Genomic DNA, 72,089 nt, shown 5'->3' with positions numbered 1-72,089 from the left:
TTTTTTTTTTTTTTCCTTTCTTCAATCGGGATAGTTCTATTTTTCCGTGCTCACCCTAACTTTTGAAGCATCATAACTTCAGTTTATTAGCAAAGGCATGAGAAATCATGCATCCAGTAATTTTTTAGCAATGGATAAAAGGATTTTTTTTTTTTTTTTTTTTTGTTAACATACATATTTGTCAAAGTTGAAATATTCATCATATTTACTTTTTTGTGGCTGGAAAAAGTATATATTTTGAGTTAAATGATTTTATAGCTGTAAAATGCATTAGAAATGGAAAACTAAGAAAACAATGAGCCCATTTTGCTTTAAATGCTTATAATTATGATTTGAAAGAATAAATTAACAGATTAACATCAAAATACTTCAATGGTCTTTTAAAACTTAAATTATCATTATTAATATATTTAAGGGTTCCAGTAAAATCATATGTAAAAGAGCGCAAAAGAGTTTTCTAAAAAAATCTCTTACTTGAAATAGTGTTACAAAAAGTAAAACTTTTGTAAAAATTTAGAGGGAAGAGAGGGCTTTTTTTTCAACAAAATTATTACAGTAAATACAGGTTTTGTGATGAAATACCTCACAAACCTTCATTTTACAATATGAACAAATTGGAAATTTGATTTGAGAATTACAGTACAGTTAGATATAACAATATATTTTTCATATAATTTTTACTTTTAGCAGCAAATTTTTAGCTTCAAGTAAAAGAAGAAAATTACAATATATGGGGCAAAGTGATGATAAAAATATTTTTCCAATAAATTATTTTCTTCTTTATTCTTTAAAATATTTTAATAGGAATAAATAAATGAATGAGTAAATGAAACTTTAAATTAATGAATGAATTAAGTAATTCACGAAGAAACAAAATGAAACTAATGGATGAATGAAAAATATGTAAATGAATTATTTAGTAAATGAATAAATGAATGAATCTGAATGGATGAATGCAAATTAATTATGAATACTTGAAGGATATTTTTAAAATTACCTACAGCTGAATGAGCAAGTAAATGAATGAACTAATAAATGAAGCTATGAAGTTTTATATTAATGAATGAATTAAATAGTTAATGAGTAAACAAAGTGACCAAAAATAAATGAGTTATTTAGTAATTGAATTAATATGAATGGATGAATGCAAATAAAACAATCAATTATGAATACTTAAATAATTTTAAAAAATCTACAACTGAATGAATAAGTAAATGAATGAAATAATAAATGAAGCTATGAAACTTTAAAGTAATGAGTGAATTAAATAATTAATGAGTGAAGAAAATAATGACTAAATAAAAAACTGTAAATAAATGAATTATTTAGTAAATGAATAAATATGAATGGATGAATGCAAATAAATTAATCAATTATGAATACTGGATGATTTTTAAAAAATCTACTACTGAATAAATACGTAAATGAATAACTAATAAATGAAGCTATGAAACTTTAAATTAATGAGTGAATTAAATAATTAATGAGTGAACAAAATGATGAATGGATAAAAAAACTGAAAATAAATGATTTATTAATAAATGATTAAACGAATGAATATGAATGGATGAATGCAAATAGATAAATAAATTATGAATACTGGGTGATTTAAAAAAAATCAATTACTGAATGAAAAAGTAAATGAATGAACTAATAAATGAAGCTACAAAACTTGAAATTAATGAATGAATTAAATTAATGAGTGAACAAAATGATGAATGAATAAAAAACTGAAACTGTAAATAAATGAATAATTTAGTAAATGAATAAATATGAATGGATGAATGCAAATAAATTAATTATGAATACTGGATGATTTTTAAAAAATCTACTACTGAATAAATAAGTAAATGAATGAACTAATAAATGAAGCTATGAAACTTTAAATTAATGAGTGAATTAAATAATTAATGAGTGAACAAAATGATGAATGAATAAAAAACTGAAAATAAATGATTTATTTAGTAAATGAGTAAACGAATGAATATGAATGGATGAATGCAAATAGATAAATAAATTATGAATACTGGGTGATTTAAAAAAATCAATTACTGAATGAATAAGTAAATGAATGAACTAATAAATGAAGCTATGAAACTTGAAATTAATGAATGAATTAAATAATGAGTAAACAAAGTGAACAAAATAATGAATGAATAAAAAACTGAAAATTAATGAATAATTTAGTAAATGAATATGAATGCAAGAATGCAAATAAATTAATTTATTATGAATACTGGATTGTTTTGTTTAATCTACAACTGAATGATAAGTAAATGAATAAGCTAATAAATGAAGCTATGAAACTTTGAATTAATGAATGAATTAAATAATGAGTAAACAAAGTGAACAAAATAATGAATAAATAAAAAACTGTAAACTAATGAATTATTTAGTAAATGAATAAATGAATGAATATGAATGGATGAATGCAAATAAATCAATCAATTATGAATACTAAACTGATTTTTTTCCTCAAAAAAAAAATCAACTAAATGAAGGAGTGAACGAATGAATTAATAAATGATGCTATGAATGAATAAATAAATTAATTAATGATTGAATAAATGAATGAAAAAATAAAACTTTGCCCCACATGCATTAAACATTTAAAACTGAGCTTTCCAAAAGAATGATTGCTGCACTGAGCATTGGTAAATCTCACTTAACGTTTTAAATGTTAAGGACGTGAACTTTATCACTTCATGGTAACAAACATTTTATTTTATGTACCACAAACTATTTCCTGGTCATAAATGTTTAACAATAATTTGCAGCATTATATACCTTGATTTTTAAAAGTATTCATCTTTTAACTAGATATCAAACATGTGCATTATTGAGTTTGATAGATATATGGTTTTGTGGACTTGAGGTAAATATCATTTATCATTCTCTGGTACATCTTTTCCTTTACAGCTTCCAATTTTGTAATAAACGTCTCATCAGTTTCAAAAATGTTCAGTTCTTTTCTAGAACTTCAATTGAATGGAATCTCTGCTTTGTTATTTTCGTACAACATGCAACAGAACCTCTGTGCCCATCTTCTTGAACTGATGCCGGATTTCCATGCCACACAGTGCAGAACGTATCTGGGGCCAATAGGCTCCGAACCCCAGACCCTCCGATCCAGAGTCCGAAGGCCTAATCCATGGCCTAGAGTGCGCAGGCATCACTGTGGCAGGAGACTCTGTGGGCCTTTCATGTCCTTGGGCTCCGAGCTGGGGTCCTCCGATCCCAAACTCGGATGCTCCATTCGCAGGACGGCTCATGCTCCACGATTTAACTACTGGCGCAACAATTGTTTCACATTGAGCTTGCTGTCAGGTGTTATCAGTGTTTCCTCAAGTCCATTTTTTAAAACTCAAAAATACATTACGGTATCAAACTCCGAGCATTTTACAAGTTCGCTTTACAATTCAAAAATGTATGATAATTGATAAAAATTAATTATGTTCCACTTTTATTCCCAAGGGGTTGGAAATAGAGAGGTGGCTTTCTGTCCCCCACAAAACGCAGTTTGTGTCTTTCAGAAAGTTGATCACCTCTGGAACATCACACTTTTAAAACAATAATGGCAATATGATACATTTGTAAGCAGAAAAAAACCCTCTTGAACCAAAGAAATTGATATCATTTGTCAGCTGACCAGGACTCCCGCTCAGACCAAGTCTGAACCTTCTACATCCAGGTTACTCAGTGACAAAGATCAATAAATTGGGAACGCTGTTGCAAATAAATAAAGAGATGGCTTTCTGTCCCACACAAAACACAGTTTGTGTCTTTCAGAAAGTTGATCACCTCTGGAACATAACTTCACATTTTTAAAACAATAATGGCAATATGATACATTTGTAAGCAGAAAAAACCCCTCTCGAACCAAAGAAATTGATATCATTTGTCAGCTGACCAGGACTCCCGCTCAGACCAAGTCTGAGCCTTCTACATCCAGGTTACTCAGTGACAAAGATCGATAAATTGGGAAAGCTGTTGCAAATAAATAGGGAGATGGCTTTCTGTCCCACACAAAACACAGTTTGTGTCTTTCAGAAAGTTGATCACCTCTGGAACATAACTTCACATTTTTAAAACAATAATGGCAATATGATACATTTGTAAGTAGAAAAAACCCTCTCGAACCAAAGAAATTGATATCATTTGTCAGCTGACCAGGACTCCCGCTCAGACCAAGTCTGAACCTTCTACATCCAGGTTACTCAGTGACAAAGATCGATAAAGTGGCTAATACAGAAAGCTCCTGCTCTAATGCTTGATATTATAAAATTTAAAATGTACTTTAACATGTTAAAAATTAAAACATTTAAGATAACTGAACAATTATCAAGATAAAATAAATTAAAAAACTGTGTAAGTTTTATATTTTTAAACTTTATAAATTTCACTAATTTGAATTAATTACTTTTTCCAACCTTCAAAAGTAAATTTGTATTGTAAACAGATCTTATTTTTACATGTCTCAAAATGTCATGTTGTTTGCAGCTCGCAGAAATTGAAACAAAACACATTTTTGTGTTTTGCTGCATTTTACTTTGGAAAGGTAAAGGGCAAACAAGAGGAAATTTCGTATCATACCGTAAACATTTTAAAAAATTGTTCAAAGTATGAATAGTTACAGGTTTGGATTTTACAAACATTATTATCTCAAAAAAGGAATCATTTTTTGAGAGATAACAAGGCTTGAAAATTCACGCACAATAACTTAATAAAAAAAACTCACTATGATATCATCAATTGAAAATAGAAGTATCCGATACTTCGAAGAAATACACCAAAGTTCGAAGAAATGGAGAAAAAAATCAAACTTGAATAAAAGACAAAACAAAGTCCGGTGAGGCACATGCCTTCTCACTGAAAACTTTTCTATGTGAGGAGTGAAAATGGAAATTGTATTACACTAATTTCAAGCCCTGGGAAGTACTTAAAGTGAGTTAACGGGAGTCTCTGGGGTGTAAAGCGATCATTCTACAGCAAGAAGCGTTAACCAAGTGAGATAACCGTATCCTGATCGTTTACTAGTAACACCCAGTAAAGAAAATGCTCCAGGAGTCAAAATGTTTTTCGACAAACAATGATCCTACTTTAACTAGTGCTGCCTGAAGAAAAAGATGAGAGTCAAGCGAATGAACAAAGTGCTTAAGATAAGTGTGCTTGACGTTAAATATTTGTTTAGTCATTCAATTCAACATAATCATGATTAAAAGCCTTCAACTATCAAAGGCTTATTTAAGCATTCCCCGATGTTTATTTTCCATATCGATACACTTTTCCTCATTTTCACTATTTAACCATATACAGTGCGGTGCCGTATAATAAAGCTCCATAAAGACGGTTACAATAATGTCGCACACTTGAACTACTTAAGGACGACAACTACATCACACTACATTCCCTGAGTGATTGTGCTGACTAATTTATAACACTGATGTCTGGTTTGAATCAAGACATTTTCTTCTGCATCAGTTGGTAAGAACTTTTCAGTGCATGTCCCCCCCCCCCCCCCCCCCCCACCCCAATGGGGCTGCGGTAGAGGCAAGTGCCTTTTGCAGGACAAGTGCGGTCCTCCGGCATAGCAATCACTCTTTCACATTATCGGTGGGATGCCACGAGAAAATTTCGACGCCCAGTTTCCGCACCAGATGGAGGCACCTGGGTTCTATTTTTTCAGTGCATGTGTCTCATGTCAATGGCCCCCTTGATAGCTTGTGGGATGAGAAACTAGGAAGGGGCTCTTTGATGCTTTCTCGGTGGCTAGGACGACACATATCCCAGAACTAAGAGCTCCAAAACAAGGGCTTGCAAAGCGTCTGTATTAAGAATTTCCCCCTTTTCTTTCGACGGTACCTGTTTTTTCAGAGTAGTTGGAAAGTCGCCAAGAGGCTGGGGTAAGTGATTGCCACCCCACTCAGGCGTACATCTCAATGGAATTCCATGAAAGCGTGCTAGCACTATCCATACCCCAAGAGTTTTGTGAGTTATATGCTCACAACACATGAATTTGATCATTCGTTTGAGTATTAGTAGGTTCTTTCGACGGGGACAGCAATGCGTGATTTTGATGTATAGTAAAGCTGTTTGCTTTTTCTCTTTTTGCATTTCTAATGTGATTAAGGTTAACTACCTTAACATAATTTTGACAGTAAAATCTATGTAGATTACTTCATTTAGCACCGCAAATCTGAAACTAGTTTCAGTTTGTATAACCACCCTTGCATTCAGCTTCGACCATGCTTTGGTCCACCAGCTGCTTTTCTCCATAGGAGTGAGGTGTCCCCAGAGCACGGGAGCAGAAATTTCAACTTCATGCTGAAGGGACTGACGGGGGTAGGCAACGATTTACCTTCCAACTGATCTGCATGCTATTCATTCAATAAACTTTAAAATTTGTACCCTACACAGAAACCTGATTTGGAAACACTGAAATATATGCAGAAGAGCTCATGTTTTAAAAACTCTTCTTGAATGACATTTAATTTTGCAGAGAGACATTCCACGTTGCTGCATTCATGCTTAAGTCTACTGCTTTTCAATTTGCTCAACCTCATTGAGCATTTTCACTTCAATTATGTACGAAATTATACACAAACACCTCGTTTCGAAAGCAGAAGGTGAGTCAAATCTTCTGAAAAGTAACTTTCTGAATATGTAAAACTTTCATACAGTATTTGTATTTTAGGGTATTTAATATTATACTGCTGGTTAAAAAGGAGTATCAGAAAACTTAGTCAATTACACTTAATTGAAAAAATACCATTTTAGTTATTTTTGGAAAAGAAAAAATTCCCTGCCATTGTTTAGAAGAAAAGAATATTTACGGAACACCAAAATTTACTTCAGTCATGGGTGCAAGTTTGGTGATGTGTTCAAGACGGAAGTTATTTTTAGCACCCCTCTCCCCCAATCCACACATGCGTGCTTATTGAAAATTCTACACACATAAATGTTGTTGATTTTTACTATGTCAGTTTTGGAATTTGTGCTTCATTGGAATTTTAAGCTTTTGACTTTTGTGTCAATATGAGCCTAGTTTTAAGTGCAGTATGTAAGCTTTTTTTTTTTTTTTTTTAATGCATCTCTGTTAGTCTTCGGGATTTTTTTCAAATTGTAGTTCCTAAAACGGAAATGTAGACAACCACCAATAACAGAGAGAGGGGTTAGGTCGGCTCTCCCCCAGAAACCCCTCACATTGCCAGACAACCAACAGTTTTAAGACTTCAATTTTGAAACTGTTTCCAGAGAACGACCTCCTAAATGTCCTAATTCTTAACTTATAGGCGCCCATATTCAAACTTTCTAGGGGGGCCTCATATTTCTCCCATGGTTTAGCAGGATATTTTCCCTGTAGAAACCGATTTCAGTACAGATTAGAGGTATTAAAATTTGATATTATTAATAACTTATCCATATAGGCTGGAGATGAAATGTTTTTTAATTCTTGCAAAGAAAAATGTACTAAAAGCAAGGAAGCTCTAATTTTAAAGGGGGGGGGGGACTTGAGCCTCCACTTTCCCCCCTATATGCGCGCCCTTGTCTTAATTCACCCAAAGATAGTCAAAATAGTATTTCATGTATGAAGAAATTCTCTGGGGGAGAGCACCCTTCCCCCTTCCCTCTGAACTACTTTCCCTCAGTTCACTAATTTTGGCTTAAATTTGCGATTTTGCGACACCAGTTTCATAAATTTTTAAAGGAACTGAAACCACCCCTTTCATCTTTTTATCACCAAAGAAAGTCTTAAAATTTTAAGAATTTATTATTTTAAATTTACAGAGAGAAAGCCCTTGAATTTCCTCTTCTTAGATACCCCAAAGATTGCTTAAAAAACGAGTTCAGAGTACTGCAGCGTTGAACATTTTTCGGGGGGAGGGGAGTTGAGAGGGAACCCCCAAACGTTTATTAAAGATGGTCTAAAAATGTGCTTTTAAGATTCCAGTTCCGAAATTTCTCCAAACGAGAGCCCAACCGCTGACATTACCAAAGACAGCATAAACATTTTAAGACTTTAGTTACAAACATCTTTCAGATTAGAATAGATTTTGGGATTTCGCGAGCCCGTACTGCTGTTACTTTTCTCGTTTCCTTTATGCTCCCCCCCCCCCCCATTTCCAATCTAGTGATGATACGATTGAAAGACATTTTCATCGAGTTTTGGTAGATATTTAACAGTGGCATGTCAAAAATGCAGGAACAGTTGCCCATCAGTGTTTCAAACCAGCTTGGGGTTTTCCCAATCCTTTCCAGAATTCAGATTTTTACTGAATCTTCTAAATCCCTGAAAGCTCCCATTTTTTCCCAGTATGTGGAGGCATAGGCATAACGTCAGCGTAAACAGTCCATCCTATCAGCAATCACTCTCAACCAGTGATTCAGATTCAACTTGAACATTTAAGAGATTTTCGTTTATGCAAGTAAAGTTCAGAAGAAAAAGCGAGAGTCTAAAAGCCATGCCTCCAATAGCAAGTGGCAAACAAAACAAGCCCATAAAATAAAGAGAATGTCGACATTTGTGGTTATAAAACAGTATATAATAAAGCATATTTTCACCACCAATAATTATGGCATATTAACATCCAATAGTTCTTCTTTTAGCAAAAACTGAAGAAAATTCTTCAAATTTCTTTCCGTCCTAGACGGAAGGTCTTGCACCCATGACATCAGTATTGCATTTACCAGAACTCATAAAATTTAAGCTTTTTTTAGCAAGAAAATTATAACGCTTAACAAAAGAGTATATGTTTACAACAAACTCTTAAAATATGTTTCAACCACTGGGTATCAATCAATATTTCATTATTTATTACATTTATTTTAGAAAATAGGAAGCCATTTTAGATTGTTGTGCAGACAGAAGTATCTGCTGCACTAAAGTGGAATGGATACTAAAGTTGAAAAGCAGTCAAATGCATCAATTCTATTCGAATAGTATTAATTTAATAAAAAAATTTAATGAAATAATTTACTTAGGGGATTTTTGCACATAAATTTTATGTTTTCAAATTCTAAAGAAAGGAACGCCATGAACAATTATTGAGCAATTTGCAGTATGACATGACATTAGTGTCCATAACATGGGGTTTCCTGTCCATGAAAAAGACAAACGAGTCATGTAAAGACTCCCGTGTGTATTGCAAGTTGAGCTTACTTGATTTCCTTTAAAAATATTTTTTTTAAACAAAAAAATCACTGCTAACATTTAAAGATGTTTTTGAAAAAGTCCTTTTTAGAGAATCATCCAAACATCAATTTCCTTCTCCCGGAGAAGAGATGAAGACGCCTCAATCACTCTCTCCCTCCCTCCCTCTGCGTTGCTCATGTTGTTTAAGAATAGAACTGACACGATGAAGCAGTGAAGCTGCCACACCAACAGATCCACCAAGATTTTGTGCATTCTTGATCCTTTGTTTCTTACATCGTGAAATTGAATTTGGGATATTTATCAATTTTACGGTTTTTTAGCCTACTTTCCCAGTAAAAGTCAGAGAAAGAGGAAAAAGCATGAAAGAAGGCTTAATGCATCTTAAAAATATAGCGAAAAACAAAAGCCAGATATAAATAGAATAATTAGATAAATATCAAAAAATTAAAAATTGGGAAGTTTTATTCTCTTTTGATTAAAGGAATTTATAAACTTATCGGAAACCTAATTATCAATTTGTGATCGTATCGTATTACCAATCAAACCGTCTGCCCAGATCCAAAAATGTGTTTATTTACCTTTCAAACCTAGTCGCACAGGTAAACAATTGCGACGCCACGTGCTCGGAAAATCTCAGTCTCTTCTCATTGCAGCTATTAAGAGCCCCCCGGTGGGTCAGTCAGAGATTCTCCCCAGAAAAACTGTGAGCCAATCTCATGGCGCCCTCTTCCAAACAGAAGTTCTTTTCCATTTTTCTTTCTTTCCTTTTATTTAACGTGACTCATTGAAAAAGGTGATCAATCCTCCTCATTTTGTTATTATTACTAATTTCAAATTGACCTTTGTTGCACAAAATCAACTGTACAAATGTCATTCAGATGGGGAAAATGTCTGTTGGTCTATCTGTCCCCTCCTAATAACTTTAGAATAAGTTGTCTGATGGTGTGGATATTATCACACCACATCTTTGTAGGATCTACAGGTCCTGTCTTGTTTTTGGCTATGTGCCTTATGCTTGGAGAATTTGCACAGTAATTTTTATACCCGAGCCAGGTAAGCCAAACTACAATACGGCGAAAGCCTTTAGATCCATCAGTCTTACCTTCTTTCTCCTAAAAACTCTGGAGAAACTGATTGATAGGCACATTAGGGATTGTGTTTTGAAAACCAACCCTCTTTCTAAGTGCCAGCATGTTTATCAGCCTGGAAGGTCCACTGAGACTGCACTTTATGAGCTGACAACAGCTCTGGATAATGCAGTAAATGGACAAGAAGTAGCTCTCGCTGCTTTCCTTGACATTGAGGAAGCTTTTGATAAGGTCCCTACTGAGACTTAGGTTCCATGATACTGTTACAAATCTCATGGGGTCTGCCCTTAAAGAAATTGAAAAGTGGTGTTTGGAGGCAGGTCTTACGGTCAATCCGAATAAGACTTATTAGGTTCCCTTCACTTGTAAACGTCTCAAAGACTTGAAGATAATTAAGTTCTTTGGTTCGCCTCTTGCCTACTCTAGTGAGGTCAAATGCCTGGGTATGATCTTTGACAAAACTTTGACATGGAATTCTCACCTTAAGCAAATTAGCGATAAGGCCAATAGAGAATCTTTTGGTCTTGTAGACGTGCAATTAGTAATAATTGGGGGTTTCTCCAAAAATTGCTCATTGGGTTTAAACTAGAGTAATTATAAATATGGTTACGTATGGGGCAATTGCCTGGTGGGGTAAAACCTGTACCGTAACGGCTGAGGGTTGCCTCCCCAAAGTACAAAGGATGGCTACTATTAATATCACTAGTGCCATGAGAACTACTCCTTCCCATAGCTTTGAGCTCCTTCTTAGCCTTCTTCCGTTGCATAAGCAAGTGGAAATGGAGGCGATTCTGTGTGCATACCGCCTCAAGCTCATGGGTCTCTGGAAGTCTCCTGGTTACTTGTCTCTGTACGATAAACTGTGTGCATCCTTATTTTATGATGCCTTCTGACAGGATGTTAAAACAATTCAGCTTTAATGCCAATTATAACATTGTGTTTCCTTCCAGAGAGCAATGGAAGGATGTACAGGATATCATTAGCAATGCACACGAAATCTGGTTTACAGATAGATGGTTCCAATACTGCGTCTGGAACTGGTTCTGGTGCATATTGCAGCAGCAATAACTAGTATCTGTACTTCTCTTTAGGGAAGCTTGCTACTGTCTACCAGGCAGAAACTTTAGCCATATTGGCTTGTGTAAACAACTTCCTAGAACGAGGCATAAGCGGGAAGGTTATCAGAATATTCTCTGATAGCCAAGCTGTGTTGAAAGCTCTCAATCGTAACTGTTTTACTACCAAAACCGTTTGGGAGTGCCATAATGCACTGGTAAGACTAGCTGGCAGTAATAAGGTTTCCCTTTACTGGGTTCCCGGTCACTGTGACATTGTAGGTGACGAATTGGCAGATCAGTTAGCTAAGCAGGGCTCCAATGTACCGTTTATGGGACCCAAGCCTGTTCTCTGCCTGCCCTACCATGCAGTAAGGACTACTTCAAAGAACCTTCTTATGGATGAATCGTATGGCCTGTGGCTTCAGTCTGAGTCTCAAAGACAGGCCAAGACTCGGAACCAGCAGCCACCCTGGCTCAGGTCCAAGGAACTACTTAACTTGAGTAGAAATGAGATCAAGAAGTCTGTTGGGCTACTAACTGGACACTGCTCTCTTAATAGGTAACTTAATCTGATGAGTGTTACCGACATCCCTTCGTGTAGAGGATGTCATATGGCTGATGAAAGCTCAATTCATGTGCTATGTGAATGTGACTTCTACTGTGCACAAGATTTGAGCACTTGGGATATCACTATGTAGATCCCAGGGAACTGCCTAAAATTTCGGTTAGGCAACTGCCGAGATTTATTTCTGTTACTGGGCTCCTTTAGTAGCCTAAGCGGGGATAGTACAATAGACCTGTGGTCTCGGTGCTTGCGCTGGTTTCAAGTGCCCCCCTTTTCACTTCATACTTCATTCATACTTCAAATTGTCTGATTCGAACATTTTTCTTTAGTTCCAAAGAGCTCAACAAGGACACCTCATTCCCATATTTCACTTCTTGATTTGAACACTTTTTCATTCAATTTTGAACAGTTCAAATCCTTCAACATCAGCACCAACAGAAAAACTGGAAGACAATATAGATTCCGAACTTACTGGTGGATTTACTTCAAACAAATTTTGTTGGAAAGAGCTCTGGATGAACAACTCTCGACTCTGACTCCCAGAGTTTTGGGGCCCCTGACTCTGGCTCAGACTCCTGTGCCTGAAAATTAGTTGGACTAGGACTCCCCGACTTCGACACCGACATTGTAGCTTTGGCAAAATTTTACACACGGAGGAAGAATGATTGACTCTGACTCTTGGAAATTCGACTCCAATACCGATTCCTTTACCCCAAATATGTCTGACTGCGACTCCTCAAACATTGGCGGAGTTGTGGACTTAAAGGGAAAATGACAGATTCGAACACCGAGTCTTTGAATTAAAAACTTTCGTCCTCCCGAATCTAACTCTTTTGTCCCAAAATGAGATTGACTGTGACTGTGACTCCGCAACCATGGTTTATACACTGAATTAACTATTTTTGATATTTGTTTTTATTCTCATGCTAAAGTTTTAACTATGTATTCAGTGTTGGCAGAGAAATTCGGGGTCCTTTATGTTTTTATACAGGGTGTCCCGATTTAACCTGGAAGACCTCTTATTTTCACAACTATTATTCCTCGAAGCATACTTACGATTGCAAAAATGTTCAAAATCAGATGCAGAGTTAAGATATTGAAAGTTTGAAACAAAAAAAAAGTTAATCGAAAAATAAAAAATTTAACTTTAGGGGGCCCTAGACACAACCCCTAACATATTTAGGAAAACAATCTCCATTGAAAAATAAGTCCAACACAAACAGTTTGACATTATATAAAATGCAGCGTTTTTTGGCTTACACTACTTTGCACTTGCCGTCAATATCACCTCTTGGGGGAAAATATGGCAGTTAACCAGGGTTTAAATTTATATGTGTGCATAAAGTATGGAGTCAAACTGTTGGAGGTTTTGTTGTGTGCTTTTGCATATCACGGCACAACATTTGCAAAAAATTTTGAATAGCAATGAAACATATAAATAATTAGTTTTCTCACTCCAACAACTTCATTCTTTCGGAAAGGCGATAAGTTCCAATCTCATCTTCTGTACGGTCCCTAAAAACTTTGAACTCGAATGTCTCCTTGAGTTTGGGCAGCACAAATATCAAGATTTTTCTGCTAGTAATATTTTTCAATTGAGACTATTTCTCTAAATTCAAGTTAGGGGCTCCAGGGCCTGTACAAAACGTTAAATTTTGTATTTTTTAACTCTTCAAACTTTTAGTATCTGAACTCTGCACCTGATTTTGAACATTTTTGCAACTGCAAGTATGCATCTCGGACTAATGGTTGCGAAAATAGAGGTTAAGCAGGTTAAAACGGGACACCCTGTATATGCGCAGATGATTTTATTTATTTATTTCCTTTTTTTTATAATGAAAATTATTTCTTCAAGTTGACGTTTTATCGTTTTTTTATTTATTTTGAAACTACATCAATTGTTTTTTGGCAACAGAGGAAAAGCAAACAAAAATTTGCGATTTTAGCTTCTTTGAGAATTTTGACGACTTACGGCCGGAACACTAAAAAACCAGACACATTGGTAAGCTTCAATGTTGTTGTATCATTTTATAACTATTAAGTTCAACTTTTGAAATTCCTTTAGAGTAAACTCTCTCATTTATCATTACCTTAGAGTTGAAGAGTTAGAGACAAAATGTGGCGTCTTTACCCCACACCATAGGCATCCATTGGGCACCGAAGGAACAAATGCCTTCCATTAGACAGTACGATTGTTCCACTCGGCATCCCCAGTGTCTCGCTTCGTCATCCCCGTCTTAACTCCAAGGAACGAGGTTGCTGTTCCAGAACGTTTCCCAGCCCCCTGTTCTACGAGATTCAACCAATGACAGCCTCTCGTTCAAAAATCTTCTCCAGTTGCCGAACCTGAACTCTCGGATTGCCCAGTCGGTCTGCCATCAGCCGATGGCTGCTACTCAAGTTAGTACCAAGAAATCTTCTGAGATGTTCAATGTGAAAATAAAATAATTGGATGTAATGTCGTCGTGGAACATGTTTGCGTGGTGTACTTTTGTGCTGTGCAAAGAAAACATTGACTCTCCCTGTGTTCCCACGCCCTGTGTATGATAACCAATTAGAAAATCAAACAAATTCAATATTTTGGAAAAATTAAAATCTATTGATTTGCATTGTAAATTAAAAGTAAAACTAAAGTAAAACAAAACTAATTTACTATTGCTGAAAAAAAAAAAATATGTTGACTGGATTAGGAGATAAATACTAATTTGCATTGTAAATCAAAAGTAAAACAAAACTAAAACAAATTTATTATTGTTGAAAAAAAAAAAATATGTTAACTGGATTAGCAGATCAATACTAATTTGCATTGTAAATTAAAAGTGAAACTAAAGGAAGTGTAATATTTCAGTTACATAAACTCGGTTGTTCAACTGATTAAGTAATTAATTATAAGGTAAGTGATAACGTAAGAGATTGCCCGATTTGTCGATAATATACTGCGACATTACATCCCGTGTTCCTACGCATATGTGTCCCGAATGTACATTTTCCCTACATATTAAAAACTTCACCTCCTCAACTTCCTTGGTATCAATAACAAACATTTTTTAACTCAAAAATTGTTGATGAACAGAAAGAAAAAATTACCTTAATATATGTGCTGAAGCTCTGCGGTGAAGGTCTCTGAAGGCTCCCTGGCTTAGTTCCTCCTGGCCCGCTTACGCAGGGAGTCTGCTGGGGCCTGGTAGCGCTCCGGCGCTCGCCTCTGCCGCTTGCCAACGACGATGAGACCAGGGTCAGCAACGAGCGCCCACTGGCGCCGCCTGGCCGGTCGAGGCTGCGGCAGTTGAGCACCACCAGGGGCTGCCTGCAGGGCTGCTGGGGCAGGAGGAGGTGTGGCCGATGGTCCGGAGGTGGTGGTGGTTGTTGTTGCAGGTCCAGTGGGTGGTGGTGGTGGTTGTTGAAGGTCCAGAGGCGATGGTCGTTGTTGGTCCAGTGGTGGATGGTCCGGCGACGGGAGAGTTGGGTGGGGGAACATCATCATCTGCATCCGTGTCATTAACCTGTGGTGGGGGAGAGGCTGAAGGTGGAATTATAGTTACCTGTACAGGTGAACTGGGGGACACAGGGGGGCTGGGGGGATCGGTGGTGGCATCTGCGTCATCCGAAGAGTCAAGGTCGTCGTCGGCAGCAACGCCGAATACCTGAGATTGCCTCCTTGAAGTTGGCGAGGACGGTGGTGTAGACGATTGCCGGCTGGTCCCCGGCACTTGCAGGAGGTTGGCCTGCGAAATTCTTGCTTGAGTCCAATCAGCATCTGTTGGTGAGAGGGAAAGAAAGATGTTGCTCAGGAAAACATTCAAAGAGTTTTGGGGAGCAAACGTTCAACAATTTTAGGCACTGTTTTGAATACGCAGGCCAGAAACTGTGTGACCGAACGTGATCTAGTTGCTGTCATGGCGCCGCATTATCCCGCATATAGTCCGTGGGTTAGCTGTTAAAAAAGTAAAATGAATGAGGTGCGGATCACAGGCTGCCACGGATCGTGTGTGGGTTTTTTTCTCGACACCGAAGCATTGAACCTCGACTTTTGAGGCAGGATTCGCAATGACAGATGGTAACCAGTCTTCTTTACTAATAATAAAAACTGAAACAACAGCATGTAATGAAGATGCATGTAATGAAGATGCTACTGAGTCTTTTGAAAAAGAGCAAGAAGAAATTAACGATGTTTTAGATGAATTGGCATACGAACCACATCGAAAGCATTCAAAAGCGAAAAGTGACTTGAAGGTAAATTCGAGTGTTGAATCGAACTCTAATGCCGAGACAAATGTTAAGTTGCCTAAAATGAACTTACCGCTGTTTTCAGGAAATTTGCACGAGTGGCTTTCCTTTAAAGACATATTTCTAGCAAGCATTCATCAGAACAAAAATTTATCTGATGCAATGAAATTACAGTATTTAAAATAATCGTTAAAAGGCGATGCATTTCGGATTGTTCAATCGATTTCAATTGTAGATAGTAATTATGCAGTAGTTTGGTCTCTGCTAGAGGAACGTTATTCAAATTCCCGGGAACAAGTTTATGCTCATCTAAAGCGCTTTTTTAGAATTCCTGCAATTCAAAATGAATCTGCCGCAGCAATCTTAAATTTAATAGATATAAGCACTGAGTGTGTGAGGTCTTTAGAAATGTTAGATCAAAAGGTAGATGGTTTTTCGTCTGTAATTCTAACTTTTATTTTAAGTCAAAAGTTAGATTCAAACACTAAGCTATGGTGGGAAAGGAATCTGAAAAAAGATAATTTGCCGTATTAAGACCAATCCGACAGAGGGACGGAGATCCGTCCGGATCTCCGTCTGTCTGTCGGATCTCTGTGACGCGGATGGCGTTCGGGCGATTCTCATGAAATATGCCAGAGTTACTTTGTAGCATGGGGGTGTGCACCTCAAAGCGATTTTTTGAAAATTCGACGCGGTTCTTTTTCTATTCCAATTTTAAGAACATTTTCCCGAGAAAAATGATCATAAGATGGGCTAGTAAATTACGAAATTATCGTAACGTGGAACCGTAACATGGGCACGAGCCAATTGGCGAGAAAACTCACCATACATTATTTGTAAATATACAGGCGAACCAAAAGACCTTTTAATTTTCTATTACGGGCAAAGCCCTGTGGGTGGCACTAGTGCATAATATAGATAAACGCCCCAATGCCATTTGCAGAAATTTTTTGGTTCTGCAGATATTTTTTTCAAACTGCTAATGTTAATTAAATATATATATTTAAAGGAATTTTTTTTAAAAATACCAGATTATTTCTGTTGAAGCTTTTCTCCAAAAGACTTTAAAAGCACATGTGTGAAAAATATAATGGTTTTGGCAGTTTTCTTCAGTTGGTGAAAAATAAGCAAAAACTATATGTTATTGTAAAAAAAAAAGATTTAAAGCAATTTTTTTTTGCCTCTTTCATCTTTGAACATAAATTTAATTCTTTATTCAAGGGTGAGTTAGACAAAATAATTATCTGAAGAAAATTTTCCAGTTAGGATTTATGTTTGCAGAAAGCTTTTCATTTTATCTAAGTCTGATAGTTACCCTGCCTGTATGTTGTTTATTTTTTGCACAGCTTAAATGCTCTTCTTAGAGATCGTAAATTGCTCCCGTATCTTGATAGTATTACATATCTTGAATGTCTTCTGACACAATTCAGACTAGGTAAGAGATCAGTAAAGGAAGAAGACTTCATACGCACAAGATTAGGCCGTTGGCTCTTTCCTCGTCTCTGTCTTCGAGAAATTAGCGTACAATTATGACAATTTCCAGAAGATCTCTTTCATTTCTTTTAGATTATTTTGTTTTCAATGTTGAATATAGTTCAAAAGTTATTACTTCTTCACGCTTTTAATTTAGTTGCTTAAACTGTATGTTACATCAAAACTTCATTTTTTTTGCACCGTATTATCCTTGGATTATACGAAGTTTTTTCTAGGCCAATTTTAAGATCTGCGGATTATACGCCGCCGTGGATAATATACAGGGGTATACAGTACTTCTTAACTTGTCGTTCAGAATATGAAACCTTAATAGGAATTAAAATCATGGTACGCCAAAGAAAGCATGAATGGGCCTTTTTTTTTTTGAGTTCTTTAGTACTACGTCCTAGTGCTACATCTTTTATTAAAACATTTGTCTTTATACTTAATGACATATTACTTAAAATACTCACAAATGCTCCTGCCTCGCTTTGCTTTGTTTTAAAAATTATTTACAGGTACATTGAAGGTAAATGAAACTTCACGCCGTAAACACACATTTGTCATCTTTCGGCCAACCTTCTATATTATGAAAGTGTTGCAGAAAATTATGCATATAAATTATGGTTGAGTACTGCTATGAACTAGTAGACAGCAGATTGCATATTTCTGTAACAACGAAACGGAAAAGTTTTCCCTCTGCATTCATTCAGTTTACGCTGGATTACACTCGAGCAACAATTCGTAAAATTCAAAAGAATCAAGTGCCAAGGTCAAATATTAGACAGGTATAGCTCCAATACAATCATCATTAGTATCGTGCGTCGAGATTAGTTCGAAGGAAGTTATCGCGCCGAAACTCATTTAATTAGTTCCCTTTTGAGTTGGAGAAAATAATTGGTCCTTTGCAGAAAACAATACCTGTGACTGAAACTATTTCTTTTTATTTCCTCCATGGTGATGTAATACAGAGAAATCCTTGGCGAACTGTTTACATATGAAATAGGAGAATATGTTCTCTCGAAGCATCGATAATTTAGTACACATTCAACACCATTAATGATAAATTTGCAATATGACTAATGGAGAGTCGTTCATTTAAACGTTAGGTTTGCTGATACAGTTTACAATTTTAAACTGCTTCATCGAGAGCATGGCGGCCGAGAAACTAAAAACATGGAGGAGGAATCCAGCCGGAGCCATTTGCATGGATTTCAAGACATGCGTTTGAGATGCATATTTCCCGATGTTGGAAAGGCGGCCAATCAAATGAAAGAGGAACTTTGTCATTTCGCGACGTAAGGCACGCACGTGTCTAGACCGGGAAATACGTTACAATCATTGAAATTAGCATTTGTGACTTTGCAGGATAAAAGAAAATAGGGATTTAAATAAAGCCAAATGTATCAAAATAAACGTAAAGAATTGATAACATTATTTGGAATTCCCAACAATTAATTTCAGGATTTTATGCCAAGGTACACAATCAGTAAATTTGTATTCATAATTCAAATATTTTGATTCGGCACACCACTGAGAAAGATGTATTAGTATCACTTTAAGATTTAAAAAAATTTTACTCTTTTTTGACGCAAAACGAGTCAAAGTGGAATTAGAAGATACAACAGCAGAGAAAAAGATTGTCCTTTTAGCAAACTCTCCTCATTATTTAAAAAAAAATACCACTTGAACCCTTAAACAAGGCTTAAGGATCTTTTTCCGGTGACATTTTTTAAAAAATCACCAATTGTTGCATCGCTTAGATGGTAGTGGATTTTGTTCGTTTCTTGGAGAAAATTCTTCAAAGTTTCAGAAGGTTTTTAAAAGTTTCCAGAACTTACTACCTCCTTTTTTCAAACTTAGAATGCAGGGTCGGCAAGGTTTTGGACACTACGTCCAAAACCGTCTGAAAGGGTCCAAAGCTATGTTCATAGAGAAATTGTATTTTGTGACAAAACATCAAAGACAAAATAAAACGCATCAAAGTAATGTTTTATATTGAACATTTATTCAATGTGAACATTCAACTCTTTTATGCAGTTGACTTTAATCTAGTTACATAGGAGTGTTATTTAGTGTTACTGCTCTAATATCAGAAAGTTCAACGTTGTTAATATGAGCGGCGGCAAACCTAACCCCACAGCTTAGTAATGCCGTGATTAGGATCTGAATGGTCCTCACAATGCTGCTAGGTTAGGGGTTTGCCCCAACACCACTTCTAAAATTGATGGTGTTTGCACATTAAAGTTTCATAAAATTGAGCACTAACTGACTTATTTGTGATGTTTCATGCATACTGTTCTATTTAGGAACAGTGTTTTTTTTTTTTTTTTTTTTTTTTTTTAATGAAAAAAGAACTTACCTTTGTTAAATACTTTTTGAAAAACAGAATTAATGTTCTTTTTGCCATCAATTTTGAATCTTTTCATATCTTCAATTTCTGTCAAGAGAAAACAAAATTATCAGACGACATGGAATCTGCCTTACATACTTTCTTAGCATCTTGAAATTAATATAATAAGTTATTTTCCTGAAAAAAATCACAGGTGTAAAACCATTTGTGTGATTAGCTCAAAAAACTTGTCACCAATACTTCATAATTTGCATAATTGATTCCAAGCTAGAAAACACCATTTAGCTATTAATGGTAACTTGGGCATCCTGAAAACTAAATTAAATGGAACACATTGCATTTCATCTTCCGGTCGCTTCCAGTTCATGAGTCGGCAAGATCTCTCGGACCTCACAGGCACAAACTATTTGCTTTTCGAAAGAGCCGGCCAATCACACGACCTTTCTTTTTTGTTTTCATATATCTTGAAAAATTGTCACACAAACATCTTAATTTTTGCTTCAAAACTCGTTGGAAATTCAGCCTATACTTTTACTTTAAAAAATTATAACTCTGACAAGAAATTCAAAGACTTTGAAAACAACTTTGCAGCAAGAAAATATGCTATACTGCAATGTCTATGAAGTGAAAAGGTAAACTTTGTCTTGAACGCTCTCCTTTCACTATAAAACCACCCAAGGCTGTGTACTAACTGAAAAAAATTGACAACATTTCGATCTCTCGAGACATTCCAGCGTTTAAAGAAAATATCTCAACTTGCTTTACAGTTACACAAGGAATTTGAATTGTTCAATTATGCCATTTTTCTCGAATCAATTGCAGTGTACATCTTGAGTGAAAAAATTAAATCCTTAATTTATTGTTTGCGAAAGAAAGTTTGTTGCTATATACTTTTAGTGTAAAGAATGACTTAAGCGTTGATATTAATTATAGACATGGTCAAAGGCTCTTTGAAAATTTATAGTGTCATTGAACTGTGATCTTGCAGACACAGCTTATAAAAAAATTATTATCAAATTTTTAAAATCTGAATGTTTATACAGTACCTGCACATGTTTTAATATTACTTTTGATGCAATATTATCTATTTAATTTTTTTAACACATTTTTTTTTTTTTTTTTTCAGTGCCTTGCATCTGTGGTGCCTAATTTTCAATGCAGTGGACAGATAGTGTTAGAGCAACAATTTGCTTTTGAAAATTTTCCAAATGTTTTGAGATAGTTAGGGTTAAAAGTCAAAGCACTTGAAATTTAAATCTGTTGTAAGGAAGTCATATCCATAAAGTTCCATTTTTAAAGCGCTTTTTTTAGCTTAACTTGTATGTTTGTGGGTCCAACTTTCCCGTCGGACAAATAGCCAGTGGCTTATTAGAATTACTTACAATGTACAAATCAGAGCAGCGGAGTGTAACAATGTTTGCACATGAATTTACCAGAAAGTATTCAAAATGGCTGATGGAAATAATGCAATAGAATACTAAAATGCATTCCATTACGAAAATCGAACACATGCACAAAGATATCATTTAAGAGTTACAAGTGTTAGCAATATTTAGTATCTAAATCTTATTAGAAATTTTTAAAAAAAAAAGAAAGAAAAAAAAAACAGTAATAAGGACTTTATATTTTTCAGAAATATAAAAATAATAGTTTAAAAAAAACTAAAAAAACACGCTTTAGTAGCAAAATGAACTAAAAAGTTTAAAATAATCTTTGGATAACAAGTATATAAAGTAATTGACCAAACACTTAATTTTACTGTAATAGAAAAAAAGCGTGGGGGGACTTTTTATGAGTTGTCTCAAATTTCTTCCACTTGTTATCCATGCAAAAATGTAAATAGGCAGCCCCCCGCGCTCTTTTTTACTACAGTAAAATTAAGTGCTTGGTCAATTACTTTATATACTTGTCATCCAAAGATCATTGTTAACTTTTTAGTTCATTTTGCTACTAAAGCATGTTTTTTTAGTTTTTTAAACTGTTATTTTTTAGCTTTAAAAGTGGTTTTTGAATTTTCATTCTATTGTAACTGGGATATAAGTTGGTCATCTGTAAGAACACACTTTTCATTTTTCCTCACATTGAATTGTTTTACAAGCTTCGTATTGAACAATTTTCAAAACTGAAATCTAAAAACTGGGAGGATTACTTATCTTGTCACATATGTCTTGCGTGGCATATTTTACTGCAATTGGAAATGGTGAGGTCAAACAGGTAATTATTCTGACAAAAAATTGCTTGTAACCAGCTCCGAGGTGGGGCAAGATTGCAAAGATTAGCTTACACCTATATTCCTAACCAATGGAGAGAAAAAAAAATTGCACAGCGTGTTTTACAAGTTCGGGAATGTTGAGAGTCTGGCATAGTGTAAATTTTGCAAAATTATTTTCATTACAAACTTGGCGACAATTGAAAAACTGGCCAATTATCTTTGTAATCGAAATCTTGGCGCCGAGTTCACAGTTAACTGAGTAATATGCAAGGGCCGAGAAGTAAAAGGTGTTTGTATGTAAAATGGCTGCGACTAAATTCCAAATAATACTGCAGCTGTTACACTCAGAGTAATGAATTATGTTAAATCCTAAAACCCAAAATGAAACCATTTGCACCAGATTCATGGTTTTGATTCTGAAATAGTATTCATGCATTTTTTTCAGCAAAACATATTTTGCAAAACGACTACTTGTCTTGGAAAAACAGGGTCGGCAAGTTTCTGCCGAGGCGGTTAAAACCACTGGTAGATACCGGTTAAAACTGGCATGACAAAGACCCCTTTCTGCCACATTTGTGGCAGAAACTGGCAAAATGATATAAAAGCAATTACTGATAAACAGCAGAAAATTTGCATGGAAAAATTTAATTTTAACCAAAGCACAATTTAATCACAAAAACATTCAAAATTAAATAATACATTGTATGTACTCGGCAGTTGTCTCTTAGAAAAGGTGGATTGAAAATTCAAATGTTTTTTAATTTAATATGCACAAATGAAATACTTTGGAATATTCTCGCAACAGAACTGGCAGGAATAAAATCAAGGTACAAGTAAGATTTGTGAAACTTTTCCTCCACTTTTTTGAACAGACTCTCTATGTAATAACTGGGGTTGTTATAAATGCTTGACTGGAAAAATAAGTTTTGTGAAATGGGATCAATTTCTTTTGCAAAACTGTGATGTTACGTTCAAAATTATGCTGGTTAATATTCACAAGTGAAATTCTGGCGCTTTTTTCTTGAGCACATGAAAATTTCAATCCCAACCACTTTATATGCAGCGTATAGGCTAGAAAATGACAATCAGTAACTGCCTGTTTAAATCCGTATACCACTTCTTTTTCCTAAGCGCCCTCAAGATTCTCGTCCTTTTGTTATATTAGTCTAAGTGGTTTGAGCATCTGCTATTTCTGAACTAAATCAAAGGTAATAGAAAGAAATTTTATTTTTTACAATGAGATGAAATGGAGTTACATTTTATAGTTTACATCAACAAGTATCATTTAGTATAATTATCCAAACTATTAAAGACATTTTTCAGTTTTTGCCAGTTTCTGCCTGTTTTTACCGGTTATAACCAGTTTCTGCCACGGGCAGGGCAAAAACCAGTTTCTGCCGGGAGAATCTCAGCTCTGTAGAGAAAACACCTAAATCTTTAAGAACCAAAATAAGCCTCGCGTCATACTCGTAATATGAAAATACTACTTCCTTGTCTAAAACGCTTGGCAATATGTGAGTCTAAAAATCAAGATAAGCCTCGGTTCAGACTATGAAATCAACTCAAAATGACGAATTAGGGGGCGTCCCAATCATCCCTTGAACTTCGGGTATAAAATTCCCCCCTGTGCAGCTTTCTAATGGCTCTTTAACACGCAGCAAAAATCAAACAAGTATGACTTTTTTTTAATGAGATATTTGCAATTCTATGATTTTCATTAAAATTGGAATAAAAATCATGGCATCTTTTTTCTAAAAGAAAGGCACCCTATGTTCACCTCGCAGACCCCGACAACATGTGTACAAAATTTCAGGGTGAACAGTTGGGTAGCATACTTGCCAATCTTTGAAGAAGAAAAACAGGAGATTCTCCACTAGAGGTATATAGATGATTCACCAGCGACATATTTCACAACAAAATTATTAAATTATGTTTTTAAATAACATAAATACTAAACTTAAAGTGAAATGGGGCTTTTTCTCATATGTAAGCTCATCGGTACAGAAAGGAAAATAAAAAATTCAGCAAAAGAGAACCAAATAATGAGTTAATTGCTCAAAGTTTCGTACATTTCATAGTCTCTACCAAAAAAGTCGCTACAAAAATTTAATTACTAATATCCCCCAAAAGAAATCATTTTTTTATGAAAATAAAATACAAAATAAGTAGGTATAGGGTAGCATATGTTAAAATAACTTCAAATTTTCAAAATAATGGAAATATTTTCAAGATGCAAAGGGATTGAAATCTGCGGCAATTTTCGGCAAAGCATGTGTTTTTTTGAACATGCAACATGGAAAGCTTCCGAAAATAAATTTTTACGAAATGAGTTATTAAATTGGAAAAATCATTTTCCCCTGATGTTGGTAGGTGACTACAAAAGGGCGCCATCTATTGAGAAGAAAGTGAAACTTTTTGATGATTGATTGCAAAAACGGAAGAAAAAGGTAAAAAACGGAAAATCGGGAGATGGGAGCAAAAAGAGTCTCCCGTTAAAAACAGTAGAGTTGGCAAGTATGGGGTAGTTAAGGCTTAGAACGGTAACAAAAGAACAAATCACTTTCACATTTATGATATTAGAAAGGATTGCTACAGTGAAGCACCGTTCATACGTTTCTCTCTTTTATACATTTCATCAATTATACGTTTTTTAAATTGGTCCCTGCACATTAAACTATAGGGGAGGGTGGGCCACAATGAGACAAAGAACACATATTTTTTGCGTTCTAAAGCACAGAAACATACTTGAGTATATTAAAGGTATCAAATTATAGTATATTGCACCAAATTTAGCTCATTTAATGTTAGAAAAAAAAAGAGTTAAATGCGTTGAAAAGTGTCTTGTTGTGGCCCGGTTATGGTCCACTATGGGACAGTTGAATAATCATTGTATCTTTACCTAAAGTCTGCAAAAAAAGTACCTTTAGCTAGTTAATTCACAGAAACTTCATTCAGTAGAGAGAAAAGAAAATTAAAGTAAAAGAATATTTTATTTTTTATTAACGACCAGAGTAATAAGAGCCTATCCCCTGACTCAGGCCCAGGGTTGCAAAGAAATATTATGTTTACTTAAAGCATATTTTGAGTGTTTAAAACTGCTTGTTCCTTACATACGAAACAGTAAGCAAAAAAAAAAAAAAAATCATTTGGATTTAAAAACAAGAAAAGAATAAAATAATAAATGCCAAATATTAATTGATAATTAACTTATATAATTATTTTATACAAATATTATTATAACTATAAAGTACTTTGAAATAAGTACCATGTTTGGCAACACCTAACAGGTTTCTAGTTTTGTTTTCTAAAAAGCTGTGTAGTAAAATAAAAAGTTCACTTGGTAATAATTAGTTAAAATACAAATATCTTTAAGTCTAGCCTATTTTTTTAATGTTAAATTTATTTTTTGCAAACTAAAACAAGAAGCAGATAAGTAATCTACACTTGCTTACTGCTGTTTGGGCCACAATGAGACGTCTCATCGTGGATCAAAAAATTTGTCTCTTTGTGGTCCAAACAACAAAATAAAGATTTTTGCTTCAAATCATTAAAATAAATCATGAGTTAAAAATAATCTAGCTGAATAATAATGGATGGTAGTGTCAGTAACACTTCAGAAGCTTGAGTTTAAAAGCTATCTGTTTAAAAAATGTTTGAGAGTATACAGTGTACATGGAGTATTATACCCTATGGGAACACTACTGATAAGGATAGATGCAAGAAATATCCAAATAACTTTCATTGCCAAAAATTAATACAAAACAAAAGCATATAACTAGGGATTCCGAGATTTTGGTAGTGTCAGTAACACTTCAGAAGCTTGAGTTTAAAAGCTATCTGTTTAAAAAATGTTTGAGAGTATACAGTGTACATGGAGTATTATACCCTATGGGAACACTACTGATAAGGATAGATGCAAGAAATTATCCAAATAACTTTCATTGTGTCCAAAAATTAATACAAAACAAAAGCATAGAACAGCATGGAACTAGGGATTCCGAGAAGCATTTTGGTTTCGCTCTAAATATATTTTTTGAACCAAGTGTTTATTTTTGGGTTCTAACTCAACACATTGTATTTATTTTATTTCAATTAGCTCTGATACCTTTCATCAAGACCCCTCCATCACAGAACTGCAATTTCAGAGAAGGAGGGAATACCTCCCCTCCCCCACGATTGACACATTTTTGCTTTTCTGCAACATTAGCTGCACAGCTGTTTTTATTTTCTTTGCTATTTTATTTTTATATATCTTTTGCATAAGAAGAATGACTTTAACAGATACAAAGTAAGGATAAGAACTACAGCTTTATACTGAGCATATGTTTTGGTTAATTGCCCCCCCCCCCCTTCCTTCACCAGAACAAAAAAGCTGCAGTTGCATAGGTTTTTCTTTCTTTAGAGAAAATTTCTTAGGGTCTAGCAAGTTTATTTTATTCTAAAATATAGGCATATCATAACGAAAAGTTTCATTTCTAGGTTGAATTTTATTTTTCAGCGCATGTAGGGAATAAAATAATGAATTCAAAACTTTAGGACAAAATTTGAAATTTCAAGAATTTTAGGTGGAAATTTGAAATTTTAGGCCAGTTCCTACCCCTGTATTAAGCCTCCACATAAATAACTATGATTTAGCGTCATTAAATGCGTGTGATTTTAACTTCTGGTACAAGAAATGATCACCCCTTGTTTGCAAAAAGGTTGCATTTGTCAGAAGAGTTGAAGTTTTATTACTTTAATTTAGTTCCCATTGTTCCCTTTCGCATACACTTAGTGGCATTACTTTTTTCTCTGTCTGCGTAAGAATATGTAATTAGCTAAAACAGTATGGGAAACTGTTCAACAAACTGAGCTAAAAATAACTTTATCATGGAATAAAAAGTTTTTTTTTTGTACCTTTGTCTTTCTTCTTCAACTGTTCCTTTAGATCTGATACTTCCTTTTCTAATCCTTGTCTTTTATTTTGTTCTTCTTTCATAGTATTTTCTAACTTGTCCATTTTCTTTTGCATTTCAGACATGCATTTAATGAGTTCTTTTATTTGGGCGTCCCGAAGAGCAGGGTCAGTGGGAGAAAGTCCAGTCGTCAGGGTCGAATCAAAATTTTGGAATGAGTCCGAGGAGTCGGACACAGCTAGCAGGAAAAAAGACCAAGAGAATAAAATATAAGTTACTAATATTAGCTAGGGAAGAGATAAATGATACATCTTGTTTTTTTTTTTTTTTTTTTTTTCAAAATATATTTCAATACTGAATTGAACCTATCAACCAATCAATGGGACCATAACAAACTTAGAGAAGTAGAGTAAAGTTGTTTTAACCAGGAAGCTGCTGAAAAAAACAACTACCTAAAATCAGCCATCATCAGGGGCAGACTGTCTGACTTTGACCCAGTCAGCAAAAGAATAATCTGGCCCATCTCTAAAAATTAATAAAGTTAAACTAAACAGTGCCAGATCTTGATTCTTATTCTTCCGAGGTTGAGCAAAGACTACCGCTAGTTCCTATTTTCCTTTAAGGATCTAATTCAAGTTATAGAGTTCTAAAAAAAAAATTGGGAAACATAAAATAAAGCCAACGCTAACATATTTTTTATGTACCTTGAAAGAAGGATACTAATGGTTACAAGTCTTAAAGGCATATCTTAAGACTTCTATATCGACAACATAGGAAGAACCCGAGGAAAGGGAGGAACCTGGTAAAATCTCCCGGACATTTCTCGAAATTGGTTCATCTATATCGGCTTAAATGGAAAATAATTGGGAGAAGGTGTTCTAGAGTTCCCTTTCAAGCGATATTTTCAACAGTGATGTCAAAAACCGCAATTTTATAATTTTCAGCAACGTTAGAGGAAAAGAAAAAAAAGGATTTTCCCTCACAATTTTGTTTCTCTCTCTCTGTTTTTCCAAATTGAAGACTAATTTATTCTATCTTTGTTTACAATAGAATGTCTGGGCTTTTCTCCGAAATAATAAGCTTTAGAAATGCAATCATAGACTAGGGCTCGACCGATGGCATTTTGTGCCCGATGGGCCGATGCCGATTGTTGGCCGATCGTTCAAAGATGGCCGATTGTTTTTCTCCAAATGGTTGATTTCCGATGGCCAATGGCAAAAAAAAAAAAAAATCTAACGGAAATTAATTATTAAGATTGTCAGGGATTTAAAGGATCATTTATTCATTTCTACTACCTCTCTACAAATAGGGAATTCTAGTCACAAAAATAAAATCAGGTTTCTACCTAAATTTCTATTTTACGATCACCCAATTTAAACTTCACGAGTTTTTTCGGTACATCCATACATGCATATGTACCTCAGAACATATAAATTTCCGAAATATCCATTCTGAACACCTTCTCAGTTAATTATCGCATGTTCTCTTGTGATGTCTTCATGCGTGTAAACTTGTGTCACTCAAAAACGTTATGAAATAGCAAGTTGAAAACTCATACTTGATCCCTTCGTTTAGAGGGATACATGATCCCAGGGATCAAGTATCCATATGACAATATAAACACAATGAAAACAATATAAATGTTGTTTACTCAGTTGACATTAACTTTAAACATTCAAGACCATGTTAACATAATAACATTTATCGTAGTTTGAGTGATAGATTTAAATAATCACTGCAGTAAATATGCTAAGCAATTAAAATATCTGTTCACATTTATAACCCACATAACACCTCAAACATCTAAACATAAACTAACTCGACTCATAAATTATGTTTTGATAAGACGAATGAGCTTGAACAAGTTGAAATAGATGTCAAATCTTTGTTTGAAAGAAAAAAAATGACTTTGCTATAGTTAGATTTCCATCAAAAAAGTGAGTTGCCCATTATGTAGACCCCATATGTAGATTAGCGGATAGAATGCAAAAATGGATTTCTAGTGTTTGAACACGTTTTCTGAAGCAAAAAGGTAATATGCTTAATCAATCTATTTTTCTTGAAAAAATGACAAAATGTGTTAACCTGCACACATCCAGTCAGTAATTTTAGCTTCATTACGCTACTTTAAAAAAATTGTTAGTTTTATTTCTAAAATATAGAATTGTTATACAGGGATTTTCAAAATGAATAGCGGGGTTTTAACATGTTATAATATTTATTACACCAAACTTAGAGCCACAAATGACATATCAAATGAAAGAGAAACTTAAACAGTGTTACATAATAGCCTACAAGTGTTCAATGTGAGCACCATTCGTCACACGTCAAGACGATATGAGAGTTCTTCCCAAAATTTGATGAGTGTCTCATTAGTAATTGCTGCCACAGCTGTTTCAATTCTGTTCCTTAATTCGGGAGGGTCGGCTGGCAGTGGAGGCACATACACACGGTCCTTAATAAACCCGCAAAGATAGAAATCACACGGCGTTAGGTCGGGTGACCGTGGAGTCCACGGGAAACAAGCCCTGTTACATTAGGCCCCTTACGGCCAATCCAGCTGTCGGGTACAGTTAGGTTAACACTAGAAAGTCAGAAGCGGTCATTTTGACCGCAAACGATTTTTAAATGCTCATATTTGCTGCGTTTAATTTTCAAACTCTTTTTCCTTCATTGACTTTTCCTAACTATTTATTAAGATTTTACAACAGTAATTTTTTTCCTTTTAGGATTATTATTATAGTCGCTATAAATGCTTATACCTAGAAAGACTGACTACGGTCATTTTGACCGCTAAGTGAACCTTTCTTTATGCATCCGTTTTCTTCTTTTTTCGCTTATCAGTTGTGTGTACTATGGACTATTGTTAATTGCCAGGGTGAGTAATGTTCTTTTGAGCTTGAGTAGTACCTGTTGGTCAGGTTTAATTCTTTGAACTGTTAGGAAAATGCGAAACACCTGCTGGTTGCATGGTTTCAGTTTTCTGCTATCTGCACAGGGGGCAAAGTTGGGAAAGGTAAATTTGAAAAGCATGTGACTGGACACGTGAAATTACTTTGGGTCTAAAAAGAAGTAAATATAAACAGGTAAATTACAAAAATGTTTGCTGGAATTGTTTTGTGTACCAAAACATGTGCTTTGCTTGAAGCATTGACGTTTATTTTCTTCGGTGATAATGAAATGCTCAGTCACATAATTATCTTCATGATGTCGAGATGAACCGTTGACAGGCAAAACTTATAGGAACTCCTGAAACTGTTGCAGATTTATATCGAAAACAGATTATGGTTTGAATGAACAGTCTGACTTATCTGAAGAGAAATATATTTCTAGCGATGAGAATAGTTTGCTTTCATGAGATTATTGCGAATATTTTTCGGAGCCTAGATTTGCAGAAAAGGATTGTTCTTCTGAGTTAGAATGAGAAGAAACCTTGCTAATAAAAACTGATGCTCAAAATTTAAAAAGTAGTGAAAGAAAGAGTGAAAAGGGTCCGACCCCGAAAAAAAGGAGAAAATTTCAAAAACAGAACTCCTATTTCTTCAATTTCTGCCAAGTCATCCCCACTGATCAATTTTGCTGCATAAAAAAAGTAAGTACCTCAGGAAAAAGATTAAAATAGTGTGAAATTAAATTATGCGGAACTAAAACTACAAGCATTTGTTCTAACTTCCAAACAAAAAACTGTTAATGACTAATATACAGGTGACGTGATAACATAAGTATTTCGAAATACTGTAAAAGATAGTAATGTACGGTATCTTGCGATATTAAGATATTTTTTAAATCAAACACATGCATGATTGATTATAGTACTTGTTAGTTATTACATGCTAAGAAAATTTCCTCTTTTTTGTACAAATTTCCTCTTTCTCAATGCCAATTGTGTAAAGCATGTGTATTTCACTTGATCGAACGTAAAATAAAAAAGAGCTATCTGAGACTTATTTGCAGACTATATTAGGATTAATTGTTAAATTAAACTTTGATATTGTGAAACAAATCTTTTCAATGGCTGAAAATCCCGAAAGGAGGAAATTTCTATTATTTTAAGTATGCCGGTCAAAGTGACCGCTGCTCGTCTTTCCAGGTATACGCAAAACGCCGTCTTTCTAGTGTTAAGCCAATCGCGTACCTCATTATGCCAGCCAGGCGGCGCACCATCTAGCTGAAAGATGAAGTTTTCTGTAAAACACAAAATGCTTTCTGTTCTTCAGTTGCCATCTTTGCTACAAGCGCATTCTAGCGGATTGTAGCAGATACATTCCACGCGCATGCGCACTGATGCCAACAAACAAAACACTGTTCGAGTTTCTCTTTCATTTGATATATCACTTGTGAATGTAAGTTTGGTGTAATAAATATTACAACATGTTAAAACCCTGATTGAACACCCTGTATTATGTATAAAATATATTTTTGTTCCCAACTGTATTGGATGATAAATAACTGATCAAAAGCATCATAAGTTTATGAAAGTTGTGGGTTTTTTTTTTTTACAAATGTCTAGTGAAATTTGAAACAGGGTTATTTTGTGTTCACATTATTATAATCTAGTAATAAAAATTAGAAATGGTGATATTTTTTAGAAGCATTATGTAGAAAACTAAAATCCATAAATAAGATGCCGAAAAGTTTATGTATTTTCACAGAGGGATCAAGTAACCCCCCCCCCCCTGAAGAGATCATTTATCCCTTGATGTGGGGATACATGATCCCTTTATGAAATTTTTAAAAAAAATTATTTTACCAAAACTTCCCGTTTAATTTCAACTAAAAAAATACTGTCAGATACAGGAAAAAATTACCTTTGTTCACGTACTTTTGAAAAAAATTGATAATTTGCAGCAGAGAAAGAAATTGAAAACTAAAGTGGGGATCAAGTATCCCCAGTCTTCCTTACCTTGCTTAATCATTCAAAAAAGAAAAAAAAAGAAAAGAAATTAATAATACAAGGCCTCTTTTTTTTTTCAACTTCCGATCGTGCCGCTAGATGGCAGAGCGAGCATCGGCCAGCAATGCACGGCAGTCGACTGCGCACCTCTCCCAATACAACCTCACTCGTTTTCGGGCGTCCGACGCCATTACCAGTTTATCAAGCGACACATAAACATGGCTACCATGATAGGATCTCCCGCCAAGTGTGAGTTGCGAAGTGTCATTCACTTCTTGCAAGCTAAAGGGTTATCCGCAGCAGAAATTCACCGTAGAATGAAACGAGTATACGGTGAAAACTTTATGAGTGACAGTGCAGGATTGGTATAGGAAATTTAAAGATGGAACGAAGACCTCGTTGATCAAGTTGACCAAACTAAGAAGTAATCGGAGGTTTACCATTATGGACCTATCTGATTGGTTTCCTGAGATTTCAAGGTCAGCCCTATACACTATTGTACGGTTACAAGTGAGGTGACAAGTTAGGCTGCAAAAAACGCCATGAAAACCCATCTCAAATCACTGGCGGTAAACTTCTATGAAGAAGGTATAAAGAAGCTTGTACCCAGGTATGAAAAAGGCCTCAATTTAAATGGCAATTATGTTGAAATGTAACTCACTTTTGATAATAAATTTATTTAATTACTCTCACTAGTTTTCTTTTTATACCACATCGGAAGTTGATAAAAAAACAGCCCTCGTAAAAATATGAAACCGTCATCAAATTATGCAATTAAAGTAAAAAGATTGCACGTAGACATTTTTTAGTCATCAAATTAAACAAAAAGAGAAACAGATAAATTACAATATTAAATCATAATAGGAATATTTTTATACTTAAATAAAATTTACGAATTGAAAAGTTTGCATTTTTCATAAAAACTATAACAGTGACAATTTTTTTGCTGAAAAAAGAAACAGCCATGAACAGAGCAAGGTTCTCAATGCGCAGCTACAATAAACAAACTCGATATTATACCAAATTAATAATAACTGAATACATTATATTGTGTGATCAGATGTTTGCACACATAATATTGAACAATTTGATTGTTTAATCTTTTATGAAGCACTATGAACAAGTTCAAATTAAATTTTTCAATTTAGCAATAATTTTCTTAAATTAAAAAAAAAAATTGCATAACAGAAAATCCTTGAAACTTTTTATAATATATTACTAAAAATATGATGAAAACAAAAATAACTTATTCATCGATTTTATATAATTACATAAAAATAGTTACTTACAATAGAAAAAAATCGATCGCGATAAATGATGCAAAAAATATGGCGCGTTATGAAATATAGGTGAAAGAAGTATGAGAAATACAACATTAAATGATTTCTTGAGCAAAATAAATAATCGCTAAATATTTAAAAAAATGCTTGAAACGACGAGGGAAGGGTAAGGATCATCCACTGATTTTGGAGCAACTCGCAACATTTAACTTCGGCCTCATTTTTTTAGTAATCTACTTCAGCACTTCCGGAGAAAAAATTCAAAAGTCTCTTTGATTTCCGAATTATGTCACCATTCAAAGCGTCTTTAATCATTTTTTTACATTAATGCTCCAAATTCTTCCTAAATAATAGATTAAGTTTAAAATTTGTTTTTCTAATTTTATGAATGGTGTTAGTTTTAAACAACTCGGAAGTACAACAAGAATTTTATTTCAGAAATAGATGGAGGTGGAGGGTAGGCACGCAAATGCTCTCGGAAATACAAAAATTAGTCGTAAAAAATCGAGTTCAAAACAATCATAAACATTGAGCATAAAAACCCTTTTAAAACTTGCACCTGAGTTTGTTTTGAAGTGCAGTGGCAGATTTAAAATATATGTAAAGTTGCAATTTCGCGAGAGGCCCCATAACCATAGGGGAACCGTAGGAATTACCAAAATGTTTACGATAAATGTTTTACAACTTCAGTGAAAGAGAAATAGGGCCCAAAAATGTTTTTCGACGGGCCCCAAACTTGTAACTCCCCAAAGCGAACACAGAAAAGACTGCATTACTCTGATTCATATTACAAATTTGAAAAATTAAAAAAATACTGTCGGTTCAACGGGAATTTAAAAAAAAATGATACGAAAACTGGTTTTGCCATCTCATATTTGTTTCCAAGTTGGTCTCTGATTCAGCAACATATCACCAAATGATCGCCAGTCTGAGAAGCTTTATTAGATTTGCATTGAAATATGTAATTAATAGCCACAAAAAAAAGAGTAAATAGGCTTTTTAGAACACCCGATCGAAAACAAAAAGGGAAGTGCAGAACTGGAATGTACGCACACCCCACATGCGAAATTTTCACCTTTTACAGCTTACGATTTTTGAGTTATGACTTATGAGAAATACATACATACATCCAACTGCAAAAAAAACGCAATAATTAACTTGTTTGCTACCTGAATGCAGTATTAAAAACTATTTCAGGAGTGACTAAAATAGAAACTCATACTGAAATTTATGTAAACAATTTTATATGAAAACAATAATTCCCTTTACTTTGTATTAAAAAGTAAAACAGTAAAGGTCCTTTTTTTTTTCGAAAACATCGGCCAATTCCATTGGCTTTTTGATGTTTTTTAAGGCCGATGTTTCCTGCAAGCTAGCATCGGCCGCCGATGCCGATGGCTAAAGTGTTGAACCATTGGCGTTGATGCATCGGTCGAGTCCTATCATAGACTACCCTTGGTAAAATTCATGGAACAGGAAAGCATCTGGAAGGTAAAGAGTCACACAAGTCTCTAACCTTAAAACCTCACTCCATCGTTCACTTATCCACAGGAATCTGATAAGAATATATATCAGAATGCTTTTAGCATTATTTTTAAAACCAAGCAAAAATAAGTTTTGAATATTTTAAAAATGATAACTACGTAAAACACTTGGACTTTGTGTGCACCTAGTGTGTGCTACGTCAAAGTACTCTGTCTTACGTGAAGTACGTCACTCTCCTAAGAAAATTTTTCAAAATTGAAAGCCTAAAAACGTACTTCTACGCTATGTTTAGTGACGTAAAGAGAAGTATTCTGGGGCTTTCCTAGGAGCTTTTTCGACATCACGGCTTCAAAAAAGTACAGGGAAAGTGATGAGAGATTCAGGAACTCTCCTTTCTCAATAAAAATTTTAGATTCAGTTTATCCTAGTTTAGACTTGCTTTTCCATATGAGATTCTGAGATTAAAGTACTCCCTAGCGATAATTTACTATAGACGAAGGAAATCTCCTGCCTACTTACAGCATTTAGTTGAATCTGTCACAACCAGCTGAGTGCATGGCGAATGTTACGGTTGTCTTTTACCGATTGGGCCAACACAATACAGGATATCGGCCTCTCGTATTTGTCGCACAATTTATTAAGGAAACTAGAAATTAGAGTGTCCTATAATTACAGATGCTTTTTAGTTTACAAATAATATTCAAGGTCGAGAAACACAGTTACAAATGTAAATACGAAATTGTGCTTCCATTACAGACACATGGTTTTCCATCGCAAGTATCAAGTTATTCCTGTGTCGAAAGATATTGGCTTCCAGTTTCGTATAATCTTGGTTCCCCATGTTGCATATGTTTTGCAATAGATTTAAGTTTGCACTAACCGAGGGTCACTCAATGACAGTGATTTTATTCATGTTGAAGAGAAAATTTGTTGAGTTGGGATTAGTGATGTAAAATACCCGGGCATTTATTTCTAGGGGTAAATACCCAGGGTATATGTCCGGGTAAACACCCAAAATGGGTATTTATTTCAAAAATTTATATTCAACTAAAATACTTTTCAGGATATATTCCACCAACCATATACAAAACAATAAATTTTTGCCCAAAAATTGTATTTTGATCACATATTTAAAGAATTATTGTGTGAAACAACTTAGCAATCTAATATGATATTCACATTAAATGTGTTGGATATGCCCATTCAATGTTGATAGCCAAATTTCAGAAATAAAAAGCCATTCTATAAAAAGTAAAAAAGCTTAACTAGTTACAAAAAAAGCAAACATCAATTTTTTAAGGTCCTAGTCTTTTATAACCTAGTAATATGTCCCTCCATGACATCAAAATATAATCGAAATGTCAATAAAAATAGTTGAAATCAGTTTTCATCATGAAGTACCAGGGAGCAAATGCAAATGAGCAAGGCAACAGAAAACAATATTTTGATTTATTTATTTTTGCTTATAATGTGAAAACTATTTCTATATTTGTCACGTTATCACTTAAACAGCAATAAAATAACTAAATAACATCATAGTCTTAATAACTTCTCAGTTTATTCTTCCAAACATCCCTCACGTTTTTTTTTTTTTTTTTTTTTTTTTCATTTTGGATATGACTAGCCTAGATTGTGATTTTGAAATCCAGAAGTTCATCATTGAATTGCTTATACTTCTCCAATTATGACATTGAAAAGAAAGATTCTTTGGTTCACGATATGTTTCTTTTATAATTTCATCAAGTCTTTCAATAAAAAATATCATGAACTGTGTAATACATATGTATATATCAGTCTGACCAATTATTTCATATTAAGATTTTTTAAAATAATCCCATTCACTTTTTGCATTTTATTATAAAATACAGTGAAACCTGTGTAAGTTGACCGCTTGCGGTGCAGTACTTTGGTGGTCAACTTAGACAGGTGGTCAATTTATAGAGGGTACAGGGTAGTACTGAAAACTTTTTTTTGTCATTTCTTGCCCCATGCATTCATTTTTTAACTAATTGGAATATTTTAAACTCACTTTCATTGTTTAACATTACTTCAAAAGAATAAGAAAAAATATTATTTAAATATTTTTAGAGATTACCAGAATGACGTGTAAGGTATCATACAAATTTAAAATTTCTGTAAAGCGATCAAAAAAAAAAAAAAATTGTCTCATTGCTTATGAAAATCTACTTACTTGAAATTAACAATTCCTAAAAATTCATAACAAGTTAAAAGTGACTCAAATTCTTCATTTGATTTTTTCTTGTACATTTGTAACCGTGGCAATCTACTTATCAACAAAATAACTCCTTATTCAAGTTAGGCGCATTACTTAAGATTAGCCCAATGTTTTTCGATGGAAACATAAATATTTATAGGTTTTTTCTTAAATGTCTATTTGCTTATTTGACGCATAACTGAATAAACTTTTAGTACAATCTACTGCTTTTGCCAAGTGGTCAACTTACAAAGAGTTTTTTTACAATACTCCAAACCAAAGCTGGTGTATATTAGTGGTCAAGATAGACAGGTGGTCAATATAGAGAGGTGGTCAAGTTACAGAGGTTTTCCTCCATTATGTAGGATAGGACTAATTCCGTTCCTGACAAAATTGGTCAACTTAGACAGGTGGTCAACTTACAAAGGTGGTCAACTTTAAAGGTTTACTGTACCCAGTTTTTTGGTATTTACCCAGGCCTTGGGTAAATACCCAAAAAATATTTACCTACCCGCTGGGTATTTACCCGATCCACATCACTAGTTGGGATGCATCAGGTGCTCTTTCTGGCTGAAATACAGTTTAGTTCGCCCAGCAACTTCTGTATTGGAATAAGACTGTCCTTTAATACCCCTAATAGTCGAGAAAGCTCATTTTCTTGTTACAAATCGCCAAAAACGTTAGTAAATTAAACCCAATACCACAACAAACCTGAGGTTTAAACAGGGCAGAGAAAATGACATCCTATGGGTACCAGGGTTCGCGTTTACGCGCTATAGCGGGTTTTTTACGCAAATTTGCGGGAAACGGACGCAACTTCCGCGAAAATTCGGGTCCTGGGGACCCAGAACACCCAAAAGATAAAAGCCAGAAGAAAAAAAAAATGGGGAAAATGCTGAAGATCTATCTAGTGAATGCTTTTAAACAACCAGGAGAATCAATAGAAAAGGATTAAAATGACCCTATTTCTTTATCAGCTATTCAAACACACCCCCTACTGTTGATCAGTCAATGGAATTTTAGTGATAAGACTGGAGCTTACAGTGACCTCCTGGGCAGAGCTCAGGGAGCAAAATATTGCATGTTCATAAATATCCCATTGTACTGTATTCTAAGAATAAGTTCTCCCTCAACTTTTATCTTAGGAAATTCCTAAAAACAGCAATAAAGACTAAACGTAAGAGTGGTTTCAATGCAATCTTCAGGATTAATACAGGACAACTCTAAAGTTAACGCTTGGATATTTTGCATTCATCTAACCAGAATGACTTTTGAAAATCATTATCTTGCATCCTCAATAAAAGCAGGGGTGAAAAAAAATGGCGAACATTTTCCCGATCGCGCTAAACACAAAGTTCTGAACTTCACATTTTTCTTGTGAAATTGCTTATGAATACTTGAATTTTACACAAAAGCACTTGGATCATGTTCACTTTCTAGTAATTCACCTATTTCTGATGGGCTATTTTTATTTGGACTTGCAAACTTTCAATTAAAATCACCCCATTTTGAAAATGGCGAGATTTTAAAAATAACACGAAAGCCAACACAGATGTTTTGAAATAGTCAAAATGAAGTCAAATATACTAATTTAAGATTGCAAATGAGCAATTTTCATACTCATGTCAGAAAATGTTTCGTTTTTGCGATCACCATTTTTGCGTTGGGTTAATTCGCTTGCAAATTTTTTCTATTTCTAATAAATTGCCAATGATATTTGATAATTCATGGAGGGGGGCTGTTCGCTTTTTTACACCTAGGAATTTTTTTATAAAAGTAAAGGTTAAGGGAGTGCTTTCTGCTTGATCAATCAAGGGCATTTGTTTTTTGTTTCATGGTAAAATCCAACTTTAAAGTAAATTTTGAGTTTATCTTATTGTATTTGATTAAATAGTTTCTCAAATAACTAAGTCTTGCAAGTGTATTATTTGAAAATATGATAATCACAGAAAAAAGGACGAAATTAACCAATTTAATTTATTTCATACCTTTAAATAACTATGTGGATAGTTTCTTTTCCCTAAGTATAAATAGTTGTATATTATTCGTTTATAAGCTAAGATTTCATGTTTAAAATTTAAGGGACTCATTTTTTCCACCAAAGGACCCAAATCTATTTCATTAATGGGTCCCTGGGACCCAGGTTACGGATAGTTGAGCGCGAACACTGGGTACAAATGGCTGTCAATAATATTTAGTACTGAGAAAAAGTGGAACCAAGCAACTTGGATGGATCCAATGAATAATTTTACTGGCATGATTTAAGACACGAACAAAAAAGGTTTTTTTTTTTGTCGACAGACGAGATGGAGGATAAAGTAATGACTTTCAGATGCTTTTGAATTCAATAGACAAGCATTTTTTGCATGAACTCTGATGACTATCAGTCCAAATATTAGAGGGCCATTTTATTCTGATGCAGGATTAGCTGGGATTCCCATCCAGTGTACTTCAGAAAGACAAAGCACCTGCTCATGTGCCTAACACATCAAATATATAATACCAATGTGATGAACTGCCTATCGCTTAGTCCAGATAAAAATCCAATGGAAAATGTGTGGGAACATCGAGCAAGAAAATTATATGAAAATGGAAACCAATAATTTTCGGCCCAAGACCTTAAAGGAGCGATAGACCAAGCATGAAATCAAAATAAACTCCCCCCCCCCCCCACAGGTAATGCAAAATACTTTTGATGGTAAACCACGTGTTTTAAGTAATTAAGGGTAACAGAATCACAAGTTCATATTAACATTTAACTGTGTTTCTCAATCTTAAATATTGTGAAATCAAAGAGCAAAATGAGCTCCTATGGGAAAACAAGGGAGGCAACCGCCCTCTCACTTCCAAGAGTCAAGGATCCTGCCCCCCCCCCCCCTAACTTTTCAGGGTGAAAAATTAGCAATTGATTGAGAAGTCCAAAAAATCAGTAATCCAACGTCAGAAAGCACAAATATTTGCAAAATATTGCAGACACGTGTTTCGGTGTTACAAGGAACACCTTTTTCAATGCAAAGAAATGTGAGCTTCTGGATGAAAAGTCATCCGAGAAAAGCAACACGGTGGAACAGGAGATAGTATAAATATCAAAAACTAGAAATTAAACAAAAACAAAAAAGATAAAATGACACCTGGAGGCAAAATTTATTATATAATTCCATCAGGAAAAAAACCGTTAAGTAATAAATTTTCCAAAAAAACCCATAAACAATGCAAAAAGTCCAAAAATGAAACCACTCTGAATAAATTAGCAATAAATTTGCCAGCGGGAAAAACTATGTGTGAAAGCAATGTATCAAATGGAGAAATGCATTTAAGAACAAAGTGAAGGATAAACATATTGGAATTTTTTGCAAATATTTGTGCTTTCTGACGTTGGATTACTGATTGAGAAGTGTTTTTTTATCGAGTGAATTGATTTTTTTTTCACAGAAATAAAGACAAAAAAGTACAAATAAATGGACTTTTCTTATGCTAATTGATAGGAATGCAACTTTAAATTGGAAGTTTACTGTTTCAGTCCAGCCTGATTTCTAAGGCCACATTCCATACTTTTACAGATACTTTAATCGGCAAAGTCGGCTAACATCTAAACTATCGCTAATTTTACCAAAAAAAAAAAAAAAAATCAGCTTCAGGATGCCCCCGTCCCTGACACTCTTCACTTCTGACCCCCCCCCCCCCCTCCCACAATTTTTTGGCGAACCACTTGCCTCTGTGCTAAAAAGTGTCAAAATCATGGGATACCCTATTTTCTGTTTTTCTAAATAAATTCAACAAATGTTCATTTCAACAAAAAAATTTTACCTACTACTTTGGGCAAAACAGAACAATGTTTCAAAGAATATATCCAATATCAGGGGAGGAGGGGGAGCTAGGTTTTCTATAAAAGTAAATCGTCCCAAAAGAATAGCAAAGATTTTTATCAAGTAAAACAGACAACCTGGTTGGCGATATTGGGCTGCTACATTTGCAATTTACTTCCCTTTTAATAGTTTATCAGAAAACGAAAACAAATTCGACGGGGAATATTACCTTAAACTTAATTAATTGGTAAATTTGAAAAAAAAAAAAAACTGACTTTACTGACTAAATTCTGCAAAAATTGACTTATAGTGACCAATTTTTAAAATACTGACTTTGACTGACCCGTTTTATGACCTGGACACATGCATCTTTTATACTTCGTTCATGAAGAAGTGTTATTGTTGAACTCGACAAAAGTCACACAATTTTAATTAAAAGATACGTAAATGATAAAAAAAAAATACATACAAGTCGGAACACCTGGAATGGACATAATTTAATCTAAGGCAAAATCTTAATAGGAACATCCAATTCGAGCTTTGAGCTTCGAATGAAATTTCGCGGCCAAAACAAACACGGGTGTCACTTCAGTTCCTTAACTGCATAAATCATCACCAAAACCTCACCAGACAAATATATTAAAATTACAGCCGGAAAAAAAACTCTAGAATGCTTAAATTGAGTTTATAATTACGCTTCAAGCTTATAATGCCCTTTTTTTTTTGGTTAGGTTGGTTCCACCATTCATTGCATTTGCTGCGTGCACTAGTGTTTCATAGTTTAGCCTTGTGAATACATTTTATTTTATTTATATTGTTTCAGTTTAGCTTTGGCAACAGATTGATGTAAATAGAAAATAATTTGTGAAAACTTTTGGTTTCAGAATGTCCCCGCGGCAAGTTTACACATAGTAAAAATTCTAACAAGGAGTAAGTGCATGAAATATTTAACCAAATTTAAATGTTTTTTTAAAAGTCTTAAAACACTTCAATAATAAGAAAATGACACACAATTAATTAAAGAATGTTTTATAGGCATGAAGACAACAACGCTATATTATTGTAAGCTATGAGATGCGAATCTGTTTCTTAATTAGAAATGAATGGTGATTTTCAAACTAAATAACACAAAAATATTAAATGTTTGAAACAGTGCAGAGCAAAGAAAGCGTCCAGGCCCCGTTTTGAAGTAAGACAGTAATAAGACACAGAACGTGCGTAAATGTGTCCCAATGAACATGCGTAGACGTGCTCCGTTGGCAAGTTTGGATTTATTTTTTACATGCAACAAAATATAATATGTTTTCTGTCCATACAAATGACCTCTCAAAAAAGGATAAAATTCTGCTAATTTTTATATATTTATTTGTTCTTTACTGTATTATTTAGTCACAATAAGCTTCAAAACGTTCAACGCAAGATTGACTCAACCCACACAACATAAACTGGTGGAATAGACGTTGAAAAGTCGTCGAATCTGGTCTAAACACTCGTCTATAACTGATCTAAAAACCGTCCGTAACTCGTCGAAATGTCCCCTCCGAACAGTCGAAAGTCGTCTTATAAACGTCGAAAAGACGACTACAATGGATAAAAAAATGGTGGAATTAGAGCACTATTAGACGATATCCATAGCGCTAGATAACGTTACCAAGAACAGTTATAGATGATCTAAAAAACGTCTTCTAGGTGCGCTTATTAACGCAGCACACGTTTTTTCAATTCTGGACTCTTAATTGTAATGTTTATACGACACATTACATTTTCCTTAACCTTTTAACATTCATACACTTTTGTGTAATCTGCCAGTTCAATATTTTAGTACTTATTGCAATTACACTATTAAACTTAAAACCTTATTTTCAATTTTTCATGTGTGTAAGCTTATTTTTTTATCCAACAGTCTTATTTCCATATATCATTTTGAAACAGAAATCATCAACAAGATGAATAAGCTCACCGAAATCAATAAGGCGCTATAAAACAGACGCCAAAATATCAGAAGTAAAAAGCGGCGGTGCTGCTCGACGTACGTTGAAGCACGTGCTTCAACACTAATAACATAGCAACAAGTGTTGCCAATTATTTCAATAAATTATAAATATCATCATTGTCATTAATATTTTTTAAAAATAAAGTTCTAGCCCTTTAACCGTTGTTACATGAACTAATGAACTATTTTTAATTCACTTTTTGCAGCAATTAGCACCACCGCAATCCGCTTTCACCCATCACTGTTTGTGCTGATTCTACTGGACACTTCTATTCGACATTTAGTAGACGACCCTTGTGGATGATCTAATTTACGTCTGTAAAGGATAACTAATAGACGTCCAGTTATAGATGTTTAATAGAACATCTAGAAATGACGTTTATTAGTTGTAGAATAGATATCACCTTTAGATGTAGATGAGTTTCGACGAGATATAGTCGTTTTATAGACGAGTGTGCTGTGCGGGAACTTGGTAGAAAAAGTTTTTTCATCTGCATGCTGAACCGAAGCTCGATGGATGCTCAAAAACTTGTGAGACTATTTACTAGGGAGTAGCATCAATTTGGTATGACTTTTGGATCTCCAGTTATGACTCGTTTCGGAAAAAGGGCACTGCGTATAGGTGTAAACGTCCCCCAGTCTACCCTGCAATAAATGATAATTTTTCATCAGAAGAAAAAAATGTATATTTAAAACTCTTTTAGTTTTAGAGTAGTTTTTCTAGTTTTGGCTGTAGTGTCATTTCATGATCAAAAATTACATTATCCCTAATCTCCCCTTGGAAAATGGTGATCATTTTTTCTAAAATTTATCAAGCTACTATATTCTAATTGTTTATTTTAAATTTAGAATGAATTATATTAGAAACATAAATTGAAAACAAAAATTGCACTGGTTTTTAAACAAAAGCACTCAAGTTTTATTCATCAAACTATTATTCTTCAATTTATGATTTTTAAAAGAATGTATTAAAAATATTATGCTTAAATTATTTTTCTTATATCAGCTTCTAAATATTACATTTAATAGTCCTTTGAGTTATAAGTGGAACTGAAATTACTTTGGTAGTGTTGCAAGTTTCTTTTCATAACTTTACCAACTGTTACAGAAGGGAGTTTTTATATAATGGAGTTATTAGCGATTTATTCACATAAAATATTTTTTTAATGAACATTTCAGAGAAAAATATATCAAATATTCATTAATTACCTCTAATTAATTCTTATATTTATGCATTAATAGTAGTATAGTAACTACAAATTGGTTAGATTAGACCCCTTTAGCTTTAGCACACTTTTGGATAGTTTAAGACTCTTTTGGATGATAATCTTCCTGCTCTGTCCAAAACCCTGGTCCTGATTACATTATTTTGTTAAAATGTAGAGTATGCAACTAGACACTTTCTTTGCCAGAACTATTTAATTTTCTGTTTGATAAGAATATTATTTTGTTTTGAGTTGGTGTGTTGCTTGGACTATCCAAAAATAAAACAATGCTAATCAAACAGTAAAAAGTAAATTAAATAAGTTATGGCAAAAAAAAAAAAAAAAAAAAATCTTGTTGGGCAGCCCCGGATCTATAAATACTTCCCCCTCCCCCTGCAACAAAATCTGTAGAACAAAATCTGTAGAACCCCTCCACAGACGCCAGCAGTGCATATTTGCAACGTTATAAGTCTTAGTATTATTCTTTTTTTTTCTTCAATTTCTTGGGCGGTTAGACCCCTTAAGGACGTGAGCCGCATAAAGACATGGAGGGCTGCTTAAGGACATGAGCTGCATACCTGCACTGCAGGTACACAGATCCGGGCTTGATATTGTAAACTCTACATTTGGACAAAATGCTATGAAATGACCTTTTAGCAAGTTAACATACAATGCATGAACTGAACTGGTTTATTTACAACATCACTCTTGATTCAAATCCTAATTTTATACAATATTTGGGTCATTCTTCTGCAATGTGGAATTTTGCAAACCTGAATTTTTAATTTTTTAATTTTTCAGGAATGATGCAGTTTGGCATTTTTTCGAAAGACAAAATATGTATCTTGGGAAAACTACACTAGTTCATAAAATATGTACATTTATTTTGCAGATAATGATGCGTTAGTTTGTAAAATTGACACAAAGTGTCATTACCATCCCATGTTAAAAAATCATGTAGAAATTACAAGAAAAAAAAATTAGTGGTTTTAATGTTTACAGTTAAGTACTAGCAATAGCCTGTGACAGAAAATAAAAAACAAATAGGTTAAATGCTCCAGTAGTCAGCCTTTTAGAGATCAGTTGTTAAGTTTTGTTAACCTATAAATTTCAGCTGTCAATACAACAACAAAAACGATGTAAAACTTTAGGCTGTACCTTTCTGATAATGATTCTCTAACTTGTTTCTGGAATAATATTTTTATTTTAAAAACCAAGCTATATTGTTAATATGAGAAAATGGTCCAGTAGTCAGCCATAGAAACCCAGTAGTCGGCCATGCATGGAGCCACTAGTCGGCCGTTTCATTTTCGTTTCTCTTATAAAGTGTAAGTGAATAAATTTGAACAAAATTGAATGCTTATATTTTGTTGCCATTTTAATTTTTCCTAAATATGACAAATTATACTTACCTTACTATTATTGACTCATTTCAATAGCAAAACACTAGAACAGCCAGAAATAACTTCTGGGGGGGGGGGGGAGGGTTGATCAAATCACCTTCTGGAGGGATTTTTTGATCAAAAATACCTTCTGGAGGGTTTTTTGTTCGAAAATACCTTCTGGGGGATTTTTTTTTTTTTTTTTTTTTGATCAAGAATACCTTCTGGAGGGGAGGGGATGATCAAAAATACCTTCAGGAGGGTTTTTTTAAATCAAGAATACTTTCTGAAAGGGTTTTTTGATCAAGAATACCTTCTAAAGGTTATTTTTTTTATCAAAAATTTCTTCTGGATGGTTTTTTTTTTTTTTTTTTTTTTGATCAAAAATACCTTCTGGATTTTTTTTTAGAATCAAAAATACCTTCTGAAGGGAAGATTTTGATTGAAAGAGTCCTTTCATTCGTATAAACTACTGTATTAGAATTTGCATTTATGTTAAAACAAATGCCTTTGAGAGGTGCTTTACCCCCCCCCCCCCCCCCCCCAGGGTTGGCCCAATTGGACCCAATTGGGTTGTACCCAATGGTTTTTTTTGACAAAACCCATTTAAAAAAGCCCATTATTTAGCCCACTTTTGGGTTTTTTTAAATTTCCTGAGAAGTTTTTAAAAATATTTATTAATTTAAATACTTTCTCAATTTAAACTTCTTTTTTATTTGTTCTTCACCACAGACAATTAACGTAAAAAATGAATTTTGATCTTTAATAGTATTTGTTGACTCTTAACGGCATTAAAAATATACTTCAGAGATTTTAAATAAATGTATTTAATTTTTTTCTTAAACTGGTCAATAAATAACTCAAATTATCTTGACCAAGTCCTGTCACGTCTGATTTTCTATTTGTAGATCGTACAGAGGAAACTAATCTAGTTAAAAGGCTTTCATGTGAATTATTTTTCTGCTCACCAACACGTGACAAATCTGGAATAAACACAAGGTATATTTTTTTAGAAGTAAACAGATTTTTCAAACGGTCGACAGAAAACAGAACAGGTACAGTATTTTCATTATCTTACGAAAAAATTTAATATTTCTTACTCTGTACACAGAAATAGAGAAACAGGCAACATAAAATTCAAAGAAATGTCTTGATTAAGCTGGAATTCAATAAAAAGGGATTTAAACTACTTGAGGTTTTACAGTAGTTTTGCATAACAAAATGAAATACAATAAAGTAAAATGCAAAAAAAAAAATGTTGTAATTGCAAACGAACAATAGATTTTATCACTCGAGATGTAACAATGTTTAGCCTTAACTGTTGGTAATAATGAAAATTAAAAAATCTGAAACTTCACCATTCTTGGGTTTTTTCGTCTTTTATACTTTTCTTCAGAAAACGCTGAATTTTAGCTAGTTTTCCAGCTTTTTTTTACCCAAAGACAATTTTTGCACTTGGTCCATATACTTACGCCAACAATATGCTACAAGTACTCCACATTTTCCTTAAAAAAGACAAAAAAAAAACCCACATTTCTTTTAAAAAACCCATCTTTAGTTTGGTTTTTTTGGGTTTTATTTAAAAAAAACCCTGAGTCCATGGGCTTTTTTAAAAAAACCAGGGTTTTTGCCAACCCTGCCCCCCCCCCCCCCCCCCCCAATAACGCTGCACCACTGCCAGGTGAAACAAGCATAAATTTGTTAAGTCAACCATTTGCTAATTTTTCAATGTGCAGCCAAGAATTCCTTCCAATTTTTTTAAAAATTGAACTTAGTGTAGATTAATTGAAATGTTACATGGTCGTGCATTTACGCAGGGGTTGCTATGCACCTAGAAAAGAGGGAAAACATGGAATTGTCAATAACCTGGACCTGGCCATGATATAACTCCGTAATTTTATTGATTTAAAATAGAAAAATCATACAAAAAGCATTCTAAATCAAAAGCAAATTAATGTAGCAATTTGCTACTTTTTGTTTCTGTCTGTCCGTCTTTGCATTAATTATTATTAATTCATAATTATTTAATCCTCTTTAATGCCATTGTTTCACTTGCAGATATTTCAAATGGGAGATTTCGGGATGAATGAAAAAAATCATCATCTGCCTTCCTGATGTATTCTTACTGTTTTGCTTCCAAGTTTCGGCATCTTCAATATTGTGGTTTGATGTAGCATTACTGCAGGCCAGAGAATGGTAACTCTTTCTCTCTCCTTAACTGTTTTTATATGCTGGGATTGTTTGTGATTCAGTCCTAGCTACGAACCCCTTACTCAGTAGCATTTTGTAGTTAAGGTCTGTTTCATCTCAGTTAAATGTTTGATCTCACATTAAGCTCTCTCTGCTTAAATTGCTTCATTTCTTCGTGGTTTGGTGTTAGGTTTTCACCACAAGTGTTCAGCTGACGTATTTCATATTGCCTTTTCCATTTGCCTTGTTAGCTTATGCTAGCTGTAACTTCTGAAGAGCATTCTTAAAAATTTTAAGAACTGTAATTAGAAACTTACATAAACAATTATAAAAAATTCAAACGTCTTCAAGTATTGTAAATCAACAGAAAAAAAATGCAATATTTAAGCAGTAATAGCGAGCTCCATACTAGCATGGAGTGATATCTGAGTGGTCCCATTCTGCGCTAGATGTCACTCCAGATAGTTTTCTCATTCCGTGGGAGAGAGTTTTCCGCTAAACTCATAAACCTTGTTTAAACAGAGCCAGCAATAACAATTTAATTTTTACATTAACAATAAAATTAAAAAATATTTAGCAAAGTTTTGTATTCCAAAACAAATGAAAACATTCATTACGAAAAAAAATCTTGTATTTTTTGGCGGGCCCCTAAGCTAGGGGCAGAGCCGGCCTTAAGCCAATTAGAGCAAAAGAGCCCAATAGGGCCCCGCGCCAGCAGGGGCCCGCTCTAAAAAAAAAAAAAAAATTCCCCTCGCAAAAATAAACAAGAAAATAAAGAAAATAAAAAGTTCAAATGAACTTAACTGATAATAATTATAATATACTTAACTGATATTTAAGCTGGGGGTATGGAGCTACTTTCAGTGTGATTAAGGGAGTAGGGGGGATTCCCTGAGACTTTTAGCATCCCTATTAAAGTAAGCAAATATCTGTCCCTAGAAACCTATCTGAAACTAGTAGTGTCAGATACATTTCCAGAAGAAGAAAAAAAAACATATGGCCGATTGAACATTTTTAAATCCATATCTAAGGCCATACCCGCTGTACCCTATAACCGTCGGTCAAGAGAAAGGAACTAGGTAGTGGGGAACCAAAGTACAAATTTTTAATGATTATCAGCAATTAATACGGGCCCCTATCCCAGGATCTTACTATCACATTGGCAATGCGGAAATTTACCCCCGAGATTCCGAAATTTCAGGAATCTCCAAAGCAATCTTTTTAATTTATTTCATTTATATATTTACTTTTATTATTTTTTTACTTTCTTCATTTGTATTGATAAAAAATCTTAAAACTCAGCAGTAATGACAATTTTTTTAATACACAATTAACACTAACGTAGGTGCAATTCTGAAAAATAAGCAAACAAAAGATACTTCAAATACTGTGTGCATTTATTAGCGTAAAACCTCTCCATAACAATTCTATAAAGCAAATTGCCATTAATCTTCTAACGTTTCTACATATTGCCTGGAAATAGGTTTTTAAGTCTTCAAGCCCAAAAAATTTCTTGGAGCATCCATCAAATCCTGACATATCTCCCCTAACGTGACTGAAGATGCGTTTTTAAAATTAAATTTCAAAAAATTCAGGAGGAAGCTACTCCTTACCTCAACTTTATCACAAAAAAACTGACTAAAAGTACATCATTCAGTTTCAATTTTAAAGGATTTCCAAGGAAGGAAAATTCATAAGTTTCACCACCCTCCTCCCTTTCTTCTCCTCTAACGTCTCCAAAGCACAGAAATTTTGGGCCGTCACAAATGACTTTTCCCAGCCTCCCTTTTATATTGTTTACCCCTATATTTCACCCCTAGTTTTCAAAAAATCTTGGATCTCCTTCAGGCTCGTGCCCAGGACAACAGATGCCCCATCTCTTGCCCCCCCCCCCTCCCCCCGTGCACGCCCCTGCCGCAAAGACAGCCTAAAATATTGCTTTTAAGATTTAAATTTTAAAATATTTTCTGATAAAGTTATCTGAAACCTTTTTCCTAACTAATGACCCCTTTCTTTAGAATCAGCACAATAGCTTAAAATTTTCGTTTTAGAAAATACTACTACGAGAGAACTCTCGAACCCTTCTTTCTCTTGGATAGCATAAAACTGATTTCAATTTCGAAAAAAAAATAAGGGAAGAATCACTTCCCTTTTCCTCCATTGTTTCCAAACAGAGCCTAAAATTGAGTTTTTAACACTTCAATATGGAAAATTTTTCAAAGAGTCACTGAATGCCCTAACGTCACCAACGATAGTCTAAAATTGCGCCTTAAAGCCCTCGATAGGAGATCACTAAATTCCTTTCATCTCCATTTTCATCAACATCACCTTGGGACTAAAATTCCGGAAATTTTTTTTTAGAGGAACCCTTAATTTCCTATCATTACCAAAATTAATCTAAACTTATTTTTAAATTTTTAAAATAATTCGGTAGGCAGGAAACCTCCGCCTTACTCCTTTCCCTTCATTTTACACAGAATTGTCCAAATTTGCGATTTTAGACGTTGGCTTTGAAGACCCTTCCGGGGAGCGTGGGTGGTTTATCTGACCTCTAACGCCCCCCCCCCCCCCCAAACTTTTATCTCCGTACCAAAACTGCTGTTTTTAAACTTCAATTTCGAAAAATTACCCAAGAAGAGCTCCTCCGTTCCCTGCAATTCCGTTCCACTTCTGACATCCCATGCAAAGACGGCTGATTTTTTGCATGTAGTCTAAAATCCCTTTTTTAGAACTGATAAATTTTGGTGCATTTTCTTTTTCCGTCTAAGCTGTAAATTGCGTAGGCGGCTCGTACGAGAGTACCCCCCTCCTCGGGCGGGGGGAGCAACCGCCCGCTCACTGCCAATGGTGAAGGGAATTGCCCCCTCACTTTTCATATTCTCAAAGTTGCACAATAATGATCGATACATAAAATGATTTTTTATGGGTGGATTGATTTATTCCACGAAAATAAAATTCTAACTAAATGGACTTTTCTAGTGTTATTTCACGATAAACGAACTTTGAATTGAAAGAAGAAAGTCTACAGTGGTCATCCGTCCCGGTTTTGGAGGCCATATTCCACATTTTTTGGAATTAATTTAATCAATCATGTTAAAATCCCACAATATCGTCCAATTTTACAAAAAAAAAAAAAAAAAAAAAACAAGAAATCAGCAGCCGAGGCGCCATTCCCTAACCCCCACACTTCTTTTCCCCCCCCCCCCCCTTTTCTCGTGTACCAAACGCATATGATTGAGCATAAATATTCTCAGAGCTATTTTTCTTACGTTCTTAAAATTTACACTTATTTTTGTGGTCATTCATTCATTCTTTCATTTAATAATAATAATAATAAAAAAATTAAAAAAGAAATGTGATGTAGAAATTTGAAGGAAGACGGACAATTGGGGCAGTTTCGAATCCTTGCCTGAATCAGAAAAATCGGTCGGCACCTCGATTTTGTATCACCGTTCTGTTTAGGGCCCCGTCAGATCTCTCAAATCGGGCCCCGCATCTGCTAAGGCCGGCTCTGACTAGGGGTCCCCAAAGCCCTTGATTCTCCGACTTACACTTAAATTATGACCTGCTAAACGCTATATCAGCAGAGTAGTTTTCAAGGCTTTTTGGTGCATAAATTGATTTAATATTATGTAAATGCCGCTGGTATGGCAAATAATAAGGAATGGTGGGCCACCATTACTTTACTGTGTCAAGATCAAAAGAGTTATTTGAAGGTAAAATTAAGGGTAACAGCAACGTTTTATTGCACAAAACTTGCAGGTTATTGGATACATGTGTTTCAATTTTGCAAAGAACACTTTTTCCAGTGCAAACGAAGTGTATGGATGAAAAGACATCGGACAAAAGCCGAAAGTAACTTGAAGGGTTTTTTTTCTTGATCTGACTGTATCCTAACTGACTGAATTCAAGTTAATTATTCTCGTATTTTTCAAAGCAGCCTTTAAAACAATTGCCAGTGATCTATAGGACATGGGCAAATACAAACTACCATACTCAATGTGGACAGAGAATTGTCGACTGTTTAGGGGAGTGGACTCCCCTTGTATCCGCCCCCGCTATCGGACACATCAGCCTGTGCTACATTTGCAAGTTTAATCCTCATTTGTGACGTTGTAGAAAAAAATCTTCATTTCTAAATGTGTTTTTTTCTTTTCTTTAAAGTCATTTATATGTAAAAGCAGCATCTTCATTTACGTTTGAAGTAATAACTCAACAGTTTGAAACTATTGTAACTAAATAGACTACTTTAGAAGAGAAAAACAGTGCTCTAGAACAAAGGACGCAGTTGACAGCAGTGAACAACACAAAGAAAGGGCAAGCTAGGGGCGGCAGAGCATGTGTGATGTGCACGCTGCATAAACATTTGAAGGCCATTTCGCAATTGCCTAGGTCATTCAACTAACTGTACATTACGTATTTATTTCTCTAGAGTCTAATTTCAGCCATTTGTAGTTTCAAATGAGAGACAATTATAAATTGTCATTCCATTTTCGCCAGTTCGGTGAAAAATCTGGCTGAATATTGAGAATTTAAAGTCAAATGGGCAGCTAGAGATATTATTCGATTTTTGCTGAAATTTTCCAGATATAGGCTTTACATATATCTCAATTTCATTGTTTTTTACTCCTGATGTCCAGTGTTATAGGTAATTGACCGATTAATGCAAGAAAAAGCGTAGTGCGCTTCATATCAGTTGTTTTAAATAGCTTCCATTTGTTGTCCTTGCAAAAATGTAAATGAAAGGCACCCCATGGTTTTTTTACATTAAAGTTAATGGTTTGATCAATTTGTCATACTTAACGTACAAAGTAACGTATTTTTTCCGTTTTAGTTTAGATAATTTTGCATTGAATTTAAATTCAAGGTGGTAGCCAAATTACCTCTTCAGATGGAGTAAGTTTTAACTTTGTACTTCAACTTTAGTGTAAGGCTTCAAAAGCGAACTGTTCTAGAAAGAGGTACTACTTATCCCAACACACTATATAAAGATTTTATTGTAGTGATACTAGCTCTTTCTTTTATCTCTTTTGTTTTACAGACATGCAGCTTGTTGAATCCTAGTTATGTTTGGAACTGTTTTATGTATAATTTATGTTAAAAATATATAATACAAGTAAAAGTATTTTCTTACTGTATAAATTCAGAATTTATAAAACTTATGTAATTTTGTTGCCTGTATTAATTTTAAACAGGTCTTGGACAGTAGTTTGTGTTTTTGACAGTTACATAAAAACCCATGTCAAAAGTGGAATTTTGACTTGACGATAAAACCCATTCATTAGATCCAGACACTGTCAAAGACTTTCCAAGCTTGGTTCCAATTGTATTGGATAATCATTAAGCATTTTGTCTTCAACAATGATGACACTTATAATGTTGCTTTCAGAAGTCCTGGTTTTAACACGCTGCGGAAAAGCCATTCTTGTGTTTGCCCTGGACCTGCAACTGATTTGAAGTGGGAGTTTAAAAAAAAAGTCTATTCGACCACAGTTTGAAAACAGTATTTTTTGTTTATTGCAACTTATCCTTTGCTATGTTTAAAAAAATGAGTATGTGCATCAAAATGAAATCGTATTTGTGACAAAAAACAAAAGAAAAAAAGAAGGTTTAGCAACTCTTCAGAATAGACATTTAAGGTTTCATGCTAAGGAGGAATCCTATTCTTGTGAATATAGTCTAAAGGCGTTTTCTCAAAGTTAATATTTGAAGAAAGATTTGAGGATATACATTATGGAAAAACTATATTCTTGTGACTATTGTAAAAAGACATTTTCTGTTAATTAAAAATTGAAAAGGCATTGGAAAATACACACAATTAAAAAACTATTATTGCGAGGGTTGTGGGAAGACATTTTCTGATTGTTCAAATTTGAAAAGTCATTTGAGGATACACACTAAAGAAAAACCATATTCTTGTGAGTACTGTCTAAAAGTTTTTTCTACAAGTTCTGATTTGAAAAAGCATTTGAGGATGCAACATACAAATGAGAAACCTTATTCTTGTGAGTATTGTAAAATGACATTTTCTTTTAGTTCATATTTGAAAACACATTTGAGGATACACACAAATGAAAAACCATATTCTTGTGAGTATTGTAAGAAGACATTTACTCAAAGTTCACATTTGAGGACACATTTGAAGATGCACACAAATGAAAAACCATATTCTTGTGAGTATTGTGACAGAACATTTTCTGTTAGTTCAGGTTTGAAAACACATTTCAGGAAACACACAAAGGAAAAACCATATTCTTGTGAGTTTTGTAAAAAGACATTTTCTGCAAGTTCAAATTTCAAAACACATTTAAGGATTCACACCGATGAAAAACCATATTCTTGTGAATATTGTAAAAAGACATTTTCTGATGGTTCAAGTTTGAAAACACATTTGAGGATACACACAAATGAAAAACCATATTCTTGTGAGTATTGTAAAAAGACATTTTCTGTTAGTTCAAATTTGAAAACACATCTGAGGATACACACCAGTGAAAAACCATATTCTTGTGAGTATTGTAAAAAGACATTTTCTGTTAGTTCAAATTTGGTCTGCGCGATCTGTCGTGGCCTCCCAGAAATGAATTTCTCTTTATTTCTCGATGAGATTTTTTTCACCTAAGTATTTCGAGATTTTTTTTTCAGGCAGATGTATATCTAGGTAATATTTTCGTACCTCCTGAGAAAAAGGACAACCCTTAATATTTATTACATGACAACTAACAAGGATCAGATACTCACAAGACTTATTAGAAAATTTTAATAAAAACTCAATGTGTTGAAGCAGAAGCACTATATACACTATATGACCAAAAGTATTGGGACACTTTCAAAAATTCACATTTTTAGGGATTTCTCGTGAAAAAATAGACCAATTTGTTCTATAATTTGCTTCGCATAAAATGTATACTCTAGTTGTCATTTTCCAATAAAAATTAAGTCTGCTATTCATTTAGGGACCAACGACAAATTGAGGAAATAAAAAAAAAAGGTTTTTTGATCATTTTTCATTGTAAATTGCTGGGAATAAGCTATAATTTTCAGAAATGAGTTAAAAATCTATCAAAAACTTATTTTTATATTTTTGAGAAAGTATCTCTTATACCCAAGGAAATATAAGCATTTCTTTCAAAAATGCAAATTTTTTTTGAAGGTTTTCGCCTCATATCACGCAGAGTATTTCGTCAAACGTTACTAAACTTTTAGAATATTTGACAGCATTTTAGAGAGACATAATAATAAAATTTGAAGTTAAAATATGGAAAAATTGATGAAATATGAACAATTAAAGCAATTAATTTTTCACTGCGCATGCACGGAAGATAGCAATTTATAACGTTCATAATCCAAAGCTCAGATACTTCCTAAAATCCATGAAAAAAATTCCAGCTCAATTTCTTTAAAATTTAAAAAGTTATCAGCGATCTAATGAGCCGAATTTCTATAATTCTAGGATATGCGACGAATGGTAAGGGGTCGTTCGCAAACTGGCAACACTTTCCTGCCATCGTTACAGAGTGATTCATGATAAGAACGTATATTTTGTTGCTGGTCCCCTAAATGAATAGCAGACTTAATTGTTATTGGATTTGACGTCTGGAGTATACTTTTCATGTGAAAAAAATTACAGAGCAGAGAGCAATTGGTCTTTTATTTCTCGAGAAATCCGTAAAATTGTGAATTTTTGAAAGTGTCCCAATACTTTTGGTCATATAGTGTATGTAATACCTCATGTATTTTGCCGAATTTAGTAACTGGGAGTTTGAGACTCTAAAAGTGCTAGGTTTAGCTTTATTCCAAAGTTTCAGCGTAAGATAGTTTACAAACATTGAGAGTGGGTGAAGGGGTGATTTGTGCCTTTGAGTTTGGAGCAGGGTGAGCACCCCTGGATACAAACAAAGTTCACAGAAAAATCTTTAATTTTTCAAATTCATTAAATCCTTCTCCGTAGCCGTCCGCGACTTTGCCGTTGTTATGCTCAGTTTGAAAGAACTTTCACCATAACAACCCCTTGAGAAATGCTATCGTAGCCTTCTCATCTGCATATAGTAATGAAATAAATACATAAATATTTTTTCAAAAAGAAAAGGATTCAAAGATAAAGATTGGGGGAATTTTCTGGTCACCAGTGGTGAGAAAAGGCAATTATAGTAGCCACATTTTTTGTAATCGCCACTCCATTTGAAAAACAGGTAACTAACCAACAAAGTAGCATATTTAATTTACCACTAAAATATAAATATTATCAGTTCAAATAAAGGTTAATGTAACTAATTAGTGGCATTAATGTTAATTGTACAATCAAGTATTAACTATGCAAAGAGGATCTAGTTTCATTTTTAAGAAGAATGTTTTCTGACAACTGGGATGGGGTTAGGGAGAGTGGCAAACAGGCAGCGGAAGCGAAACAATTTCGCCAACCGATAACTGGTATTTTTAGTCCCCACTTTTATTCGGCACTTGATTTTTCAAATATATTAAGTAGGATCATCCATTTTTAAAGAAAATTTTTTGGTTAGAATTTAGAGTTCATTTCGTTAAAATTCAGTGTGGTCATGCAGGCTATCTTTTTTTCCTTCCTTTTTTGAAATCATCAATTTTCAATAACGAACATTTTTCTAAAAATAAAACGAATTTATGAAATTATTTATTGCAAATATTCATTCATTCGTTAATTTTTCCTAGATGAGATCTGAAACCGTATTGATGGGGGAAAAAATCTTCGTTTCAAAATTAATTTTTAGTGCGAATACAAATAAATTAATATCACAAGTAGGATTGCAAAATGCGCGGCAATGTAAAATTCCGCGCCTTTTACATTGAGTTATTTTTCTTTTACCTATGTAGTCAAGACTCAAGAGGGAAAGAACTAGAATTTCCTTGGAAGGTTCTGTAAAAAGCTGCGGTTTCATTTCGCCGACAGCTATACCTCCCTTGACTTGCACAGCAGGGGGAGCGTCCGGTCTGTCCCTTTGCAAAATGTGACAGGTCACATGATCCACACTTTCATCGGTCACCGTTCGTTCTATTGGTTGTTGAAGTGTCAATCATTTCACTGATGTACACTGGTTTCGTTTAAAGAAAAGGCCCATTTTCAAGCGAGATCGTTTTTCTTCCCCGCTGAAGAGCAGCCTTAAAACTTCACTTTCGCAGCAGATACAGAAAATGATTACTTCATATGACCAGCTGAATCGCCAATTACAGTCGATCCTCCATATATCGAACTTCCACATACCAAAATTTTCCATGTATCGAAATCACAGCAATTTTCTGTGTTTATTACGTAAAAAAATTGTTTCTATATATCGAAAAAATCTCTATATATCAAGAATTTTTTCGAGACATTTGTAGATTTTTTTTTCTCCCTTCAGACTGTTTGTCTAATGAAAATTAGGGGAGAAAAGTATGTTCACTAAAGGTTGTTACGAAACTCATTAAGAATCTGAGGTTGAGGGGTGTGTAGATAGGTCGTTGTTCCGTTCTGGAGTTCTTTAACTTCCCTCAAATTTATTTCAAATCTAAGTTGAAACCAGTAACACTGTGAAATCAGTAAAGTAAGACAAAACAACGTTAGTAGAAGCGCAAATTTGCAAATTACTGCAGACACGTGTTTCGGCGTTATAGGGAACGCCTTTTTCAATGCAAAAAATAATGAGCTTATGGATGAAAAGACATCCGACAAAAGCCAAGAGCAGATAAGCATGCAGCTTAAAAGGTAAAAACAGCGGATTAGCCAAACACCAATGACAAAGTTATAAACCGATCAGGAACCAATAGGAATGCAAGCAAAGGCCAAGAGCTTTCTCTTAGGTACGAACCCAGAAAGAAAGAATTCAATTGGACAAAGATTAAGCCGCAGCTTAAACAAAAAGAAAAGAAATTGTCAGTAACCGTGAACTGCAGGAAAGGAAAAGCTGAATGGAAAACCACGAAATCAAATAAACAGAAACAAAAATATTCGAAAAAAGGAAAAATAAAGATAAATAGAAGAAAATTCGGGGGTGGGGGGAGTGTCAATGAAGACAAAAAGGTAAAAATAAACAAAGGAAGATAGATAAAACTGAAGGGGAAAAAAGGGGGGATGGGGAAAGGACAGTATTAAAGATATGGGAGCCTAATGTTGGAAAAATATGGAACTGCACTAAGATCGTTAACTAAGTTAGAACAGAACTGTTCCTCAAAATATGAAAGGATTCCTAAAAGTCAAGATCTGATGAATTGGGGCATTTTTGGATAATCTGATAAGAGTTAAAATCAAAAGAGTGATTCGAATCCCAACAATGTTGAGCAATACTAGACTTATTTAATTGATGTTTTTTCACATAATTTTGATGCTCTTTCAAGCTTTGAAGTTGTCAGTTATCATATGTAATTTTACTATATTACTCTGTACTCCATGTATTTTACTGTTGTTATATATTATAACGTTAGTATGCATTTTAACTGTTTCTAAATATGTGTATTGGTAAATACAATTTGTGAATGTGTGTGTGCTAGAACGTGAAATAAGTTTAATTTGTTGTAAGTTTAAGAGAAACAACTGATTATTTGAACGATATTGTTCATTAGTCTTGAAATAAACATTTACTTACATAAAAAAAATCGCAAGTTAACCTTTAACAAGTTACTTGTCTTGAAACATTTCTTAAAATGATCATCATTAGTAATCGTCAGGTTAATATCGGAGCAACTTGCCCCAAGGTGAGACAAGTTGTTTCATTTTGGTTTTACGTACTAAAAAATTAATTATGAAAAATCTTAAGTAATGCAACTCAAAAAACAATAAACATCAAAGGGGCATATCCATACTCTAGTTTACTTTCGGAATAATAATTCTGGAACTAAGTTTACATAACAAGTTTTGACCTTGTTTGAGAAACGGAACTTAAGCCCCGCTCTCCCTTAATAGTAAAATTTAATTCAAACAGAATTAAAAGAAGTAGGCATTTTCAAGCACATTAAACTACAGAAAATAAGACTTACATTTGCGAATGCCAAAAAAAGAAATATTATTTTGTTTTCCATGAGATTTGTGCAATAAGAAGTTTAAAATTAATTTAATACCATCTTCAGTGAATATTTTATTGGTAATTGGCAAATACAATTTGTTCCTCTAGAAGACTAAGTTGGGTATATTCTCAAATCGCAACCCGAAGAATTTTAGATTAAAGAATGAGCGACGTTAAAGTATACTTTTCACACTACCTTTATTTCTCATAATTGATATAAGATATACAGGGTGCTCCGTTTTAACCTGCAAGACCTCTGTTTTTGCAACTTTTAGTCCTAGATGCGTACTTCCAACTGCAAAAATTTTCAAAACCAGATATATGGTTAAGCTGTTGCGAGTTTGAAGTAAAAATAAAAATGAGTCAAAAATACAAAATTTAATTTTTTGTACAGGCCCTAGGTCCCTTAACTTATGTTCAGTGAAATAATCTCCATTAAGTAGTTTGACATTAATACGACCAATATTCACCGAGATATGAAACGCAACGTATTGTGATTTATACCACTTTACACTCGCCATTAACACCTTTTGAGGGAAAATATAGCATTTAACAAGGATTTAAAATTATATCTGTGCATAGAGTGCTTTTTTGAAATTGATTGCGGTTTTGCAGTGTGTTTTTGCGTATCATGGCGTAATGTTTGCCTTTATTTTTGAAAAGCAATGGAAAATATAAATACTTTGTTGTTTTTACTTCAACAACCTGTCATTCTTATGAAACGGCGATAAGTTCCAATCTCATCTTCTAATTGGTCCCTTAAAACTTTGAATTCAAATAACTCTTTGAGTTTTGGTCGCTCAAATGTCAAATTTTATGCGTTTGAAATATCTTTCAATGGAGATTATTTCCCGAAATGTAAGTTAGGGTACCTGGCCAGTATAAAAAGTTAAATTTTGTATTTTTTGACTCGCTTCTTTTTTTTTTTTTTTTTTTTTTTTGCTTCAAACTTTCAATATCTTAACTCTGCAACCGATTTTGAACATTTTTGCAAATTAAAGTATGCATCCAGGATTAACGGTTTCGAAAATAGAGGTCTTGCAGGTTAAAATGGAACACCCTGTATAAGTTCGACCTCATTTGGCATCATATTTCTCTTAAACTTTTTAAATTACTTGTTTGGCAATGCTGCTTTGTAGTTTAGCGTCCCTTTTGTATGAAGAAGAAGCAAGATGCTGCTGAGATTTTTCTGTATGATTCAATAGATTTGCATATATTCATGACAAGATCCATGGCTCCGTCAATTATTTTCTTCATGTTGATTTTACAAAATCCAAACTCGAGGTCAAGCTTTAGCTTATTAGAGTCATACTATACTCTCCAAAGATTATGGTTTTTAAGTGTGAACCCTCACTATTCGTATTATGGGCCACTTATAAGTCATTTCCTTGCATTTGTCAAGTTATAAAAAAAGCCTAGTCGCCTCTTTTATCGGCTCTTTGTTCTTTTGAAGATAGAGGATTCAGGTGAACTACTAGATAAATTCTCTCTTTCCAAAAAGTCCCGAGAGCCACAGCTTCATCTTTTGAACAATAAAGTGGTGCCTTATAGCTTGTAACCCCGTAAGGTTACAAGCTGTTATATACTCGGAATACACTGCTCGACTAAGGAACAATTACCTTTTTTGGAATAGTTAAGAATAGAAAATGATTAAAAAACTGAACTAAGTATATAGTTAGTAGGGAGGACGTGCTTTCATTATAAGTACAAAATAAAACAGATAAGATTGCATCAGTGAAGTAAAAACTAAAAATAAAATCCTACTTTGATGGTTTTTAAACAAACACAACAAATTGATCTAGATGAGAATAATGGAGACATGAGTCCTTAGTATGATGTGTGATTACCACGGACACTAATACACATTTTGCATATGTTTCCCATACTCCACACTAAACTACCGAGGAGTGGTTGGGGATATTTTCTCACTTCTCTCTCGAGGCGGATTTGAGTATTTGTACTGTTCTGTGAGGGGCTGTTCTTTGCGCAACACGTCTGCCAAGAGCATCCCAGGCATGTTCAGTTGGATTTAAATCGGGAAAGTAAGCAGGCGACATGATACGGAGAATGTTTTCACTTGGCAGTGTGTCTGATACTTCAATGCTCCTGTTTGGCAGTGCATTGTCGTCCACAAAGGGAAAGCGTGGATCTACAACCCCTCTGAAAAGACAAACATGATCCAGTATAACTTTTCTGCAATACCTTTGCGATGTAACGCATCCTTGTTCAAAAATGTGAAGCGGTGTTCTGCCTATTGTGCTTTATGCCTGCCCAGACCATCATGCCTGGGCCGTACCGATACCGTTCAGAAAAAAATTTTCGTGCATAACGTGTTCCACGCTCTCTCCACAGTAGTTACTGACCAGAATCACTTGTCACACTGAAACGAGATTCGTCAGAGAACATCACTCTAGACCAATTTTGACGATCCCACCAACATGTTCCTTACACCAGCCGTAATCTCTCTTGACGATGGCGTGGTTGAACTTGGATGCGTGCATGTAAACCGACATTACTTACTCGCCGTGAGATGGTTCTTGCAGAAACATGCGTACCGGTAGCGGTTGCAAGATTTGAAGCTTTCTGTCAAGGAGTGAAATTTCTGTTCCTTTTTCCTATTAGGGCTACATAGCAATCTTCTGAAGGTGTGGTGCTCCTACCAAGACCCCCGGCATGCTTTTGTAAAGCATTTCTACCTTCAGCGGCCTTCTTTAATCGCGAGATGACACTTTTTGATACACCCATTGCAGCAGCTACAGTGGTGACACTTAGACCTGCTTCCAGTCGTCTAACCACTCGTCCACGATCGTAGGTATGAAATTATATCTTGCTGACATTTTGCTCTTAAATATTTCAAAAACCAAGGAGAATTTCAGAGAAAAAACTTTTTCAACATCCAGCGCTATTTTTGTTAAACACAAAACAGCGTGAATTTTGGCATTAACCTTGAGCTTGTATGCACTGTCTTTTATACATATAACGAGTCTTGATCTACCACGCCATCTGAGATTGAATTTATTTCCATTGGCCAGCTGTCTGAGGTAGAAGTTTGCATAAATCACTTGTTCTTTAGCAATTGTCAAGCAGTGTACTTACAGGGTGGCGACAGATCAGGGAGATCAGGGAAAAATCAGGGAACTTTATTAATCAGGGAAAAGTCAGGGAAATATCAGGGAATTTTGAAAAAATAACAAAAAATCAGGGAAAATTGATTTTATCAAGAAAAAAATGTTTGTTTTTGCTTTACAAAATTAAGTTCTCTAATTCCCTATGCATTTCCCACCAATTATCTGTTTTAAAAAAAAAGTAAAATTAATGAGGTGCAATTATACACTGCCGCATATTTGCGCACCTTTTTTCCTCAACGTCAAAATATTGAATCTTACTTATTAATCACAGGATGAACTTCCTAAGATCGCTTCTGTGTCTGTTAGGTTGTTTATTTTACCTAGCTTAAAATTTCCTTTCACGCTTTCAATTCTACGTAAAATAAACAACCCTACATGAAAAGAGGAAGCCTTCAATAATGCCTTAGCTCCTTTGCCTTTATTCCATTGTCTCGAAGTAATTAGCATACTGTAATCGCAATTTCAAGAAGAAATCTTTGGTTTTTGAATTAATACTACAAAAGCTTAAAAGTTATTGCTTCGTGTTTTTAATTTAATTGCTAAAATTGAACTTTCAATCAAAAAAACTTTTTTTTTGCCGTTATACTATTTTGCAGTCACCACAGATCATAAAGGTTTTCTTTTCTTCAGTCTTAAATGATACTTTTATTTTATAACCAAGTTGTATTCTTCTTTTATATACTTTGAAATTACCTAATTGCTTTTTTTTCTTTTTTTTCCTTTCATTTCAAAGTTGTTTGTTACAAAAGCAATCTAAGATTTTTTTCGTTACATACTGAAATCATTTGAAATAGAGTTAACTTGTGTACTTAAGTAAATATCTTTATTTTTTATTGTTCAAATGCTGTTTTCATTCATTAAAACCTATGTTCTTGATTAGAGAAAAGCTCCCTATGAATGAATGTCAAATGGTTTCATCTTTTTTGCATAAATATGTCAGTTAGTTACATAGGAATAATTACATTACTTCTATTCTTCTTAAAATTCTTATGCTAAATGGGTTCTGGAAGGAAAGTTTTTTTTTTAATTTTAATTATCTATATTCTTTCCATATAGAAAAATTTAATATACTATTTTGTAGGTTTTTCCCCCCCCCCAAAAAAATTTGACTTGATATGTTTTTTTTAACAATTTTATTAAAAAAGTAGCATTTTTTAAAAATATATCTTTAATTCAACAACGAAAAAAGCTTTTTTCGGATGTCTTTTCATCCATAAGCTCATTATTTTTTGCAATGAAAAAGTCGTTCCCTGTAACGCCGAAACACGTGTCTGCTGCAATTTGCAAGTTTGTGCTTCTGCTTACGTTGTTTTGTCTTTCGTTACTGTTCAGCACAAAGGTATTTATTTATCTCATTTTCATGAAGGTTTCTTTAAATGTTTTACAGCTTGCGGGCTATTTTAATCTAGCTTTTCACTTTTTATTTAATTACTTTTTTTCTTAAATTGTGGATTATTTTACGTTTTATAAGTTAATTTTAATTTTTTGGTGATTTATCTTTCTCTTTTTTCTTGTCTTGTCTTGTTTAATACCTGGTTTTGTTTAAAAGTTCATTAAAAAAACGAAACGTTAAATGTCAGGCACGCCTACACACATTTGCAAACACGCCAACACACGTCTACACAAAAACATCTTCACACATACAAACACCTACACAAATGCGCACACATGCCTGCATACATGCACGCCTGGTCGTCACACACTCACAAACACCATCACAAATGCGCAAACACATCTGCATACACGCACGCCTGCTCACCACACATCTTCACACACTCGCACACACGCCTGCACACATACACGCCAGCACACACACACGCCAGCACACACACTACAAACACACATGCCTAAACACGTCTATACACATACATATATGACTGCAAACATACACACACGCCTACACGCACACACACGCCTAGTTAGTTACTATTGTCAGCGGAGAAATTTAAGCAGTCTTTAAGAAGCGGGTGTTCATCCATATGTCTTTTTAAAATTAGTTATGTTACTCCTGATCCAGATACTTGGCCTTACTGCAGAACTCGCAACGAAATCTAGATGCGTTTACCAGGACGTTGTTGAGATATCCAGCTGCTTACAAAGTACCGATTTTTCTATTGATGTTTAGTGAAGCTCATGTAACTTGATGCTTGTTGTTGGAAGACCTCAATTATATTTGAGTTGAAAGACGGAAAAATACTAAATTTAATTGATTTTATTGATCTAATGTCGGTTTATCTTGCAGACCCTTTTCGAGTTTTTAAGCCGCGTCGCAGAGCGCTAAAAAATAGTCTGCCACCGTGGTAAGGAAGACGACTACTATTAAAAAATTGTACTAGGTGTATAATGCATGCTTAAAATAGTATTCAAAGTTTTCTTTTGTTTTTCGTTGTATTAATGGTTTGTTTTCTTCTTTAGTGACTGATGATGATGAAAGAGTCTCACCCTGAAAACGTTTTTCGGCTGCACTGTAACCAGTTGCATGTAACATCCCTGCCTCTGGTCCGTCGAAAGATTGACATTCAACTATGAAGACCAGCAGTGATCGCTTAGTCGTGGTTTGAAACATATTGTGCCGGGGCACACCCGCCATTTCTTTTATTTTTGTGATGGAAAGAAAACATCCAAAGAGCCCCACAAAACTTGTATCCATGTTCTGCAAAGGCCCTTCAGACTGATTATGAAATATTCACTGATGTCTTTTCAAGCGTCTTCCTGTTAGCTTAGAGTAAACGCTGAGCGCAAAAGCTACTGTGTATGAAAAGGAACTGCTGTTTTAAAATAAGTTCAAGAATTTGGTGTCAAGAAATCAAAAATTGTAATGCTTAAAATAGTGACCAAGGTCCAAGGAATTTATTGTATTATTGTTTTCTGCTTAAATATGTGCTAAATATGTATTTTCTTTTGAAATAAAATCTAGAGGAACCCAAGCACTGGGGCGAGGGAAAGGACGATTGCTTTCCCTCATCCCCTGATGAGTAAAAGGTAAGTGACGCACAAGTCTTTTTTGTTATCTTGAAGACTGTCGAGATAAATTGTAATCCCCGTTTGTAAGACATAGATCGAGGCAGTATTTTTTCTGCGGAAGAATGTTTGCTATAAAACAGAAATGATAATTTTGAATGAATCCTTTTCCAAAATTTCTCAACAAATTAATATTAATAACTGCATAATATTCGTCTATTCTTTAAAAAAAAAAAAAAGAAAGTTTTGTGTCTATACTAATTCGCATTTTTCTACTTCAGTAGTATCAAATGCGTCTGATACTCATTTGAGCCGTTACACAATTAATGTTTTTTGCTTATAAATAATTAAGATTTAATTCTAGTTTGTATCATAAGAGCCTGAATTATATTTCATTTACCAGCAAAAAAGCTTATTTTTTTCGTCGAGACAAAGGAAATTGTTGAGGTTTAAGTAACGCAATCCCCCTGATTTAAAGGCAAAACAGGAATATCACTCAGGGAAGCTTACCAGGAAACATCACGATCAAGGAAATTCAAAAGATTTCCAAATTGGTGGCATTCGAAAGAGCATTGGAAAACATGCTTATGGCACTCAAACTACGTGCCCTCGTGACCACGTTATCGAAATATGATGTCTTAAAAATTGCCGAAATTTTTAGTAAAGTCGCCAAATTTAGCGAGTTTTGTTCAGAAATGGAAGGTACGGCGCGAATTCAACATCTGCATCTGACAAGACATTTCACTTCCATATTTGGTCACCACCAAAGCGCGTGAGAAATATCGCATTAATTCTTTACTCGGGGTGACTACCATGGCGCGGGGTGTCGTGGCACAGACTGCGCATTGAAATTTTTAGGGGCTTGTGTTCCGGGATATTAACGTGCAACTGTATAGGGGAAAACGCCAGAGCCCGAAATATTTGTTTTATTTTATTGTAAAAACCATGGAATTTTTTCATTATTCTTAAGACTGTCTGTTAAAAAAGTGATGTTTAAAACTTTTATGCTTCTGCGGGTGAAATATTTCCACTGAAAGAGTTTATTCGATGATGAAACTGTTTTAAAAAAAATATGATAACCGTAGAGAAACGGTAAACACACTTTAAAGTCTTTTTTTTTTTTTTTTTTTTTTTTGGAAAAGTCGTAAATCTGAAGTCTTCAACAGTATCTAAATACGAAGAAAACGACATTTTTAAAGATTTCAAACCATGTTCTCAAATTTAAAAAAAAAAACGATTTCTGCCAGTTATTTCCAGTGTGTTTTTCGTTATGTGTATCGTTTTCAAGTTATGTGTAAACCCTCTAACAAGTCAAATAAAAAAAAACTGTATTAATTTTTATTTTGCTCGTATTTGAATTCCCTTTTAACGTGAAACATAATTGGTAAAAGTGACTTCAGTATTTTTAAAAATGACTAAATAACATGCAATATGATGTGCATTTACGTTATAGCGACTTTCAATTGCAGTGACAGACTTTTTCGAACTACAGGGGTTGTTGTAATGAACGTCGACTATAAAATTTTTGATAAGAATCTGTTATAAAGTAATTTCTGGCATCGTTAGTTTTGCTGTGCAAATTTTTGACTGTTACTATCCGTCGTTTTCTTTTTTTTAATTATTATTTTTTTCGATTTTAAATTAAAAATTAAACATTTTCGTTAGCAGTGGTCAGACAATAAAACTTCATGAATGATAATAATTTTGAAAAAATAAATAAGAGCTGGGATACTACAATCCATGATCATGTTCTTTCAACATCAAAAACTATCCATTTTATTTTCAATATGTAAGCTTTAATAAGCATGTTTTTTTTTACTTATTCATATTAATTCTCGTACGTAATTATTAATTACTTACAACACATTTCATTACAAGAGTACAAACTTAAATTAGTTAAGTAAAACACACTTGAAACGCACTTAAATTCTGAAATGCATTATTATCACGATTACAAAGTTAAATTAGTTACATTTTAATTTTACCCACACAAGTAAAGTGTTAATTCGAAACATCGTTTACGCGCTTTGCAGATGACCAGGAATGGAAATGAGAGTCTTGCTAGACGCAGGCGATGAAATCACGTGGTATTTTCCATTTCTTGCCAAGTCTTTAAATTTGGCGAATTTTCGTAAGATTTCGACAGACTTTGACCCCCCATATCTCAAAAACAAAAGGACGAGGGCACACAATATTTGGGTCAAATTTTTTTCTAAAGATACTCTTTCGAATGCGACCATTTTTAACTTTTTTCATGATTACTGAAGTCGTGATGTTTCCTGGTTAGAAGAAGAGTGCTATAATACAAGATTTATTTTTTTTTTCTTTCGCTTCTAGGCCTTTAAAGTACTTTATCTTCTTTGGAAAATAATGACAGAATTTTTTTGTCCTAATATTAACCACTGGAGAGCACAGCAAACTTACTTTCCTTAAAGCAAATTGCTTGAAGAGTTTAACTTCAAACGCTTTTTATGTATAAAATTTCATGTCTTCGTATTGTTGAATACAGACTCAAATTCCAACTATTAATTACTTTGTCAGAATTGCATTAATCAATATAGGGCGCTAGAATCCAATAAGATCACCTTATCTTCATAAAGAGACACTTATATCACAAAAACTACAAGAAAACTACAGAGCCAAAGTATCTATGCAATACAGCACCTTTTTCAAACCCCGACTAAATTCAATTTAACTTTACAGTGTTCTGACGATTTATCGTGCATCACAATTATCATTAACTGGGAATTCTCTTCACTTCAGTTCCTAACAGTATGGCGGCACACTTCTTCGTAATTAGCGATGTAATAATGTTGAAGAGTAATCGTAAAAGTAGTTGTGCAGAAGTTAATAAAATACACATTTACAACAAGGAAACGAAAATGTAACCATTTTTTTGTATTTATAAGTTTTAATACGGTCCCTGACGAAGCCGGAATGGCTTAACCGGTAAGGCGCCGGGCGAGTAACCGAAAGGTCTCGGGTTCGATCCCGCCAGAGTGCATTGGCTTCTTACATCTTTTATTAGCCGGCTCATTAGAAAAGAAATTGATTTTTTTATCAGTGAAATTTTTTCTTTTTCTTCAAACGGAACCATCGCTTTGGATGAAGTATTAAACTATGGTTCCAACTCATTATTTTTTATGCGGATTTTTATTAAAATTAAAAGAGTGACAAGCAAGGTGCATTTTTTGTGCGAATTTTTAATCCATCGCGTGACAAGGCCGCGATGGCGTAAACTGTATGGCACCGGGCTGTACCGGAAGGTCGCGGGTTCGATACCGGCTGATTGCATTGTCCGTTAACTCCAATTATTAGCCGACTCACTAGAAAAGAAGTTTATTGTTTTAGCTATCACGTTTTTTTTTATTTATTTTTTTTCTTCAATGGGAAACATCAATCTGGATGAGGTATTTAACTCTGATTCTACTTAATTATTCTAAATACAGATTTTATTATAATTAAAGCAATGCTATAAAATGTACATTTATAATACGGCACCTGATGAAGACATGATGGCTCAACCGGTAAGGCACCGGACGTGTAACCGAAAGGTCTCCGTTTCGATCCCGTCTGAGTGCAATGGCTTCATGCATCGTTTATTAGCCGGCTCGCAAGAAAAGAAATTTAAACTTCTATTTTTTGTCAATCAAATTTTGTCCTTAATTCTTTTCTTCAACCGGAAACATCGACTTGGATGAGGTATTAAACTCCGATTCTACCTAATCATTCTAGATGCAGATTTAATTAAAAGTAACTCAGTACTATGGAATGTGCACTTTTTGTATATGGAGTTTTTAATACGACGTCTGACGAAGCCGGGAAAGCTCAACCGGTAAGGCCATGGGCCTGAAACCGGAAGGTCGCGGGTTCGAGTCTGACTGATTGCATTGGCCTGTTACACCACTTCCCAGACAGCACAACTTTGTCCTTAGGACGTCCTACTGTCGTCATTTCAGGACTAACTCAAAACATTAAGTTATCCTCGGACGTTTGATTTTCATCCCGTGCTCATCGACGGGCATCCCAGGGACCGTTCAATGTCCGCGAAGTGTTCTTCCCCAGTTCGTCCCTATGATGTCCGGCGTGGTCCTCAGGACGTAAAAAAAACTTTATCCCCAGGTTGTCCAAATGATGTCAGTCAATCATTTTTCGGCGATGTCTAGGATCATGCCTTTTGTGGTCGATCCTCTGGACGTTAATCGGACTAATTCAAATGTCCGAATAATGTCCTACGAACTATAGCCGTTCATATATTGACCTTTTTCAGGATGTTAATTGGACTATATCAAGTGTTCCACGTACGCGATATATATATATATATATATATATATATATATATATATATATATATATATAACTTTAAATGAGCAAGACTTTCTTAATCTTTGTTGAATATATACCAGTCTATAATTTATTGAACTGTAAAACATACTTGTTTGAAATTTCTCTAAAACATCATATTTTTAAATCATTCTCATTTGAAAAAGAAAAAAAAAACATACCAAAAGTTTTTTTTTTTTTTTTTTTTGAAACTAATTTGAAAGGAAAAATCGAAAATTAAAAAAAGAAAAAAAATTTGTTCTTTTGAACCAATTCTGGTTCTGCCATCCTGCTGAGTGTATGACTTTCAAGAATGCATTCAATTTAAGCTGCACTTTAAGATACAGCAGTCTTCATGCATTTTAATATTTTCAAATCTTTTGCAGTCACACTTAAAGCAATTTATTTATACTTTTTGCATTGAATCTATGTTTCTAAGATTATTACCTTGAAGCTTAGTAAGTAGCAATCCCTGTAAAAAAAGCCTACATGTAAAACAATTACTTACCTTTTTTTTGTGTGTGTGTAAGTATTTTATATTGTTTGATTAGTTTTCTAATTTTCTCTTAATTTTATTTCTTTACAAAGTTTACTAAGTTAAAATGCACAGATTTTTTGCTCCTTTTGGAAATACCTGAAAGTAATATCATATATGACACCATTTTTAGTATACACTATCAATAATGACTCTATTATTGCTGCATACAGCAATTTTTAAAAATAATAAAATGTTTTACATAAAAATATTGTTTAAATAATAACTGCTAGCTATTTTCTACTTCCAAACTTTACGTATTCAATTATCTTGAAGCTTAATAAACAAATCCCAATTATTCATTATCACAAAAACTAATTTATCAAATACTAACTCATTTACTAATTAATTATTATTCATCCTCAATATCAGGATTTGACAATGCACATCAATTCAAGTTAATAATTTGCATTGATTTCTTTTTCTTCTTTGTTCTGAGAACACCTGAAGATTTCTTTTTAATTATACAACAAACTATGATCAATTATGAATTTATTTTCACGCTGCATTAAGCCGGCAAAATATTTAAAAAAATATTTGAATATCATATTATATAAATATGATTCCTATTTAAAGCTTTTGTTTCAAGTTTTGCATTCTTATACACACATGGATTTTAATTTGCAAGCTTAAATGAAACATGTTGAACACATAGAAAAAAGAAAGAAAGTAAGCACACCAATTTATGTGAGAAAAAATTTATTACTAAAACATATATTACAACAGAAAAATTTGATCATATTCATGAAGATCCGGAAGTTGCATCACTTAACTTTTCTGTGCCTTTCACCAATCCTGAATAGATAAAAGAAATATATGTAAACAACTAATTATTTGAATGCCTTGATAAAATATAAAGGGGTGGAGAGGGAAAATAAAATAAACTTTTTGAAACTTTCTTTTTCTCAATTTTTTTTTTTTTTTTTTTTTTCTTCTTTGAGAACTTGAGATATCCTGAACAACATTTGTCTATCTTAAAAGGGAATAAATTTTTGCATTTGCAATAAATATTTCAAAAACTTAGTCAGCGCCCATAGTATTATTACACAATTATTGAAAACTTGGGATGAAGAGACTTCGGTTTCATAAATTTTATTTCAAAATTCTACTTTCTATAACTGCTAAATTTAAATGAGAAATTAAGTGTTTCAGTATTTTGATTTTTCAACTGTAAAATATTATCCAAAAAGATTCTAGACAGAGATGACAAGGTCCAGTACTGCATCAGCTGCTGCATGAGAAAGGTTATCCCTGAAATTTAATTTGTCAGGGGAAACACACTGATATCTAAAACTCATGAACTGTGCAAACGGTATAGGTGCGCAGGACTTCAAGGTGCCATGCCATGCATTGAGAACAGAGATTAGGTGTTCCGTGATAAATGAAAAGACTATTTTAGTGTGATAATTGCCCCAGTTTTCTCCCACTCGAAAGACAAATATGAAGTACTTCGTGAAGGCCCTTTATACTGGTTTAGTAATTCAATATGCAGGGCCTGCTGTGCTATATTATTGAGCAGAAGATACAACAATAATTGTACTACCATTTTGTTGATATTTCATAGACTCATCTTTGAGATACACAAGGTTTTTAGCAGACTTAGATAAAATGGAAAGCTTTATTTGAACACAAATCCTGGCTGAAGAATTTTTTGCAAATAATTATTTTGCCTTACTCACCCTTGAACAAAGGCGCCCATATAAGGGGGCAAGGGAGGCAGAAGCCCCCCCCCCCCTAGAGATTAGAACTTCCTTGCTTTTAGTACTTTTTCTTTGCAAAAATATAATAACATTTCTTTTCCAGCCATTAATGAATAATTTATCAAAAATGTCAAACTTTTATAACTCTAATCTGTACTGAAATCGGAGTCTATGGGGAAAATATCCTGCTAAACCATGCAGAAAATATCTAAGCTCCCCCTACAATTTTGCATATGGCGCCCATGTCCTTGAATACAGAAGTAAATCTATATTCAAATATGAAAGAGGCCAAAAAAAAGGCAAGCTTTAAATCTTTATTTAATTTTGCAATACTAAAGTTTGTGCTTATTTTTCACCAACTGAAGAAAACTGCCAAAACCATTATTTTTTTCACACATGAACTTTAAAAGGCTTTTGGAAAAAGACTTTCAGAAATAAATTAGGATTTTTAAAAAAATTCCCTTAATATATATATATATATAAATATATATATATATATATATATATATATATATATATATATATATATATATATATATATATATATATATATATATATATATATATATATATATATATATATATATATATATATATATATATGCTAGCAATTTGAAAAAAAATTCTCTAGAGCCAAACATTTTCTGCGAACGCCGTTCATACATTTGTCTATATTATGCAAGACTGGTTTTTAGATTAAGATAATAGCACCAAATTTAAATATTGATAAAGAAAAAAAATAATGAAATACAACAGATTTTCAATAATAAGTATTGTTATACAGGAAATTAATATGAAATGGAAAATACTAATACAGTAACTGGGAATATGGTTCAAAGGTTACAAATGCAAGGAAATAAACAAAAAAGGGGTTAAGATACAAAATTCTAGAATCTACAAAAGTAGATTAAGATACAATCTATATTTTTATGACACAAAATTCTACTCAAATTTGGAT

General features: G+C 33.9%; 2 protein-coding genes and 1 long non-coding RNA gene across 5 annotated transcripts in view; 1 reads left to right on the top strand and 2 right to left on the bottom strand.

The window, feature by feature from the left end:
• Positions 1-3,272, bottom strand: part of LOC129230170 (sodium channel protein 60E-like) — a 205,024-nt gene extending 201,752 nt beyond the window's left edge. The window contains exon 1 of the mRNA XM_054864572.1: positions 3,033-3,272. Coding sequence (XP_054720547.1) covers positions 3,033-3,272 — 240 coding nt within the window. The remainder of the gene's footprint in view (positions 1-3,032) is intronic.
• An 11,829-nt stretch (positions 3,273-15,101) lies between these two features.
• Positions 15,102-27,150, bottom strand: LOC129230169 (merozoite surface protein CMZ-8-like). The gene is made up of 2 exons (XM_054864571.1): positions 27,027-27,150; positions 15,102-15,622 (listed from the first exon to the last, which is right to left on the bottom strand). The coding sequence occupies exons 1-2, from the start codon at positions 27,148-27,150 to the stop codon at positions 15,102-15,104; spliced, it is 645 nt and encodes a 214-aa protein (XP_054720546.1).
• A 14,398-nt stretch (positions 27,151-41,548) lies between these two features.
• On the top strand, positions 41,549-65,661 carry LOC129229592 (uncharacterized). Of its 3 annotated transcripts, XR_008581105.1 has the most exons (5): positions 41,549-41,635; positions 46,194-46,340; positions 47,344-47,481; positions 61,107-61,296; positions 64,028-65,661. It is a non-coding gene; the product is annotated as an uncharacterized LOC129229592 (long non-coding RNA). The 3 variants fall into 3 exon arrangements; XR_008581107.1 differs by lacking the exon at positions 61,107-61,296; XR_008581106.1 differs by lacking the exons at positions 61,107-61,296; positions 64,028-65,661 and adding an exon at positions 52,865-53,493.
• The last annotated feature ends 6,428 nt before the right edge of the window (positions 65,662-72,089 follow it).

Source organism: Uloborus diversus, chromosome 9, assembly GCF_026930045.1.
Source record: "Uloborus diversus isolate 005 chromosome 9, Udiv.v.3.1, whole genome shotgun sequence".
NCBI classification, from domain to species: Eukaryota; Metazoa; Arthropoda; class Arachnida; order Araneae; family Uloboridae; genus Uloborus; species Uloborus diversus.
Note: the sequence above shows the minus strand (reverse complement) of the source record. Positions and strands in the feature narration are given on the sequence as shown.

Bases quoted from the DNA above. Each gene is read 5' to 3' on its own strand.
- LOC129230169 (XM_054864571.1), bottom strand. From the start codon at position 27,150: ATGTCTGAAATGCAAAAGAAAATGGACAAGTTAGAAAATACTATGAAA. The intron at 15,623-27,026 runs GTACAAAAAAAA...TCTCACCAACAG, and splicing joins GTTGAAGAAGAAAGACAAAG to ATGCTGATTGGACTCAAGCA.